This window comes from Canis lupus, chromosome 37 (genome assembly GCF_048164855.1).
Source record: "Canis lupus baileyi chromosome 37, mCanLup2.hap1, whole genome shotgun sequence".
Taxonomy (NCBI): Eukaryota; Metazoa; Chordata; class Mammalia; order Carnivora; family Canidae; genus Canis; species Canis lupus.
The window spans coordinates 18,193,670-18,256,297 of record NC_132874.1 but is presented as its reverse complement, the minus strand read 5'-3'; the positions used below and the strand labels follow the sequence as shown (position 1 = coordinate 18,256,297).

Sequence of the window (62,628 nt, the reverse complement as noted above, 5' to 3'; positions counted from 1 at the left end):
ACCCCAGAAAATAACATTACTGGCAAGAGCACTCCAGAGGGATTCAGCCTAAGAATATGAAGAGCAATATTTTTTTATCTCACCAGCATTTAATTTATACTGTTTTATTTTGGCCTGGGAATATCCAGAAGGATTGCTACTTGAGCATATCACAGTTTAGATTATTATACATAATGGATACACCCCAAAACAAGGTCTCCCCCCTCCAAGCTTTAGAGTACGTAAAATCACTTTCTTAAAAAAATGGGATATTTGTGTGCTTATAGAGATTAAAAAAAAAGAAGAGTAAGTCTTTAATTAACTGGAAATTCCTCATCATTACAGACTAACATTGAAATTGTCCTTCATTCTTTTTTTTTAAGATTTTTAAAAATTTATTTACTCATGAGAGACACAGAGAGAGAGGCAGAGAGACACAGGCAGAGGGAGAAGCAGGCTCCATGCAGGGGGCCCGACCCCTCCATGCAGGGGTCTCCAGGATCACTCCCTGGGCTGAGGGCGGCGCTAAACCGCTGAGCCACCAGGGCTGCCCCCATTCTCTTTTTAATTAATATTTGCAACTTTATATTTGTGTTTTCTTATTTGTCAGATATCTTTAAGAAAAGGATATATGTGGACAGACTTCCATTTTTTAAACTAATTAACTGGTTCAGATACATATATATATATATTTTTAATATTGAAAGGCATTTAATAGCCAGTCTTAATTCCTGATTCACTCTTAGGGTTATTTTCAGTTTTACTTTTCCATCGTGTGGTGAAGAAGTAAACAGACAAATAATTTACAGAGGGGAAGGCTGCCATAGCAAAGACACAGTTGTTTATGCAAATAGTGCATTTAAAAAGTAGCTGTGATGAATTGCCATGCAAATCCACAAATCCATAAATTTAGCTTGCCATGATTTAATGTCATTTGTATCCAATAAAAATACAGTCCAAAAAGTACAGTCTAAGTGGTCCATGTGCCATGATATCCAGCTTTGCCATGGAGCGATTTACAAATGCTGTTCTTTGCTACTCCGTTTCACTGATGGCTTTTGCTGAACTCCTCGGTCAACCACTGAAGATTCGAGTAAACTCTGGAGCTGAGACTATGGCTAGATGGTAAGATTCCTGAGGGGAGAGCCTGGGGCTATATCTATCTTTGTAGCTTCAGAGCCCAGCCTGGTGCCTATGACTTTGAGAACAGACTGATCAGCTGACTCAGCTGGAAGGCTTCATTTTGAAGAGTTTGTGAAAACCACCAACCAGTGTTTATCGCCTCCCATCCTTCCCCCTTCCCCGAGTGAGGAGGGCATTTCAGCTACTGATACATAGATGCTGTCCCTGTGGTTGAGAACCAGGCTTGCATCCTGGAATAAAGGATTTATACTGTAAGGGGGCACGCAAGTTCCCTACAGCTCTGCCAGTTGCTCTACCCTTTCTTCTTCCTTTTCTCCTCTCCTTTTCCATCTCCTCCTCCTCCTCTTCCTCCTCCTCCTCCTCCTTCTTCTTCTTCTTCTTCTTCTTCTTCTTCTTCTTCTTCTTCTTCTTCTTCTTCTTCTTCAATTCATTCTCCTTTTCCATCTCCTTCTCCTACCTCCTTCTCCTCCCCCTTCTTCTTCTTCTTTTAAAGATTTATTTATTTATTTCAGAGAGAGAGAGAAAGGAAACATGCATGCAAAGGGGTGGAGGGGCAGAGGGACAGAGGGGGAGAGAATCTCAAGCACACTCCCTGCTGAGCTCAGAGCCTGACATAGGATTTAATCTCAGGACTCTGAGATTGCGACCTGAGCTTAAATCGAGTCAGGTTCTCAACAGACTGAGCCACCCAGGCACCCCTGCTCCACCATTCACTGGAGCCCACCCACTCCTGTCCTCTCTACAAATCACCTTATCTATCATTTCGTACAGATATCCTTAACTCCAACCCTCTCCATCTCAGCTTTGCTTACATTTCCTTTCCTTTTCTCTCTCTCTCCTGTCTCAAATTCATTTTCCAAAATCAACTCTGCTGCCTCTCGGGCCTGTCTACTCCCCACACATAGTCATTATCCTTTTAAACTATAAGTCAGGGACACCTGGGGGGCTCAGTTGGTCTGCCTTCAGCTCAGGTCATGATCTAGGGGAAGGCTTGTGTGGTGTGTCTAGCAGTGATGGTGAGGGTGGTGAGGGTGGATGCCTCCAAGATGAGGGAGCTAGGCCATCTGCCCAATGTCCTGGCCTGGTGGGACCATTCCCTATTCTCTACCCTCCTCAGAAGTCTCTGCAAATGGAGGCTCTGACTAATTTTTTCCCCCAAAACTAGATAGAAGCTTATGTCTATTTTCCTAGAGCAATTATTAATGGTAACCCCTTTCATTTTCAGAAGTATCTAGGTTTGGATGATGTTATGGTAGCCACCTCTTATCTGGTGGTAATACATTTTAAGGCCCCAGTGGATGCCTGAAATTGGGGATTAAGAGACTATTAACAATAACTACTAACAAAATAGAGTAATTATAACAATACACTGAACTAAAAGCCAGGTGAATGTGGTCTCTCTCTCCAAATAGCTAATTGTATTATACTCTTCTTGGGAGGATATGAGATGATAAAATGCCTCCATGATGAGATGAAGTGAGGTGAAATGTATATACACTATCACATAGTTTTAGCCTACTCTTGACCTTTTGATAATAGCTCAGAAGGAGGACCATCTACTTCTGGACTGTGGGTGCATGGGGGTAACTGAAACCATGGAAAGCAAAACCCTTCAAATAAGAGGGAACCACTGTATATGATTATCTATCAAACTTTCCTATAGAAATGTCTTGACTGGCTGTGATCTATTCCTTTTCAAAACCACATCATCTATCTTTTTTTTTTTTTTTTGGTGTTTTCCTGGTTATAGTCATTTATTATGGTCTTCACTTCTTCCTACTAAAGTTTTGAACATGAAGACTGTACCTCAGTAGAAGCTGCCAGAGTACCTAGGACAGTGCCTTGCACAGAAGTGAATACCCAAGCCTGTGTGTTGAATGATAAGTGACTGACTGACGGACTAGAAACTAAGTAGAAAGACCCACTACTGACATAGGGAGTTTGAAACCCATGAGTTTGGATCTCATTTCTTCATAAAAGCTATACAAAATGGTGAATTTTCCTCCCAAATCATGAAGTAGAGGAATTTTTAAAGAGTTTACAAACTACAAAGTACAAAAGTATCTGTTTAGCTACTGAATTTAGAACAGTGTTTTCTAAGATATGTTCTCAGAACATGAGTTGTATCTAATGTTGGAGTGTTTATCATAAAATGAATTATGAGGTCAATTAAGTAAATGCTGTGTTAGAGCTTACTGAGATTTTTAGTATACACTTTTTGGTTAATAGTGAGATTCTCAGAATTCTTAACAAATAAATGTGCATGGCAAATCTGTAAAGAGGGACTATAGTATCTCATATTTTCCAAATTTAATTGATCATGAGCACTTCTTCTGAATTCTTTCACCTCCTTTTCTTATGGAGCCTGTCTAAGGGAAATAGTAATTTAGGAAATGGTTTTACAATTACTTCTAAGGATATCTCCACGACATTCATTTCCCAGGTTAATTCTAACCACAAGTTGTTAATACACCTCAAAATCTTATGAGGCAATTTTCCCTGGAGTCAGTTTCTTAATTGAGATTTCTTGATGAGCATGACCAGTTGGGACTCCATTCATGCCTTTGAAGCACAAGGACTCTAATACTGTTGGACTGAGCTCAGGCCCTCAATCTGGACAATTCAGCTTCCATCCTTTGCTTTTTATTACCGTTTTTGCTCAGTGCTTCATAAATTCATGCTGAATTCTTTTACTTTCAGCCTCTCTTGCTCCTTTCTGTACCTATCCTGCATAAGCTCCTATATTCCGCTGCCCCACTGTTTCATCAAAGCACATCCTGGGCAGTAGCCCTAAGTGGTTCTCTTTTTCCTGTGGAGTCATTTCCAACTTATTCACCTGTCTGAGTGCTGTCTGAAGAGCTCCACAGAGTGATGATATATTTAATTCTGCTAAACAGATTAGAAAAACATTTGTAGGAGGAAATTTTTTCTATTGCATATAAAAATTACAGACACAAGCATATCTCTCTTAGGAACACACTGTCAAACTAAGCAAGCTTGGCTATTTTCTGGAAATTCCTTGCTGCTTGTATTTTCATTTTAGTTAAAGTGTTAAACTTTTAAAGGAAAACCTTTTTTCCTATTACTGATATAATTGACATAGAGCATTGTGTGAGTTTAAGATGTACAGACAACATGATTTGACTAACATTGATTTTGAAATGATCACCACATTAAGTTTAGTTAACATCCATCATCTCATACAGATACAGAAAGAGAGAAGAAAGAAAGAATGAAAGAACGAACGAACGAAAGAAAGAAAAGGAAAGAAATTTCTTTTTTTGTGGTAGGAATTCAGGATTTACTCACTTAACAATTTTGTTGTATACCATACGGCAGTGTTAACCATAGCCATCATGTTGTACCTTGTGTCCCTAGCACTTATAACTGGAAGTTTGTACCTTTTGATCACTTTCCTACAATCCCTCCTGCCTCCAACCTCTGTCTTTGATACTCTGGTTACCACAAATCTGATCTCTTTTCCTGTGAGTTAGATTTTCTCTTCTCTTTCTTTATTTTTGATTCCACATATAGGTGAGCTCATATACACATTATTTATATTTCTCTATCTGATTCTTTCACTTAGCATAAATGCCTTCTGTGTACATCCATGTCATCATGAATAACAGGATTTCCCTTTTTTGTGGTTGAATAATATTCCATTGTATATATATGTATCAGATCTTCTTTATCCATTTATTTTAGAATATTATGAAAATCTATATGCCAACAAGTTGGACAGCCTGTAAAAAATGGATAAATTCCTAGAAATATATAAACTACCAAAAACAAAACTGGAAGAAATAGAAAACTGGACCAGACTGATAACCAGCAAAGGAATTAAATCAGTAACCAAAAAACTTCCAACAAACAAAAGTCAAGGACCAGATGGCTTCACAGGCCAATTTTAACAAACATGTAAAGAGGAGCTAATACCTATTCTTCACCTATTCAAAAAAAAAAAAAAAAAGTGGAAAACAAGGAAAACTTCCAACTTCATTCTATGAGGCCAGTATTACCCTGATTCCAAAACCAGATAAAGAATCCACTAAAAAAGAGAACTATAGACCAATATCCCTGATGAACACAGATGGAAAAATTCTCAATAAAATACCAGCAAACCGAATCCAACAATACATTAAAAAATAATTCACCACAATCAAATGGGATTTATTCCTGGGTTGTGAGGGTAGTTCAATATTGGCAAATCAATCAATGTGATATGCTACATTAATAAAAGGAAGGATAAGAACCATATGATCATTTCAATAAATGCAGAAAAGCATTTTACAATGTACAACATCCATTAATGATAAAAACTCTCAACAAAGTAGGTTTAGAGGGGACATACCTCAACATAATAAAGGCCATATATTAAAAACCCATAGTTACTATCATCCTCAATGGGGGAAAAACTAAGAACTTTTCCTCTATGGTCAGGAACAAGACAAGGATGTCCACTCTCATCACTGTTGTTCACCATAGTACTAGAAGTCCTAGCCTCAGCAATCAGACAACAAAAAGAAATAAAAGAGATCCACGTCAATAAGGAAGAAGTAAAATTTTCACTATTTCAGATGACAGGATATTATACCCTGAAAGAGTCCACCAAAAAACTCTTAGAACTGATGAACTCCACTTTATTCTTGTAAAATATAATCTTCCACTACTGCTTTCCCATCCCCTGTACCCTCACCACTCTGAGTGTGGTAACAGACAAGCAGCCCCAACACCACTTAAAAGCTTGTTAGAAATATTGATTCTTTTTTTTTAAATTTATTTATTCATGATAGTCACACAGAGAGAGAGAGAGAGAGAGAGAGAGGCAGAGACACAGGCAGAGGGAGAAGCAGGCTCCATGCACCGGGAGCCCGACGTGGGATTCGATCCCGGGTCTCCAGGATCGCGCCCTGGGCCAAAGGCAGGCGCCAAACCGCTGCGCCACCCAGGGATCCCAGAAATATTGATTCTTATTGCAGATAATTCTTATCTCTCTCCAAACCTAATGAATAAGAATCTGCTCTTGAACAGGGAGGGTTCCCTAAGCACACTACGTTTGAGGAAGGAGGTGAGGGTAGCCACTTAAATCTCAGTTTTCTCATTTGTAAAGAATAATCTCTCTCATAGGACTGCTATGGAAATGAAATAAAACAATGTATTTTGGTGACTGAAATGTGCTGGTAATTTGAGTTATGTGATGCTGGTTTACTCACTGTCCCTGCTCACCCACACCCCTTTCTGCATCTCCCTGTCCCTCTGCCTGGAATGTCTTCCCTCTAAGTATCTGAATTATCCCTGCTATTTGCTTAATTATGTACCACCAAAATTCATATATTAAAATCCTAACCCCCAGTATCTGAGAATGTGACTCTTTGGAGATAGGGCCTTTAAAGAAGTGATTGGTTAAAATGAGGTCATTAGGATGGGCCCTAACCCAAGACAGCTGGTGTTTTTATAAAAAGAGGAGGTCGGGATACAGACACACACAGAAGGAAGACCACATGAGGTCACAGGGAGAAGATGGCCATTACGGGACAAGAAGAGAGGCCTCAGAAGAAATCAACCCCACCTGCCAATATTTTGATCTTGGACTCCCTGCCTCCAGAACTGGGAGGAAATAAATGTCTGTGTTTAAGTCTTTCAGTCTATGGTGTTTGTTAGAGCAGCCTTAGCAGACTAATATTCTGTCTTCCAAGTTTCAGGAAGTTCCAGGTGTGCTCTCTTCTGGCCCCTGATTTCACATCCCCTACAACCCCAATCTACACAACTACGTTGGTGGAATTCTAATTAACTTGACACACATACATGTCTTACATCTTCCAATATGTATTATGATTCTGGAGACTGGGAAAACTCTATACATGGCACGGTCCACTTTACTTGCCTGTGAATAATAGTTGGTCAATATATACTTGTTGATTGATTGGTTGAAAGAAGAATCCCAGTCAACTGTGCAAGCTGACCCAAGAGTAATTCTTCTGCCTCTAGATAAGCAAAGCAGGTTTTGCTCTAAGTCTCCATTTGGCATGCATTGGTGCCAGTCTCATGACTCAATAGAGGTGTTTATACGTTCATTTTGGGAGCAGCCCAAACTGTGGGAACAAGTGATCTTAAGGGCTTACCTTCAAATGAAAACTTCTAACTTCTTATTTTATTTGACCTCCCAGGCCGACTCCATCCAACAACAATGTGGAACAGGCAAAGATGTTAACATTCCCATTTGAAAGGTAAAAAATCTGACGTTCAGGAAGGTCAAGGCCCCTAACTAGTTAGTAGCCAGAATGGCAAGGGGGAGTTTCCTGGTGTTCTGCAACAAATAGGTCCTGTGATGACGTTCTTAATGAGGGGGTCTTCATAGTAAAAAAAGAGAAAGGGCTCTCACTCCTCTCCCCACCCCATCCTTCCCACAAAACAAAAAAATAGAACTTGCATGTAAACAAGTCAGAAACCACATTTTTCAACTCTCTGCCACAACTCCTTAAATTTAAAACCAAAATTGAAAGCAATCTCCATAGAGTTTCTCTGGAGAGAAATGACCTACTTCAGCTTATATTCCTCCTAGTATTTGCTCTGAGCCTTGGGAATTACCTTGTCCATGTATTTTCATTCAGAATGAATGCTCTAATATATTTCTTTAATCATCTGTTGCATCAGAGAATATTGTTTCATGCATATTAAAGACTTGAGCATGTAATAGACCAGTGTTCTGACTAATAAAAGCACTCAAAGCATGTCACTAGTCTTATTGCTTTTCTTGGCTTCAGGATAGATGTGTTTTATTTGGCAAGTAATAATAATAATACAAATAATAATGATGATAATAGCACTTATATTAAACAAAGGGAATTATTTTATTTTAAAAGGGTGCCATGGCATTGTACAGATCATTATTCTTTCAAAGGGGTTGGCCCTCTACCCTCCTTCTAGAGTGTTTAATTCCCTATTCAGGCAAATCAATCAATGAATGTAGGAAACTTCTCTGTGCCCAGCATCAGGCTCTGCAGAAGTAATACAGACCCCACTGTTATGAGAATGTCTTCTAGTCTGATTTGGGTTTGTAAGACTTTCACAAAATAACTAAAAGTACAAACCACTCTAAGAATACTCTAAGAATAAACAGAGAAGGGAAGGTCTTTGTAGAGGGATGAGGCTTAAGCAGGATTTTGGTAGAAGAGAAAGATGGAGATGGATGGACCAAAGATAGGAGGTGTTTCTGGGCAAGGGGAAAAATATGAACAAAGGCACAATGTTGGGTCTTCATTTAATAGACATTCACTCTTTCACTCATTTTTCTAGGTGGAGGGCCACAAAGATAAAAGACATGAACTGTGTTCTAGAGTCAAAAGTAGAACAGACTAGCAGATCGTTGTATACAGAGTGATGAGTGCCATGCAAGAGCAAAGCACTGTACACTCATTGACTTCAGAAGAGGGTGACATGACATGATTGCGGGAGAAACAAGAGTATAAAGATATTTCCCTGGAGTTGTTCATGCCTAAGAGGAACAGGAAGGAATTAGCCAGAAGAAGAAGGAGAGGAAGAAGATCCTAAGCAGAGGGAATCATTTGATGAGGGCAAGTGAGAGAGAAGAGAGAGTTTGTTGTGTTACAGTTTGGCTGGAATGAGACGTGTGTGCAAGGCACAGTGATGGATGAGGCTGGAGACACTGGCAGGGACCAGGCTGAGGAGAACTTGGTAAATCGTACCAAAGAATTCTGACATTGCTCTGGAAGTGGCCAGGAACAAATACTATATTTGTGAAAGGGGAAAAGGGAGGAAGGCCTGGCTGGAGCACAACCTTCTGTGAGGGTTCAAGAAAAAGAGAGAGAGAGAGAGAAGAGGAAAGATAATGGAGGATTTTGCTTGTCTTTCACACAAGTTTGGGTTTGAGCTGGGACATAATGTGGTCACTGGAACAATATTCTTGTTCTGGTATTTCTTTTTGTGAGACTCATTTGACATGAGCTTCATGCACATGATAATATGCAATCAAAATAATCAAACCAGATTGTGTGAACGGGGGCAATCACAGTCATACTCTCTGATTTTGCTAACATCATTTAATGATGACAAGGGGAAAATTAATGTTGTGTCCTTAATGATCTCAACTGATGCTAATCTTTCTCAAATACTATTTTGTCCCAATTTCTGATGCATTTAAATTCCTTGTAAAAAATAACAGGTGCTATAGTGAACCCGAGTGTCATAACTGGTACTTTAGTATTTTAATCACAATCTGTAGACTCAAAAATCTTTAGAAGTAGACCTACTAGCACTAAGTTAGAACTGTGCAAAGTCAGTGGACATTGTCTTGCTTCCTTGATCTCCATCAATCAAGAACATTTGGGTGGTTTTTAATGACAAGGTAATGAAAAATGGAAATGTGCAAGAGATACTAAGAGTGGAATATTTCAATGTAATCCTTTAGCATGGCTCTGAAAATAAATTCACACAATCTTGCTATCCCTTTTACCAGCTTGTAAAATGCCCTTAAAATTTTCCCACACAAATGCCCCAGGGATAAATGATGCAACTAATGGCAATTTTCTGTATGACTTCAGGATTTATTGCTGAAAATGGAATGTCCTGTCATTTAGAGATTTCATATCTTCCAGGAGTCAGTAAGTAAGTATTGTCTTTGTGGATCCTCCTACAATTTAGGAGTGGGATCCAGATATAATGAAAGAGGAGACAGGTAGTATCTCTTTAATCTAATAGGCTCAAAAAAAGCTTATCTTCAGGGAAACTTAAGGGATCAAGATAAAATGAAAGTTAATCAAAACTACCTAAAATTTTTGTATAATGGAAAAATAGGGTTTTTTTAGACATGTAATTGGATTTTAGGAAAAGTAGATTATGGATCATTTTTTTTTATGAAATCCCCAAAGAAACTATTGAAAAAATTAATACAAGAGGTGATCCAATGGAAGTGTTAGTAAACAGTACATCTGAAATAAATATAAAATTTTAAAAATGCAAAACGTGCTCAAATTGTTCTAGCTTATGCAAAAAAAATCTGGCAAAAAATTTCATGGTAGAAAGAAGCAAAAACAAATATACTACCTTCGAATAAGCTTTAAAAGTGCTGGCATTGGAAAATGACAATAAGCTTTTCAAAATATACATTATAGTAAGTTCTGGATATATGCTTTTTTTTTGTTGTTATGCTATTTTTCCTTGACTAGGAGTTCAGAAAACATTCTACAATTCTCAACACAGTGTACAGCCTTGCTCATTGGCTCAGTCTGTTCAGGCTGATACAACAAAATACAACAGACTGGGGGCTTAATCAACAGACATTCATTTTCTCACAGCTCTGGAGGCTGTCATGGTTGTTTCCACGGTAGCCTGGCTTGCACATGGCTACCTTCTTTCTTGTTCCCACGTGGCCTTTCCTTGGTACATATGTGTGAAGAGATCTCTGAAGTCTCTTCTTCTTTGGATAAAGACACCAGTCTTAGTGGATTGGGGCCCCATCCTAATGACCTTACTTAACCTTATTGATCCTGTCTCCAAATAGTTATCTTGGGGTTAAGGCTTCAACATAAGTGCTTTGTAGGGGGCACAATTCAGTCCCTAACACTCATCAGTATAAACTCTGAGAAGAGCTAAACCACAAATTAAATTATTAAAACTCTTACAGCAATAGTTTCTTCTAGTCTTTTATGTATTTATATATAAATATTTTTTTTGTTACATAAGTCCCTATGCCAGGTGTCATGTATAACCTCTAGATGTATTTATAAGAATATCAGCAACAATACCCCGCGCCCTTCCTTTCCAACTAGGGCCCGGCAGAATGGCTCCCGCAAAGAAGGGTGGCGAGAAGAAGAAGGGCCGTTCTGCCATCAACGAGGTAGTGACCAGAGAATACACCATCAACATTCACAAACGTATCCATGGAGTGGGTTTCAAGAAGCGTGCCCCTCGGGCACTCAAAGAGATCCGGAAATTTGCCATGAAGGAGATGGGAACTCCAGATGTGCGCATTGACACCAGGCTCAACAAAGCTGTCTGGGCCAAAGGAATAAGGAATGTTCCATACCGTATCCGTGTGCGGTTGTCCAGAAAACGTAACGAGGATGAAGATTCACCAAACAAGCTCTACACGCTGGTTACCTACGTACCTGTCACCACTTTCAAAAATCTACAGACTGTTAATGTGGATGAGAACTAATCGCTGATTGTCAAATAAAGGTATAAAACTGCAAAAAAAAAAAAAAAAAAAAAAGAATATCAGCAACATTGGGGCACCAGGGTGGGTCAGTTGGTTAAGCCTACAGCTTTGGATCTCAGTTCAGGTCTTGATCTCAGGGTTCTGAGTTCAAGCCCAACAGTAGGCACCACGTGGGGTGTGGAGCCTACTTAAAAACAAACAAACAAAACTACAACAACAACAAAACAAAACAAAAAGAATATCAGCAACATTGACATAATTCTTTGGAGATTAAAGTAGCATCCTAATAAAAGCGGTGGATATGAAGTCTAGGCTGGAACACCCAGATGGTGAAGGAGAGGCTTAATAGAGGAAAGGAATATCTCACCTAGATAGGTGAGAGCAGAAGGAACCTTGTTCAGGCTCATTTCTTCAGGGAGAATAATGGGTTTGGGTTTTAGAAGCTTACTGCTGTTATCTTTCTATCACCCAGAGCTTTCAGGTGGACAAACATGGCTTCCCAGAAGGTAGCCTCACTTCTGCCCCAACCATTCCTGCCTCTACTTCAGAGTAAAATCATAGACAATTGGCAAAATCCTGGCATCCCTTAATTTCCTCTTCTCTAAAGCAAAGTGTACATCCTAATAAAACCCTATTATTCTTCTAGCAGTCTGACTTGGATTCTCCTAAGAATTCCTTCTGGAGAATGCATAATCTGGTTCCAGTATTTCTAGAATACTTTCTGTGTAACATATAGAAACCTTCCTTTCCCTTCTAGGCATAAGCAGCTATGCAATGCCAGCTTTATGGCCAACTTGATTAAATTCTGAGGTGTAATCTGGAAACCACTGTAATCTGAGAAGTAGGAAGGAAGAGGAAAAAAATATAGTATAAAATCCAAGTAAATGGCCTTATTTCCCTGGCCCTGTTATGTAGTTAGCTCGTTTATTTAGAAGTAATTTAGTTTTAATTACCCCAATTCTGTTTCTGTAATGCTCATGTTTAAAGGGGTAGATTAAATTTAAGCTTTATGTGTTGAGAATAGAATTTCTTTCTGTTTTTTTAACCAACATTAGAGCTTTATTCAGCAAATGCTGTTCTTAGTTTATTAGACAATTCAAAATATCTACACTTACGTGGGACGTATCATGTCATCACCACAGAATGACATGGTAGGAACACTTTATATCACTATAATGCCATCATTTATACTTTTTATGATATTCCACATATGGCACCCATATATTGCAGATGTTAATAAAGTTATATACCTCATTCAATCTTTTTCTCAGAATATCATTTATCATAGCATGTATCAGTCAATATGAAAAGGTGGTCACATTATATAATTTAGGTCAATCTCATAGCCTCACTTGAGAGCTTTATCAAGCTTTATCGTTAGTTTGATGTTGATGTGATTTCTGGGTCATGTAGATACAGAGGGTGGGATTTTCCTTAGGGATATCCTTGATAAAGAGGAAGTAGAGGGATGCCTGGGTGGCTTAGTCGGTTGAGTGGCTGACTCTTTGTCTCAGGGTTGTAAGATTGAGTCCTCTGTCAGGCTGGGTGTGGATTCTGCTTAAGATTCGCTCTCCTTCTCCCTCTGGGCTCCCTTTCCCACTCCCTTGTGTGTGCAAGCTCTCGCTCTTAAAAAAAAAAAAAAAAGAGGAAGTAGAGAAAGCTGCCCTTCAGGAAGAAAGCAAAAGAGAAACAAGAAATGGCTACATGAAGACAGAGGATAGAGGAACTGCCTGGATCCAGATGGCTTTCTCTGTCCTTCTTCTTCTTCTTTTTTTTTTTTTTTTTAATATTTTACTTATTTATTCATGAGAGACACAGAAAGAGAGAGAGGCAGAGACACAGGCAGAGGGAGAAGTAGCAGGCTCCATGTAGGGAGCCTAATGTAGGACTTGATCCCGAGACTTCAGGACCATGCCCTGGGCCAAAGGCAGGCACCAAATCAGGGATCCCTCTCTGTCCTTCTTCTAGTCCCTTTGGATGCAGTCCAATTTGCAATTTCTGCTCTTGGGTTCTTCTAAGAGATACAGCAATGTCCTGGTGATAAATCCACTCCCAACCTCTGGACAAAGTTAATTAAAGACAACTTTGTAGCACTTGCACTCAACAATTTCTTCATAACCATACTTAATTTTGGCAAACCACTCTAGAATTTAACTAAATTTTTATTGCTTTTTCAGTCAGTGTTCCCTTATGTGCTTGCTCCCCTAAAGAAATTGTAGATAGTTTGCTCAGATAGTTAGTGATAATTGTGGTAATCTGGCTAAGCAGGGCTGTAGACTGAAACTAAATGAGTTAAATGATTCATTTGATGACTAAAATGTAACGTGTCAATTAGTGATCTGAAATAATTTCCAACAAAGACATGCCCTCGATTAAAAAGGAGCAGTCAGGTTTCTGAAAAGACTTATTACTGCAAGTCCATCACCAGAAATCCAACTAAAAGTATACAGTGAATGTAGGTTAGTAGTATCAGTATGGGAAATGAGCTGTTACTTGTCATATTTGCTTATTGATTAATTTATTATCCACAGATACTTAAGAATAATTCTCAAATGTTATTGAGATCAGAATTGCCTGGGAAAAATTCTTCAACATAAATTCCTAAGGCTGTCTCATAACTATGCAATACAATCTCATGGGAGATGAGGTTCCTGGAATCTGTATTTTCACAGTTTCATTGGTAATTTTATGTTTATCTAGCTTTGAGGACCACTGTTCTAGAATACATATAATGACCAGGGGAAATACTGTAATTGAAAATAAAATGCCAGCCAATATAGAAAATCAGTTGTATTTCTAAATATCAGGAATGAGCAACTGGAAAATAAAATTTAAAAAGTAGAGTTTATGATAGCACTTAAAATACAAAATATTTAGGTATAAATCTACCAACACGTACAAGATATACATGCTGAAATCTGCAAAATACCGATGAAAGAAATCAAAGAAGACTTAAATAAAGGATTAGAAAATTTAATATTGCTAGAAGTTGATCTATAGCATCTATAGCATCAACTCAATCCCAATTAAAATCTTAGGAGTGATTTTTTAAAAAGATTTATTTATTTATTTGAAGGAGAGGGCGAGAGAGCACGAGCACAAGTGGAAGGAGGGACAGAAGGAGAGAATCCCCAAGCATAATCCTGCTGAGTTTGGAGCTCCAGGCCAGGCTGCATCATACAACCTGAGAAGAAACCCAGAGTCAGTTGCTTAAACTGATTGAGCCACTCAGGTGGCCCCTAGCAGCAATTTTTAAAATAAAAAGACAAGTCTATTCTAAAATGAAAAGACAAAGAAACTAGATTAGACTAGGTAGTCTTGAAAAAACAGAACAAAATTGTAGGACTTGTATTGCTTGATTTTAAAACTTATTTTAAAGTTACAATAGTCAAGACGGTGCAATATTAGAAAAAAAAAACAGATACAGAAATTGATGGAATAGAATTGAGTCCAGAACTAGACTCCTGCACACAGATTTTGAGCAAAAGTGCAAAGACAGATTAGTGCGGAAGGGGACATCTTTCCAATAAATTATGCTGGAATGATTGAATATCCACATGTGAACAATGAACTCTGACCTCAAGCCTCATATTTTTTTATTTTATTATTTATTTATTTATTTATTTATTTATTTATTTATTTTCAAGCCTCATATTTTAAGCAACTATTAACTCAAGAAGAATAACTAGACCTACATGTAAAACCTGAAGCTATAAAACTCTAGAAGAAAGCAAAGAAGAAAATTTTTGTGATATCAGGTAAGGCAAAGACTTATTGGAAATGGTCAAAGCATGATCTACAAAAGAAAACAACAGAAAAATGAACATCATTAAAACAGAAAGCTTCTGCTCTTTGAAGAATATTGTTGAGAAAATGAAGACAACGCTGGGAGAAAATATTTGCAAAATAGGTATCTGATAAAGAACGTGCATCTAGAATATAAAAGAAGTCCTAAAACTCAATAATAAAAAAGTCAATAAAAATAGGCGAAGGATTTGAACAGACACTTTACTAAAGTAAGTACACAAATGACAAATAAGCACATAAAAAGATACTCAACATCCTAATCATTAGGGAAATGCAGCTTGAAATCACCATGAGATACATTTATACACCTATTAGGATGGCTGAAATATAAAACCTTATAATACTCAGTGTTGATGAGGATGCAGAGTGGTTCGTAATTGTCATACATTGATGATAGGGACACTACTTTGGAAAATAGCCTGGAAGTTTCCTATAATGTTAAATATACACTTAACAGAGAGCATAAAGCTCCTTACTCCTAGGTATTTGTGTACTCAAGAGAAATGAAACATCTATTTTCATGAAAACCCATACAGAAATGTTTGTATTGGCTTTATTCATAATCAATGAAATTGGAAACAACCCAAACGACCATCAGAAAGTAAAATGATAAACCGTGGCACATTGATACAATGAAGTATTACCGTAATGCAAAGGGACAGCCTGCACTGACCACAACTGGGATGAATTCCAAGTGTATTCGGTTAAGTGAAAGAAGCCAGAATCAAAAGGTTGTACATCCACTTCAATTCCATTTTAAATGCTATCCTGGAAAAGATAAGACTGCAGAGACAGAAAACATGTCATTGGCTGCCCCGAGCTGGGGTGGGCAAAAGAAGAGAGGTTGACTACAAGGGCATGAGGGAATGTTTAGGGTGGGGGGATATTTTGGCTCCTCTAAACTCTACGTCACAGTGCTGTAGGTATTTACCCCAAATTCATAGAACTATATATAAGAAAGGGCAAATTTTACTATAAGTAATTCATGCCTCACTAACTCTTTTTAAAAAGAAAAACAAAATAAAGACGAGCAAAATTCCAGTTTAGTGTATGAAGGGATATGTATTTTGTTCCCATTATTTTTTTAGGACTCAAATTATCTTTCTTTTTCCTCAAAATGACTATGGTAATAAATGGGCTGTCAGTCTTTTCCTGCTGTGGTTATTCGGAGAGGACACGGGGTGTGTAGTAGTCTATTTGTTGCTGTGAGGGGCTTCCTTCTCTACCATTATTTATGGTGCAGGCTTAGGGTAAAATGGGGAGGTCCCCATCCAGCTGTGGTGAGATATTAAAACACTGGGATAGACCGGGAGACGAAAACCTTTGTTACGTTTTCACTAATATATCACATAACCTGTGGGATGAAAAAGACATTTTGACAGACCTACAGATCAGTTTCTGGAGAAATCTCATTTTAAAAAAATCTGAAAAGATTGAATTAAAATGTTAAGTTGCACACCAGTTTTTGCCCTGAAAATGGGCATGGTTGAGTTGTTCTCTGTTAGTGGACACCTGCATGCACTTACCCCGGAATCTTTCTGGAGGGGAGAGGGAGCTGTTGTGATCTCAGGGATACCATGTATCTTGAATTTTTCTCTTTCTTTCTTTCTTTCTTTCTTTCTTTCTTTCTTTCTTTCTTTCTTTCTTTCTTTCTTTCTTTCTTTCTTTCTTTCTTCTTTTTCTTTCTTCTTTCATTTTATTTTATTTTATTTTATTTTATTTTATTTTATTTTATTTTATTTATTAGAGAGGGAGAGAGGCAGAGACACAGGTAGAGGGAGAAGCAGGCTCCATGCAGGGAGCCCAACATGGGACTGGATCCTGGGTTTCCAGGATCCCGCCCTGGGCCGAAGGCGGCGCTAAACCGCTGAGCCACCGGAGCTGCCCCCCTTAATTTATTTCTTATTTTTTATTTGTTATTTTTAAAAAAGATTTTATTTATTTATTCAGGAGAAACACACACAGAGAGAGGCAGAGACAGGCAGAGGGAGAAGCAGGCTCCCTACAAGGAGCCTGGGATCCCAGGACCCCAGGGTCATGATGTGAGCCGAAGGCAGATGCTCAACCACTGAACCCCCCAGATCCCCCACCAGTGTACCTTTAACAGATTTTTGGCTAAAAGGAAGCATTAGCTACTCTCCAGAATGCCATCATTTTTTTTTAATATTTGGAAATACACAATAAGTACTAAAGAGTTGAGGAAAATGAATTGATTGTAAAAAAAATACTTGAAACATGAGGTCCCCCCCATTGGACCTCAGATAGGTTAAATGATTTGCTCAAGCTGATAAGCAGCAGGAATCATATTTAAACTCAGGTCCTCTGACTCCATGGCCAGTGCACATTGATTTTGCTTTACCTTTTCCTCTTAGAAAGTCCTCAAATGCATATAAGTAAGCCATGATGGTGTGTAGATCATGCCAAGGGAGGCCAGCAGCATTTCTTCTCTTGGTTTCTGTTGCTATTAAGCTGAATCCAATTTTTAAATTAATTCATGCTTGGCATTCCATTATGATTAGATTGATTTAACTGAGCTACATCCTTAATATGTCAGCGCTCGAGGACGTATGGCACACAGCTTTATTTTCTTTTATGACTTCTAAAAATGCTCTACCAATGAGGAAGCATCTTGAAGGAAAATACTTGGTAGCATTCTTCACCAGGGAGTAATATTTCTTTTCTCTTGCCTTCCACGACACCCGCCTCCTGGTTCCTCTCTTTCTTTCTGGTCCTTTGCAGACCCCTTAGTGGGATCATCTTCCCCTGCTTGTCCATCAGATGCGAGTGTTTCTCAGAGTTCTGCCCTTGGGCCTCTTTCCTTCTCACTGTGTATGACAACTCCTGGGTGATGTCATGCATTCCGTTTCCACTACCATCTGTAGACTGATGACTTCATCTTTGGCACAGATCATTCTGACTTTGCAGAGCCATAAATCCCATTTCTTTTTTTTTGGACAATGCCCATGGAAAACTAAATCTCACCGCACCCCCATAAGGAATTCAGTGCCTCTCCCATACTGAGCCCTGCACCTGCACCTCCCCTGTTCCTGCTATGCTCCCCATGTCATAGATGGCACCTGGGAGCCATCTCAAGGACTTTCCTACCCTTCTTCCATCCAAGCTGCCACTTGGTCTTACTGAGCTGCCTCCTTTATACCTCTCAAAGTCAGCCCTTCCTCTATATCCCTTGACCATTGACCTCATCAAGTCTAATCTTCATTATTCTGGTCTATCTCCTCATGAATCCCTCCCACCATCAGGTCAGTCCCCCTTCATTCTTGGGGCACACTGCCAAATCATGTTGCTTCCAGTCGCACAATGGCTTCCCACTTCCAAAGGGGAAAATCCAACTCCAAGCCCTCCTCATCTCCCTTTGCCATGTAACCCTAATTGAAATCTGAGTTTTAGCTGTCGTGAAGTACCTGCAGCTCTCTGAGCTCCCTTTGCCGTTAATCATCTTCAATTACTCGAGTACACTAGCTTCTCTGCCCAACCTCTTAGTACTAGGTTGGTATGTCTTTGTCTTTACTATCCTTGTCATTATTGATTTGTTCAGCAAATATTGTGTGTATATATATATTTTTTTCACATTTAAAGTAGTTTTTTATTGTCACATTCTCCCCCCCTCAATTTTTCACAATGAGCAAGCAAATCCTTTTAATCAGAAACTCTAATCTTTACTAAAATATTTTAATGAAAAAAATACCTTAATGAATAGGTGATGGGTTTCTCTTTATTTTTCTGATATCGTTCAGATTAATATAGGCATGATAGAGCTTCAAAAAAGTTGTTTAAATCTTCATATTTTCAAACCTTCCCATTTTATGTGTGACTCACACCATCCCGAAGCGATCTTTCAGGGGTTGTGGATTTACTCTCAGATCTTCAGGAACAGAGTAGGGCTTTCCTGGTCTACGATGGTTGGCTTCTCCATTCCCTTCTTCTTTGGTGAAAAAGTAATTAATAGGCTTTTTTTTTTTTTAGTATAGTTTTAGATTTACAGAATAATTGAGCAGGTAATATATAGTGTCCCATATATGCACCACCCTCCTCCTCCCGTGCCCCCACCCTCACCTCCACCTCCTCACACATAGTCTCTCTATTATTAACAACTTTTTATAGTATTACATTTGTTATAAGTAATGTTCTGCTATTGGTACACTACTATTAACTATAGTCCATAGTTTACAGTTATGGCTTGTTCTTTGTGATGTCTAGTTCTATGGGTTTTGACAAATTTGTAATGACATGTATTCAACATAGAGTTTCACACATAATAGCTTCATTTGTGCTTTATTCATCTTTCCCTTTCCTCCCCTCCTCCTCCACCAGTGATCTTTTTACTGCCACTGTAGGTGGCCTCCAACATTACATTTTGAACCAAGGATTGCATCACCTTTTTAAGCAGATCTGTTTTCTTAAAATGAAGAAACAATATCTTCATGAAGTTTATTTTGTATTGCTAGTAAATACTCACAGACTGAATTATTATTTTTTTTTAGTCAGTAGTAGAGGTTTTTCAAGGACCAACCAGGTTGCATTTTATACCCCCATGACCCTTCAGTGAATACACATTGGTCAAGCTATAGGAAAAAGAAGGACCCGTGGGGAGAAACAAGGGTCCAGACAGACCCAGAAATGCCCATGAGGGAAACTGATTTCTCTTTATGTGTCATCAAATTGCAACCAGCTGTAGTGCTGACAGCTTGGTAAGAGTTTATCAATTTCTTACATATGACAATGATAAGATAATCTAATATACAATCTAGGTGATTGCCATGGTCTGTATTATTATTTTCTATATTTTTTCATCAGAAAAATCTCAATCGTGAGTTCAACTGCAAACCTCAGCTGTAATCATTTTCAAAAAGACATAACCAATTTCCCAGTGCCACTCCCATTTACATGTGATAGCGGTGATACCAAAGAACGGCGTGCATCCTTATCACTCTTTGTTTTGGAGTAAAGGATCGCAACACAAGGTTAATAGTGCAACTGAAAGCTGGGTGCCTGAATCTGATTGTTACCATGTGCAATTCATGGGCTGGATGCCATGACCTTTGACCATATTTTTTTTAAGGATTTATTTATTTATTTATTAGAGAGAGAGAGAGAGAGAGCAAGCACGTGAGCATGAGTGGTGGGATGGGCAGAAGAAGGAGAGGGAAGTATCTCAAGCAGACTCTGCTGAAAGGGGAGCCTGGTGCAGGGCTGGATCCCAAGATGCTGTGATCATGACCTGAGCTGAAAGGAAGAGATGCTTAACCGACTGAGTCACCCTGGTGCCCCCTGCTTGACCACATGTTAATCATTTGATGGAAAATAACTTTAAGGGGACCATAAAATAATCAGAAGTCTGCATGGAATACAATCAAAGTTAAAAGAGAATTTTTTTTTTTAACTGTGAAAACAAGATATCTTGGGGCATGACCAATGGTAGAGAAGAACGTGCTCAGACTAATTGCTTAACAGAAATTAATCCTTTTATAGTGCTTTCTAGTTTTATAAGTGCCTTTTCTCACATCTATTTTGATACAAGTTATCCTTGCCAGATGTGTTACTCATATAGCAGTGTTTTAAGATATTGAAAATCTGCTTCTGAGAGCAACGGATTTGAGTGATCAGAAATGATCCCATAGTGAAAATATAATGGCTTTCTTCTTCCTCTTTGCTTTAGTGAAGTGCTTGAGAGCCTGCTCTTTGAGCTGCAAGTATGATTTGCTATTCCAAAACGATGTTAGTCTCAGCAGAGATGGGAGTTTGCACATGCATTTTCTATAACTGGGGCTAACTCACATTAGGGGAGAAATAAAGTATATGATTCATAATAAGAAATTGCCGCCTTTGAAATCACTTCCTACCATAATACTGGCCACTTCATTACAGTGGTAATTAGAAAGAAAAAAACCCCAGAAATGGCCATTTGAAGGGGGGAAATTAGTGCTTAATTTCCAAGACTGTTTTATTCTAATGAATGCAACACTGGCAGGATTTTATACTTAAATTGCAAACTGAAGAATGATAAGGCTGGTGTTTTAGATCTGTCTTCTAAATGGAAAACACTTAATGTAGTATGTGATGAAAAAGTATCCTAATGACTAAATACTTCCCTTCAAGTCAAATATACTGTCTTTGAAGTGAGTTTAAAAAATAAATACGTATTTAAAGGTAGGCGTGTGTGTAAGTTATACCCATTTAATCTGCTACTGTCATTAAGCAAGGAACAATTCTTTTCATGGGTACCTTTAGCTTGCTAAAGGTACTCTGATAAAGAGAAGGCATCATTAAAGGAAAATCTTTTGTTTTATTTGAAATGTCTGGTACAATCTAAAATAAGGAATGGATCTTCCACTGAAAGAGGAAAATAGGACTTAAGACAAGGAAATAAGCATGGGTTGGTCTGATTCCTCATTTTTTAGAGAGCTGTTGAGTCATCTTCTAAAGAATATGTTTTCTGTTTTCCTCCCCCTTTCCTCTTTTAGAAAACTATTTCATTGTGGAATGTAATACTCATACAGAAAACTGTACCGAGTAAAAATATAGAGCTCGATGCTTTATCTGAAAGGGCACAGCAGTGAAATCACCACACAAGGCAATTACAACATTGCCAAACACCATGTGCGCCCCGTCCTGCCACCCCTTGTCCCTTCCTTACCCCCCAAATGCAAGTCATTTATTGCTTCTTTGCTTTCCTAGATAATTTTACCATCAAAACATGTACCCTAAACATCACAGTTTTGCTTTGTCTTTTTGGGGTAATTTGTATAAATGGAATCATAGAGTTTACATTCTTTCATACTATGTTTTTTCATGCAGCATTAGTAATTTGAAATTTATTCTTATCCTTCATTTTTGTTCCATTTGTAGGTATATACAACCCCCCCCCCCCCCATTCTACTGTAGACGGCTGATGTATCTGGGTGGCTTTCAGCTTCTGCTCTTATGAATGATGTTGCTCTGAATATTCTCATGTCTTTTGATATATGTGTGTACACGTTTCTGTTGTATGTGTATATGAGTGGAATTTCTGGGTCACTAGGTAGGCATATATTCAAATTTGGTAGATAATGCCAAGTAGCTTTCTGAAGTGGCTTTATCAATTTACATTTCTACCAACAGTATATGAGAATTCCTCTTCCTCCACGTGGTTGTCAATAAGTAGTAGTTGTGATTAATTTTAGCCTTTCTGGTAAATTTGTAGGTTTTCACTTGAGGTTAAATTTATATTTCCTTGGTGACTACTGAGGTTGAGCACCTTTTCATATGTTGATGGCTATTTGGCTATCCTTAGTAAAATGCCCCAAGTCTCTTTCCAACTTCTGTGTTAGACTATCCATTTTTTTTTTTCTTTCAAGTTTTTATTTAAATTCCAGTTAGCTAACAGGGCTATCCTGTTTCATCTTGATTATAGAAACTCTATTCAGGGGCACCTGGGTGGCTCATCCATTAGGCATCTGACTCTTGATTTTGGCTTAGGTCATGATCTCAGGGTCCTGAGATCCAGCTCCATGTGAGGCTCTCTGCCCAGTGGGGGGCCGGCTTCTCTTTCTCTCTCTCTCTGCCTCCCCTGCTCCACTCATGCTATATCTCAAATAAATAAATCTTTGGGTCATAGGGTAGCTCTATTTTTAACTTCTTGAGGAAATTCCACATTGTTTTCCAGAGTGGCTGCACCAGCTTGCAGTCCTACCAACAGTGCACATTCTTGTCAACATTTGTTGTTTCCTGTTTTGTTAATTTTAGCCATTCTCACTGTTGTAAGGTGGTATCTCCTTGTGGTTTTGGTTTGTATTTCCCTGATGACAAGTGATGCGGAGCATTTTTTCATGTGCTTGTTGTGCCATTTGTCTGTCTTCTTTGAATAAATTTCTGTTCATGTTTTCTGCTCATTTCTTGACTGGATTGTTTTTTGGGTGTTGAGTTCGATTAGCTCTTTATATATCCTGGACACTAGCCCTCTATCTGACATGTCATTTGCAAATATCTTCTCCCATTATGGAAGTTGCCTTTTAGTTTTGTTGACTGTTTCCTTTACTGTGCAGAAACTTTCTATCTTGATGAAGGCCCAATAACTGATTATTGCTTTTGTTTCCCTTACCTTCATAGACATGTCTTGCAAGAAGTTGCTGAGGCCAAGCTCAAAAAGTTGCTGCCTATGTTCACCTCTAGGATTTTACCCCAAAGATACAGATATAGTGAAATGATGGGACACCTGCACCCCAATGTTCATAGCAGCAATGTTTACAACAGCCAAACTGTGGAAGGAGCCATGATGTCCGCCGACAGATAAATGGATATATAAGATATGTGTGTATGTATATATACACAATGGAATATTACTCAGCCATCAGAAAGGATAAATACTTAGCATTTGCATCGATGTGGATGGAACTGGAGGGTATTATGCTGAGTAAAATAAGTCAGTTGGAGAAAGACAATTACTTTACGGTTTTACTCATATGCGGAATATAAAAAATAGTATAAGGGATCATAAGGGAAGGGAGGAAACTGAGTAGGGAAAATTTAGAAAGACAAACCATGAGAGACTTCTACCTCTGGGAAACAAAGGTTGTGGAAGGGGAGGTGGGTGGGAGGATGGGCTGACTGGGTAACAGATACTAAGGAGGGCACTTGATGAGAGGGGTACTGAGTGTTATACTATATGTTGGCAAATTGAATTTAAATAAAAAATTTAAAAAATCTCAAAAAAAGAGAAACCCTATTCATATTCTAGATACAAGTTATTTTTTGATTATGTGTGTGGTAAATTAATTCTCCCACTCCATGGTTGTATTTTGCCTCTCTTAGTGGAAATCTTTTGATAAGGACATTCTATTTTTAAAATTTTATTTTGAATTAATTTCAAATTTACCAAAGAGTAGAGTACAGACTGATTCCATATGCACTGCATCCAGCTTCTTCTAGTATTAACATATTTATCAAACAAATACACTTAGAAAACTCAGGAATTAGCACTGGTATGACATTCTTGACTAAACTACAGAGTTTATTCAGATTTCATGGGTTTTTCCACTGTAGTTCTTTTTCTGTTCGGGGATCCAAATCAGGATTCTATGTTGCATGTCCTGTGTCTCCTTGCTTTCCCCCAGTCTATGTAATTTATGTCTTTCATTGTTCCTCACGACCTTTGCACTTTTAGAGAGGACTGGTTATTTTGTAGAGTGAACCCCAAAGGTTACCATAGAATGCTTCTTCTCTCCAACCCCATATTAATCACCTCCTAAATATTTCTGATATTGGTTCCATTCTCTCCAACACCAATTTCCTCATTATTTCTTACTTGGGCTTTCATAAATACTACCTCTTAGAAAGTCTTTCTGAAAGTTTTATATGTATTCACATCATAGAAATTATTGTCACATTATAGAAATTATTATGCCATAACTCTATGCCTGCCTGTCTCCTGTGGGTTGAGTGAAAGAGCAATGGCATCTATATGTATCCTAATATATATTCTAAGAGTCTTTCAAATTGCTCTATATGCGTTTGTTGAATGGATGAAACAATGTGACATTTGGGTCAATCAAAAACAAAACAAAACAAAAAAATCTTACTGTTTTCTCATTGCTTATTAAAATTGCTGATAATTCATACTTTTCAGTGGAAAGGCCATGTGAGTCCATGGATTGTTTATTAACCTTTCTGAAAAGTCAGTTCAGATAGCACTACTAATTTGAATCAATGTCCCTTTAAAATAGAACACGAACCATTTACAACTATCTCTGCTCTCTAGGAAAAGTCTGTGTTCATGTGCTTATAATGAAGCCTTCTGACATTATAGCCACCTCATTTAAATATTCAGGTCTATTCGGAAGATAATAGTCAAATCATAATACTACTGAAGTCATATGCTTAGAAAAGCTTAGATCATGTAATTTGAATTTTGAGTATTATAATTTCAAATTATATACCACTTATTAACAAAACTATCATAAGAAGGATATCTCAATTCTGTGGTGAACGGGTTTTGAATTATCCCTTTTTCAATATGGCAGATAAAATATGGTAAAATCAAGCAACTTATGTTAAATCTCATCATATTACTGACAATTCAGGAGTATTGATTCCTAATTCTAGATTTTTCCCTTTCTAATGATGGAAACATCGTCTCAAGCTAACATAGAAGAGTCACAGAAAATCATCAAGCATAACTTCTGATTTGGCTCTTACATGCCATATTTTTGAAGTTCCCATTGTGGATGGCCTTTAATCCCTACCCCAGCTTCAGGTGTAGTCCCTTCTGGATCGCTTTTTGGGGGAGACAAATGGACCTTGGAGTTCACAGCTTAGCAAGTCAGATTCCATTTCATTTTCCTCTGATCCTGGCACCTACATTCTCTATTTCTTTTCCTTGTGATTAAGCCTCTGTCATGTGTTCTATCCCAGTGATGTCTTTTCAACCTTGACCACACTTCCTTTGGCTCTGGGCTCAGTATTTCTACTGAAACTCACATTCAGACTAGTCCTTTGAATCAATCCCCTACCTCCACTTGTCCCTAAAACTTCTCCCTGTGGTTGAGTCCCATTAGCTGCTGGTAGCCTACTCCAAGTGCCTGCCTGTAAAATGAGCTATCTCGCTGATGGGTCGATGAATTTACCTGATCAGGGACACCAGGTAGAAAATCCCTTCACCACAATCTGGGCATCCCTCTAAAGCCTGGTTGAGGTGACCAGTCTCCTGTAATGGGTTAATAGGTAAACCAGCAGAATTGTCCATAAAATCCCTTCCTTGGAAAAAGTCTTGCTCATTGTAAGAGGACCAGAGAAAGAAGGCAGCATTAAGTCGTTTGGGAGGCCGGAGAAACAATGGAGAGGATACCAAGCCTCATCTGGTGGTGAAGAGTGGAGGTTCAGGAATGGGTTATCAGATAGGCATTAGGATCCAGACTGAAAGACACTGGATTCAGTGAACTACATGTGAATTTATTTATTTATTTATTTATTTATTTATTTAAAGATTTTACTTATTTGAGAGAAAGAGAAAGAGGTAGTGACAGAGTATCAGTGGGGTGGAGAGGGAGAAGCAGACTCCCCACCAACCAAGGAGCCCGACATGATGTGTGACACAGGGCTCAATCCCAGGACCATGGAATCATGACCTGAGTCAAAGGCAGACACTTAACAGTCTGACTGAGCCACTCATGTGCCTCCTCCTACCTACCCCCCCCACTTTTCTTAAAGATTGTATTTATTTATTCATGAGAGACACAGAGAGAGGCAGAGACACAGGCAGAGGGAGAAGCAGGCTCCATGCAGGGAGCCCCATGTGGGACTTGATCCTGGATCTCCAGGATCATGCCCTGGGCTGAAGGCAGTGCTAAACCACTGAGCCACCCAGGCTGCCCACCTCCTACCCTTTTAAAAGATTTTATTTATTTGAGAAAGATGTAGACATGGGAACTTTAGGTACATTTTCTTGCTGAGGTCTATTTCCATATTTGCACAACAGAAATAATTTCTGCTTTTCCTGTTTCCCAGGATTTTGTACAAGTGATGATTCCTTCACTGTGCATTAGGCAGCAGCACAACTGGAGAATCTTATAAGATACACGACTCAGTATCATCACAAATAACCAAAGCTCTAGGTGTAGTAAAATTTTCTAATTTCAAACAATTATGCACATGCATTAAAACAATCTTATTAATCATACAATCTTATAAATCATTAATATAAGTTTATTAATGACTGAATTCTATTTTATATCTCCATTACTTAGTTTTCCTTCCAAAAGATTTGAAATCTTTAAATTGTTAAACATTACAAATCTCACTGCTTAAATCTGAATTTTTACTGAATTGGTAAATGGACCAATACTTCTAAAATAAACTGAATCAAACTAGCAGTCAGCAAACTATTATTTATATGGGTTGGAATGGCAAATCGAAAAATCATCACATAAGAGTCCTAGAGGGAAACTAAAAATAAACTTTTAGATCTTAGGAACTTTGTAAATGGACAAGCTCTCAAATTAAGGGGAAAAAAACCCCAACAGCCCCTCTTGCCCCCCCCCCCCCAAAAAAAACTGCCCATGCCTCAGCCTCAGTTTTATGAAAATGGCAAACTGCTAAAAATTGAGTGAATAATTAAATATATGCTAGTAAGATTAACTTTGAGAATTTATGAGATAGTGGGGACATTAAAGAATGAGATTCTTTATTCAGTGCATGACTGTCAGCTGGTGTGTGGAGCCATTTGAGCTAGTCCCGTAACTGTGCCCTCACTCCATGAGCTACCCCGTGTCCGCAGTGGCATCGCACTCCTCTGGCGCAAGCCTCTCCTGAATCCCCCAACAAGTCCTAGTGGTTTAGAGACAGGCTTAAACTGGCAGAGGGTGGGTTTGTATGCATTCTACAGTAAAGTAGGCCCAACCCCACCCCATCCTATTGGATCAAACCTTCTTAAGAGATGTTTCAACCAACATCTCTGATTATATGAGGTGTCCAAATATCAAAATAGTCACGATGCGGGAAACAATGGCAAAAGAAAAATTAAATTTCCTTACTACTTACAGCCCATTGACAAATCCTATAAACAAGCAGTGACATTCCTCTAGGAACTCAGCTACCTTGATGTTAATACTTTGCTAAGGGCTAAAGGCAATCTGAGCCCAACCCCCAGAATCCTGTAAGTCTACTTTGACATATAAAAATTCTTTTGGAAACTTCCTTTAACTCTATCCCCCAAGATAATAGTTGGCAGTCATTCCCCCGAATATAAGACCCACCAAAAGACATCTGACCCCAGTGAAGCTCTTTCTGCCTCTGAGTCCTGTCCCCGTGCTTTAATAAAACTACCTTTTTTGCACCAAAGACATCTCAAGAATTCTTGGCCGTTGGCTTCAACACGAACATCTTTCCTACGTCACTGAGATTGGCACATATATTGCAGACTAACATTAATATTAATTAAAATGTGGTTATAAATGAAAGATGATTACTTGCCTTCCCAAATGTTCATACTCTGTTGAGTCAGAAATAAAGCACTGTATACACTTGATCTTTTTTATTCCTTTCATTGTGAGTGGCATTAAGGGAAAAAAATGGGAGAGGAGTCCTACAAGGAAACCTATAATAATCAGACTCCAAGGTCTCATTTCTATCATTATCTATTGTGAATAATTATCCACATTTTACTTATTTCATCTATTTAAATCTTATCAATTGTGTTCAACTGATTAAAATGGACTAATTAATTATGTTTTAGAAATTTGGGGGGTATCATAGGATTAAGATATTTAATAAAACACATTTTTGTGATTAAAGTCTCAGAAGAATCCCTTAAGTGTTAAGTCCTACTTCCCGAACCCCTTGTAATGCACAGTTCATTCTGAAGCAGGAGTAAATCACTGAAGTGAACATTTTCTTCATAATGTCACTACAAAATAGCATAAAAAGTATTCTAACTACATGCCATGAAATTAAAACAGCAGACCATGACTGGTAGGAAATAATGGGTTTATCTTAGTTTCGTGAAGATTTTTTTTTTTAAAGTAGCATTTATGGAGAAAGTAATGAATATTAAATCGTTCACACACCTACAATGATTAAAGAACTCTTTTCACTTTTGCTAGCGACTGCGACTCGGTGAGATTTTTGTTGTTTGAACAAAGAGACTTAGAGATGTTGAATAGTGTCAGGTCAGACAGAATGAGGAGTTTGAAATGCAAATGGAAAGGAATCAGGCGAAAGTTATTCAAAAAGTTTAAGATGTCCTCACTTTGAAAATAGGACTCAGTTCTGGAACTCCAAGACTGATGCTCAAGTGTGGTTCACAGCCCAGCAACAGCAGCATCTCCTCAGAAAGTATCTCAGCTCCAACACAATCCTGTTAAATTAAAATCTTTTTAAAGAAGATCCTCAGGTGATTCATATGCACATTTATATGCACATTTAAGTTTTGGAAGCACTACCATGATGGGGAATGATTTTGAAAACTTAAGGCATGACTGGAAGGAAACAACATAGTTTTATATCACAGGAAATCTTCTTTAGAATGGGTGTTCCTTAAAGAGTGAGGGCGTTTTATTTTTATGTTTTTTGCATTCTCAGCACCTAGTATAATGCCTGGCTCATATCTGACCAGTGAGAATGGATGAGTAGATTATGTTAAAGTAAAAATGGAGCAGTCAAGTCAGTGATGCGACGCTATTTGTTAAAAACATTAAGGATGGTTGGCTTAACGGGCAAGTACAAGGACATTTAATAGGGACTCCTGAAAAGCAGAGTAAGTGAAAACAGGAAAAATTTTTGCTCAAACATATAATGGAAAAAAAAAACAAAAAAAACAAAAAACAAAAACAACAACCTGTCGTGCTTATTCAGGAATAAAGCACACAAAGGTTTTGAGCATCGTATGAATAACTTGGTAATTTGATACTTGTAGTTTACAGGGCAAATGTGTGATACCGGAATGTGAAAATATTTTCACTTTGCTAAGCCCTATTATTGGCCCATTATCCTGGTCCAACTTTACTAGAATTCTGTGCTCTTTGACCAAGGGAAAATCTAGAATGTAAAGTGGGTTTAAGATAAAAATCACTTGAGAAAATTAAGACTTAGAGGATATCCCAGAGAATGCTCGGAGTTATTTCAAAACATTTGTTCACCATAAGGCCAGTGAGCAAATTCTGACAACCCAGATTAGGTCAAGTTTCGCAGGCAAAGTCTCCAGAGACTGCCCACACTTCTGACACCAGCGGCCAGCTCTGAGGATCCTAGGCCACTTGTACTTGTTACCAAGAGGGTATACATTTGGCAGTCCCCACTATCCCCTCAGGTTCAGGTTCTAAGGTGCACCAGAAAAATTCACAGAACTCAACAAAGTGCTATAGTTCCCATTTGTTTTGTTACAACGTTTAGGAATCAGGGCCAGACACAAGAAACCCCCTGGGCAAGGTCCGGGTGCGTTACAGACACTAAGCTTCCATGTCCTCAGGACACATCAGCCTCCGGGCACATCATTGTGTATCCCCAACCCCAGAAGCTCTCCGGAGCCTTCCTGTGGTTTTTTTTAAGCCTACAGAGCCCTGATTGACTGAATCACTGACTACATGAGTCTTTGCTCTTCTCTGGAGGTTGGGCTGATACGATGAGGCTCAAAACCCCAACTCCTTGGTCAGTCACAGGGGTAGTCACTCTGGCTTGGTCAGCCCCTACTTTGGAACCATCTAGGGACCCACCGGGAATATCACAGACATGCCCATCACTTGGAAATCCCAAAGATGAAAAACTCCTTCCAGAAACCAAGGAAAAAGGCCAGCTCAATTCTTCAGTCTATATGTGGGCCTTACCAAGGACTCTGTTGAGGCTTACCTCTAGGTCAAATCTAGAGTGATCCATAGGAGATGGCCGGATTCTTCTGCTATTATTTCGTTGTTGCACTGATAATACCAAAAAAGTGGACAGAAAATGGCAGAACTCAGAACACAGGTTATCCAGTAATTTTTTTGCCTAATGGTATTCTTTATCACAGGTTTTTTATGACACAGATATTTACTGAGCACCTACTATGTGATGGGCACCTTGTGTGGATACTGCCGCAGAAATGCTTTGTCTACATACTGCTGAAAACAAATACATCCATCTGCATTTAACTAATGTTCCAATCGGTCCTTAATGTTTTACAAACTTTTCACTAAAAATATTTCATCATTTATTATGTTACTTTGGGTTACTTTTATGCCCATAGGGGAGTATAGTCCTCAACCTCTGTATCTGCAAAACCGTGGACATAATCACACCTACTTAGAAGGGCAAACAGTTGGTTAAGAGCCTGACTCTGGGACTAGGTTGCCTGACAGCTCCGGTTCTTTCTAGCCATGTCAGGTTAGGAATGTCACCTAATCCCACCTGCCACAGCTTTCTCATCCGTAAAATGGTAATACTTGCCCTCATAGAGATGTTGTGAGGATTAAATAAATTATTGAGTATTTCACTTATAATAGTGCCTGGCACCTAACAAGCACATTTCAGTGATTTTAGCAATTATTATTTTAATTCCCTTATTAATTATATTTATTAGTTATATTTGGGTTGTTGTGTTCATATCGGATAATATTTATGAATGCTATTATAAAACTTGATGCAAAGTATACATTTAAATATTTCCTTTACTATAGAAATTATTCTGTGTTTCACACTATTTCACACTATTCATTAAGAAGAGTACTCCACGGATACAAATAAGTGAGATGAAATCTGCTTCTGTCTGATGGCAGGTAAAAAAAAAAAAAAAAAAAAAAGAAAAAAGGAAATGGGAATATAAACGGATTCAGCTGACAAACCAATTTTTGGGCAGTGCTAAACTACTTAAAATTGGGGGGTGGGAGGAGGAATTCTTAATAGGCAAAGGTAAAAAATTTGAAAAGTATGGGCATAAAAGGAGGCCCTGAGAAGTTAAAATTATAATTAATTAAAAAATTCAAATCATTAAATCTTTTGGCACTTCTTTTATGGATAGTTCCAAGTTTTTCTTGTGATACATACTTACAGGATGCAGGATATTAACTCCTTTTGTTATAATATCTATATGGCACAGAAAACTTAAAAGCATGTTTTCTCTAAAGAATACTTTTAAACGGTCAGAGGGAAGTCTAAGGTTTAAAGTTTATGGTTTAAATGTTTAAAGCCTTACTCCAACCTTCCCTTCCCTCTTCGTAACAAAATTCTAACAACACATTTATTAAAAAAAATCAAAGAATAATTTTTTATTATAATGAAATTCTTTCTAGACTTTAAATCATCTGTTCACTCTTATAACAGAGAATCATTTAAATAACACCAACAAAATGGAATGAAGACAAAACAATAAATTGATATTATTATATCAATTTCTTTGATATATCATAATGATATCCAATTAGTTTTGCAGCATGGTCCACTTCCAGTGAAATTCTCAACAGACTGCTAAGATGAGTCCTTCACACTGACATTTTATTCTAAGGTGTGGCAAATGTGGCTCTCTTGATTGCTTCAGAAGTCAAACAGTTAAACAAGTGCTCCGAGGAAGAGGCTGACTTCACAGGTGACCTATCCACAAAAGGACAGCATGCCTTCAGATCCTTTGGTTTTTGTAATAATCCCTTTGGAAAATTAATTATTTGATGATTGTTCCCTTAGAATTCTATTTTAAAGAGGACGAATCACTCCCTACACAGTTTGTGCCAACGTCCTTGACTTTCTCATTTCCAGTGTTTTGTTTATCAGATCATACAGTGATGGTAGTCTTATTTTATCCATGTTTTTGCTGTAAACATTGAGAAATATACCGAGGACAACTAACAAACCAGACCATACGTACCTAAGAGGAGAAAGAAGAAAAAGAGTGTTAATATCATGGTAACAGTTTATTGTTAACCACAGAACTTGGTGATGAGTTCACAGTAATTCTGCAATAAAATAAAATTTTGCTACTGGAAATCTACAATAGCATTAAAACAAAAAACAGTATTTTTAGATCAGATTAGATAGAATTCCATATCACTTATGTTAAGTATATAAAGAGAGATTGGATAAAATGCTAAATGTAGTTCATCTGAATTTTGAAGATAATAGCAAATTCAAGTCCACATCAACAGTCTGAAGAGTATACTTAAAGCACTGAATATGTCAATCTGCCAATGGCCATCTTGGGAATCCAGTCTGGAGGTCCAACTCTTTATCCCAGTTGGATGGAGTATAAAGAGATAAAAAGAAGCACGTCCTGAGAAAGTAGGGGAATTGGCTAGACTGCTATAATGTATACCTAGCACATGGGGAAAGAGAAATTAATTTATAGAAAATACAGTGAAATTTATTTTGTGGTTATCTTTAAGTTTATACATTGATAATTGCTAGGTTTGAACCTTCTTAATTACTAAGCAGCATAAATTTAAATGATAATGATTCCAAACAAACACTAGACAGTCAAGAAAACAGTAAATGCTTTATAATAAGTCATAAACTAAATAAACTTATAAAGAATAATTCTCTACCTCAACTCCATTGTTGAGGTAGAGTTAAACTTAACTTTAAAAACTATATATATATGGTTTTGTATGTATGTGAGTATATACCAGGGCAAGGTGCAATCCCTTATCTCAAGATGTCACTCACGTTCATTTATACTGGAAACAGGGTCACACCGGCGTTGGGACTGTGGTTATAATATGATTTCTTCAAAATAATAACATTTTGAAGCAGCAGAAGATACATCAATAAACTAGGGTTCCAGATGAAACTGATACTTTATAAGGAAATTAAGGCTGCTTAGGAGTAAATGTGAAGCCAGGTATCTACAAGTAGAGAAACTTGTTGAATTAAAAAATACTTACTGAAATGTGAATGGTTTAGCAAAGAACATAAATGAAAGTACAATGGTCATGGCTTTTCTTCCTGTTGTCACTGTAGGGAGAAAAAAGGTTGGCTTAGAATGTGCCTACCATCTTGGTAATATTTTGGAAATTATTTTCAACAAATATTTACAGAGCCTACTATGTGCCAAGATCTATGTGACACACCAAGAAAACAATGGAAAACAAAAACCAAACAGAAAGTTACTGTTGCTGCTACTATGGAGTTTACAGTCTAGTAGGAGTACAGACATTAAACCATACAGTTAAAGTACAACTGTAATAAGTACTGGATAAAGGGCCATGCTAGTACACTAGGGAGGCAGGTCATCCCTTAGAGACACTTAGTCTGGCAGGAAAGATAGGCTTTCCCAAGGAAGCTATGGTTGGGGAGAGCAGGGGTTAGTCTTTAAAAGCAGTAATAAGCTAAAGCACACACTAACATTTTAATAGCAGTCATCTCTGGGTAAGACCATGAATAATCTTTACAGTCCTCTTTACACATCTGCATTAACTTTTACCTGTCTTTCAAGTACTATAAGCAGCCTAAAATCTGCTGTCAGGCTTGAAACCCTCCTTCCTGTCCCATGCAGGTAGAGGTAGCACCTTGGCATATATCTCCGTTGTAGCCTTCTGCCACTTTGCATTATCAGTTGCTACCCTCCCTCTCGACTGTGTCTCTTAGTTCCTTGTCTTATTCATCCTATATTCCTGGACTCTGGGGCTCCTGACACGTACTATCCAAGGCATGAATAAATGAATTCCAAATGAAGAATTTGTTTTGAAAACACATCATCAGAGCCTGGTTCTCCAAATCTATTTTTCCTTGTCTGTTGGTAAAGGGACCCCTATTTATACCTGGACATGCCTTCCAGACTTTCCTACAGTCAGGTCTGGTCATATGATGAGGTTTGAGCAATGAAAAGTGAGCAGAAATTCTATTTCTAGGAAAGGTATGTTCTAGGAAGATTCCATGAAAAGTATGTTCTTCATCATCTCCCATCCCACTGGCTGAAATGAAGATGAAGATGGCAGAGAAGACAGAAGGAACCTGATTTCCTAATGAGCGTGGAGTCACCACATGAGCTCAGCAGGCAGTATAGCATGTGGGTTAAGAGCACACATTAGGAGCCAGACTGCCTCACTTGGAATCCTAATTCTGCAACTGACTAGCTGGTTGACTACTAGACAGGTCACTTCACCTCCCTGTGCCTCAGTTTACCCTTTGGAAAATGGAACAGTAACAGTACCTACTTCATTATGGGATTATTGAGAGATCAACATGAATAATGTATGTAAAACGGCTCCTGGTACATAATAAGGGTTATATGCATGCTGGCTATTATTATTACGGCTAAATTTCTTTTACACAAGACAGAAATAAACCTGTCTGCAACTAACAAGAACTGCATCTCACATTTTTTTATACCAGTCACAGGGTTTAATCAATACATATCAATTATTATCAAATATTTTTTGAGTAATTATTATTTTATAAGCAAAATTGGAACTTGAGCTTAGTATATGAATTTGCAATCTTTCTTGGTAGCATGAGATGACTTGACAGATTATGGATAGGCCCTGATCTATAATTACATGCCCTCTGTTTACCATTAGCTATGTAAACTTTAAAAAGAGTCATAAATAAATAAACAAAAAAGGGAGTCATATGTGAACAAATATAGAGACCCATTAGAAATCAAGTATATTTTTATATAAAGAGAAGTATTTATTCTTTTGCTTAATTTACTCTGTAGTAAAGAAGTATCCCCCTAACACTACAAAATATTAAAATCAGGTAAATGACTAATGCATTTATGCAGTATGATGTAAATCCTACGTATCTCTGATAGACATGGTCAAGTCCAAACCAGTCTCTTCACGAGAGACAAACGAAGCCCAGAGAAGAGGACAGAATTGCTCTCCAGATCACAGGTTTTCATTAAACATCAGAGCTGGGCCTGGGTCTCCTCCTCTCACATCCCAATCCAGCACACTTCATGGCAGGCCACCCTGCTTCCAATCCTGGGTTTCACTCAGGTCTCTCTCCATATGGGAGATGCTGAGAGTATTTGTTTATCTGGACCATTCACTTGGAAAATGACACAAGGTTAGCACACACAGTCATCTATCCTCCTCACTGGGCCTCACTTGTAACCCCTCATTTGTTCTCCTGATTCCTCCAAAGCAAACAAATACAACTACCGCTCCTCTAAAGTGCCAAGCAAAGTTCCTGCATAAAGCAGGTACATGATAATTATTAGGGACAAGAAAGACTAATCTGGTTAATGCTCTAGAAAGTGTACAAATGAAAGGTCCAAAAAGCTTTGTTTAAAATACCATACTTTAAGTGCATCAAAATGGGGGTTTTTCAGTTATAAATTAAAAGTGCATATAAAAACAGGATTTTCTTCTCTGAGGGTATTCAGCCCATCGTACTTTTTAATAAAAAGTCCTTTTAATGTATTTAAAAGTTAATATTTAGATAAATGTATATATTTTATTTTTAAAATTAAACCCTTCAAATAAAAAATTACGAGCAAACATCATTTTCTTTAGAATTTTAAAGAAATATAGGCCAAAAAGATAAATGGATAAAGTCTGACAGTTTCCTTAGTGCAGAGTAGATGTTGCCCATATCTTTTGAAAAGGAGCATCAGAGAAAATTTAAATGCTTACTTAATAATCTAAGCAGGTATATCATTCCTACCTGTTACAGCAAGAAGTGCACCGAAAATTTTAATCAAAGCCAGAACAAAGGAGATTCCAAAATACCCAGTGAGGGAAAAAAGGAAAGCATAACCATAGGTCTGAATTGGATTCTGCAACATATAAAAAAAGACTGTTAGGAAAATGCAAAACAAACCCTGAGGTATTACAAATGAAATAAAACTACAGATTTTAATCAACTTCCTGAGCAATAATAAGCCATTCAACAATGCAGTCAAGCAAAGATTCTTATTTAGTTCTGATTTAATGGAAAAACAATGATGAAATTAAAAATCCCCAACTTTTACATTATGAATCGCTTAAAAATTAACTTATAGGGTAGAGCAAGGATAAAATAAATTTAAATATAAATAATTTCATTTCTGAAATAATTTCTGATCTGCATACATTAAAGGAGTTATCAAATTACATAAATATAATCTTTTTGAACAAGAAATATAAAGAAATACAGAGGGAACTATTTAATGGAAGATGTTTATTTAAAAAAAAATGTGATTAGTGTTTACCTTTGAACAAAATGTTACTGCAGGGCCTAATCCACTAGTGCATGTCAATCCCAATAAAATGTACACAAAACCAATTGAATATGAATACAAAACCTACGGTAGATAAAAACAAAGTGGAAAAAAATGCTATCAAACCAAAGGCAGAAAATGAAGAATTTTCAATATATGACTCAATTAATCTATTCAATTAAATCTGAAGAGTAAGTCATTTTTTAAGTTACATCACTGTGTCAATATGGCCTAGCTTTCTGGAGATGAGGATTAGATCCTGTTTATAAGTTTATAACTTATTTTATATACATCATAATACAGTAGTACTGATCCTTTCACATATATAGTTACATAATACTCATTTTTTTTGCCGGGCTTGATTACTGAACTTGAACCACATTTGAATTTTGGAGTTCCAAAAATATACATAAAACAACTCTAAAGCTACTTATTAAACATCATGAAGTCCAAACATTAAGTTTGTAAAGATATTAACAGATAATGAAAATAAGCAGGATACAGCATATCTATTGCTTGATTTCCCAGTTTTCCTACTAATCTTTCTATCCCAGTTCCTTATATTCCCCATAAGCACAATAAGCAGGGGCACTGTCATCACACTTGCACACTTGTGAAGTGGTGGGTACTGTGCTACAAATGCTCTACGTGAATTACCCCACTTAACTTCTCACAACCAGACTTTGAGTCAGACACTCTTAATGATCACTCCTCAATCTGCAGATAAACTAAAAATCAGAGATAGTAAGTCACTTTCCCCCAATAAGAGAGCTCATAATGCTAGGATATAAATGATGTGATCTTAGCCCAGTGTCTCAGCTCTTAACCACTGTGTTATAGTAACTTTCTAGCTACTTCCACTGCCTTAATTCTCTTATCTTTACCTTATCTGGGAAGAATGCTGATAATGATCAAGAAAACTTCTGACCAAGATTGAAGATTTCTTAAAGATGCCCACCGTGGTGACAAAGTAACTGGAAAGACCATTCCTATACACCCTTACTCTGGTATGCTGTCTAGCAAGGGGTTGGCTATAAAATTAATGTAAACACACACACGATAACTTTACTATATACAAATACCAACCAGGAAGAAGATATAATGAAAGAAAGGGCATTATCTCCAGTTAACAACAGCAAAAAGATGAAACCCCTAACAATTAAGTTCAGTAAGAAATATGCTGGATTTATATGAAAAAAAAATTTTTTTTAAATCTAAGGGACACTTTAAAGCCTCTTAAATAAAAGAAAAGTCATACCTTATTCTTGGACTGAAAGACTAGTGTATAGGTGCCATTCTCCCTAAATTAACTTATAATTCAAATCCATACCAATCACAGTAACAATAGGATTTTCTAGTTTATCTGGGGATAAGAACACCCAAGAATAACTACTGGTAGTAATATTCTGAAAAACAAAAGGAATAATCCTAGTCCCGACAGATGGTAAACGTATGATAAAGCTGCACTCATCATATGGTTCTGGTGCAGAAATAAATTCAAAAGAATACAATTCTGAATCCTACATTAGAATATGATAGGATAAAGAAGGCACTTAAGCTGGAAAGTGGATTTTTAATAAATGATATTAGGACAAGTGGAGAGACATATGGAAGAAAAATTTTTTAAAGCTCTGGATGGATCAAAGATTTAATTAGGGGTGCCTGGGTGGCTCAGTCAGTTAAGTGTCCGACTCCTGATTTTGGCTCAGGTCATGATCAGGGTTGTGGGATCAAGCCCCGTGTTGGGCTCTAAGCTGGGCACAGAGCCAGCTTAAGATTCTCTCTCTCCCTCTGTCCCTTCTCTCTCTCTCTCTCTCACAAAAAAAAAAAAAAAAAAAAAAGGAAAAGAAAAGAAAAGATTAATTAAAAAGGAAATCATAAAATGAATAAACAACATGGGTAAAATTCTTACACCTTCAGAATTGGGAAAGCCCTTATTAATCATAAGAAGTAGCCAGAAGCCATGAAAGAAAAGATAAAAGATAAACTACAATAAAATTAAAAACTTCTAAATGAAAAATAATACCAAATACAAAGAGAGGAGAAAAGTGATGTAACAAAGGATTTTTTTTAATATGTAAAAAACTATAAATAAGAAAAAAAAATTATCAAATGCTATACCATAAGCTCTTAGCAGGGGTAGTAGTATATTTACTTTTTGGTTTCTCATAATGTTTGAATGTATTACTTTTATGGAAATAATGACGACAAACTAGTTTAAAAATGCCATGCAAGTCTTCACTACCATAACTATTTCATAAAATTAAGCACAGCACCACTCTGGAGTCTGTCTGCTACGAGGAAAAAGCACAGGAGTACTTACCATTTCTGAATTAGAAGCATTATGCAGTTTCATAGCTTTCTCTTGGACATTTCCAATGACAGCATCTGCACACAGTGCCAGGGAAATAAGAATCACACCTTCAAGAAAGCATAAGAGAAACATAACCTCCTTATTTAAACATGTGAATGATAATCAAGATTCACCAGCGATTTAATTGGGCTGAAAAACGAAAAGCCGATCTTAAATCACACTCCCAGTAGAAGTTAACGGTTTTTATTCACAACCAGCTCTAATCGGCACATATATGATGTTAAAAAAAAAAACAAAAACAAGTAGCTGATGCTAATGAAGTATGTTAACGCTGTCACACTGTTTCACTATTATATCAAATAATAGTTTTGTCTTTAAGTTAGATGAAATGTTTCCAAGGAATACTGTATTAAATACAGAAGAAACTCTTAGGAACTCTATCAGGACTGAGGACCGATGAAAATCATTTTTTAATTACCTACGTTATTAAGACACATAAACATGCATGCAGTTGCCAGTCTTTTGAGTAAGGGTCCTAACAAAAATTCTGCACTTTCTCTTCTGTATAAACCATATTCATAACACACATTGCTAATGCTTCCCTGGTTGTTTTTGTTTACAAGCACATGGGAAACACAAGAACTTTTCAAACAGCTGGGGAGCAGAATCCTTTCACACTTGTAGGATATCCCGCTCTTTTTACAGTTGTTTCTTCCATACTTAATAGTGATTTTATTGACTAGTCAACCGAATTGTTTCAATTAACAGAAACAATTCTCTTCTTAAATTGTTTTTGAACAATTTAAGTAATACTGTTACTTAATAACAATAGGTTATAATAACAGGTACAATTGGCAATAAACAAATCTGGAAATTAACACTCATGCAAATGTGCATGTCAACCTGAGAGCAAGCTGTTAACTCCAAGTGTTTGAGGCACTGCTCACCACCATGGTGCTTTACAGAAAACATAAAAGGCAGCCTGAATTACTTCTGGGAGTCTGATGGAATTTAAGGAAGCTTCTCCTTTGCATTTTTCTTAAACAATGTATAAGCAATCACAAGGAACAGAAAAATACATGTAAGTGTGTGTGCACTTAATTGAGAACTTTCAAGTCTTCATACTCTTCAATTTGCCTTTTGATCGTCTAACCTTGTGGTAATTAGTACCCAATCGTACATTTTTATCCACTAATTCTGAATGCTCTTTTACTTATTTCAAATGCCAAATCTGTCCTTGAAACAAAAAGACAAGCTGTTGAATATAGTATCCTAGCTCCTCACAGGCTATTCCAAAAATGTTCTGAACAATGACAATGGTGTGAAAATACCTGAATTGCACCCTGAGGGGAATATTTAAAGGCAGACATTTATCTGAATAAGTAAATTCTAATATATTCACTTCATACATTCTAAGCTTTATTTATGTCTATTGTCTATTATATGTGTCTAATATGACTATTAACTATCTTAATAGTCAATCTAATCTCCTTTAGATAATATATTGCATTACATCAGGAACTGTGATAAGTGCTCATCAATTATCCTTAATGATGAAGTATTAGGTTCTCATTCTCTTACCAAACATCTCCATGGGAGTCAGAATATGCTAGCATTACAGCACCATGAGAAGTTGCAGGACCAGTGACACCACCTCATCCCATCATTATCGTCACCCTTGCCCCCTGTACGTGCATGAGCTTTCATATCCATTAGCCCATGACCTCAGTCAATTGTCCTCCCACTGCCCTTGTGTGAGGCAAGCTATCATCATTATCTCTGTTTTAAAGGGGAAGCATTAGTGTCTGGCATTTTACCCATGGTTATAATTTTAAGTGATCTAAACAGAATTTGAAGCCAGGTCTCTGACTGCAAGTTCTGTGCCTTCTCTAGAACTGCTTTTTCAAAAGTGAAAGAGTCAATTGCCTCAGTCTTCATATATAATCTTCCTTTTAGGGTTGCTGACTTGAAGTAGTGCTGAAAAAATCTAAACCATGTCAGACACATCTGTAACTATAACCTGCTTTCTCAGAGAAAGACTCATTGAAGTAATGATCACTTGTACTGTGAACCATCAAAGTTGAAAGAGATGGAATAAGTCCCAAATCTTCTGGTTAAAGGGTTGCTGCAAAAGGCTCTACTGTACATTTAATCCATTAACTTAGGCTGGTTAACAAGGTAAGTAAAGAAAGCAAACTAATAGCCAGTAAAAATTTTGAGTCTTTGTTATGTAATATTTTTTCTCATGAATAATTTTTTTTTCTCATGAATAATTAAAAATGTTTCCCCTGTTTATCAGAGTTCCTCTGAATACCTCTTTTTATTTGCTTTTTCTTTTTTCCCCAGCTGAGGATTTACTGGCATAAATGTAACCATATAATAAATTTATGAAAAACAGTCATGGTGTGCCCTCCCCAGCCCAGGCCCCCAAGATCCCCTTCTGAGGGAAGAGACAATGGGGAAATCCCAAAACTGCCTAAGAACATCACCGCCCCTGGAGCCATTCAGGGCTGGCCCAGCGGGGGTGGGAGAAACCAGGTGCCACCTCAGTGCATCTGGTAGTGAGTAGAGTAGGAAAACTCACACAGCTGGCCCATGAAATCCAGGTCAATGGTGAAGTCTAGGTTGTGATTATTCTTGGCACTGAGCCAAACATCAATGGTGCCAAAGATCTTTTTGCCTGTGTTCACTGTTAGGTAGTCCCCCGTGTAGAACACTGTCTGCTTCTAGTGTATGCACAGGGACTTGGGGCTGGTGGAGAAGCCCATCCTTTTGCAGCAGTGAGTGAACCTGGATGTTGAAGCAGGCCACAGGGTGTTCCACTTCACTTGCAGGCAGAAGGGAGAAGTGAAGGTCAGGTGTCCCACCTTGACAGACTAGATGTCCACCTTCTTTATAAGGCAGGTGTCAGTGACCAGCTGCTTGGGATCCACCAGGGGCTTCTTGATGGCCACATCTCTGACACAAGACACGTTAAAGCCATGTACTTTCTCCCACCAGTGGATCCTGTTGTCTTCGTACTGCTGGTCTTCAATGGCTGTCACGTACAGCGTGGCTCAGTCTGGAAAGATTAGGCCACCAGGTGCCAGTCACTTGTCTGGGGCATAGAGCACCACATTGAGCACTGACCTGTAGAAGAGGCAGTAGCCCATCCAGTTACTGATAATCATGTCCGCCTTCTCCACCAGAAGCTCTACTTCCTCCGCCTTCCCCTTGATGACAGTCACCACATCCTCAGCATTGGGCTTCTCGCTGTTTTCTGCCTGGCCACAGGAACTCCCCATGATGCAGTCTGCAGCCTTGGGTGACATCATCTTCACCTGTACCTTTTCCTCCTCCTGCCACAAAGAGTCCCCCCCCTCCCCAAACATCTAGGTATTTTATTTTTATTTTTTAAAGATTTTATTTATTCATGAAAGACACACATAGAGAGAGAGAGAGAGAGAGAGAGAGAGAGAAAAGGAGGAACAGACACAGGCAGAGGGAGAAGCAGGCTCCATGCAGGGAGCCTGACGTGGGACTCGATCCCGGGTCTCCAGGATCACACTCTGGGCTGAAGGCAGCGCTAAACCGCTGAGCCACCTGGGCTGCCCACATCTAGGTATTTTAAATACCGTTTCTGTCAGTCTAGGAGATAGGATGATAATAAGCTTATGAATAAAACTCAATAGTATAAGAATGACAATATTGTATATAGAATAATTTCTCTTCAAGGTATTTAGAATAAAAACAATATTCGAACACATTTATTCTTCTTTAGATCTAAATGTACTATAATACCTATTCTGCCTGTGAAAGTTCTAAGTTTTATTTATAAAACTCCACCTGGCACAGTGTGGGCTAACTTCACAGTGGAAAGTTTAAGCACTTTATGATTCTAACTATAGAGTACACAGTTCAATATTAACATACAGCATAACTTTCCTCTTTAGCTAAAACAATGACATACATACGATTTCAGTTTTTTTTAAAAAAGAATAAAACATTACTTTGATTCTCTTATGACGCATATGCATACTCCCAACTCAGCCCATGAGAAACTGCTGTATCATGTACTCGAACACAGATGATTTTGACTGGCCGAACAGCCTCTTGTCAGGTCAAAATACAAGAGCACTAAAAACAACTCTTACATTTCCATAACTGTATTATTTTTACTATGTCTTATATGGAAAGTCTGAAAGCTTTATGTCAGATATGAAAATCACAGATGTCATATCATCATTTGAAATCCCTATGAAATTGCTGCACCAAAATATCTGCAAAATCCAGTAGTATGAATAATTTCCTTACCTGTCAGGTTGAAATTTGGTGCAATCGTGCTGTCAGCCAGGGTGAACCATATCAGGCCAAGACTCATACATACTGCAGCAGACACGTCTGCAATATTGTAACGCTTCCCTGTGTAAAATAAATGTAAACCAACCTCATTACACAAATGCCCACTTGGCACAATTTTAGATCTGTGTCTAACCAAGTAGAGCAGGGTGTGCTTTTTATATCCAAAGTCAAAAATATATGAAGAACAGATAGATCAATGCCTGAAGTAGTCATAGAAGGACTTTTGAGAATTAAATGACCAATGAGCACCAACATGTCCTTGTAAGTCAGATATAAAGTCCTACTTTATATATTAGGGTAGTGAGTAAATATGAACATTTAAAGTTTGTGGACACGAGTGCTTCCTTTACCTCACATATAATAGAAGGTAAGAATTCTCTTATAGCTTATATATTTTCAAAGTAGCCAGAGCAATTATTCAGACTATATGACTGTTGAAGTTTGCAACTACGATAACTGGATAACTCCTAGATTGGTGAGAATTAACCTGTTGGAGTATATCCACATTTCAATAATAAAATCATGTAGTGTGACTTTTTCATAAGGATCGCTAAGGAAATATACATGCATGTGGTTTCTAATAGGGATTGGTCTCTACTTTTTCCTGCATGAACAGTGACCCTGAAATTGTATGTGAAGCAGCTGACATACATACTTTCATTGAAAAGGGCTTTTGTGAGAAGGCGCTGAATGTCAAAAATGAAGTTAGGCGATATAAGAACTTCAGTGATACAGGGACATTTCATTATCAAAACAGAACTACAACAAAAACTTGTTCCATTTGCTATTACTGCTTCCTCTTTCACTCCTAACTTCACATAGCTTATAACTTAGTTGGGACTCTAGAAAGCCAAGAAGCCAGAAGAGTTGGTAGGAAAAAAAAAAAAGGCAGTTCTGCTCAGGTCAAGTTTTATTTCATTGCAAGAATTGTCCAGTTGTTTAATGGAGGCAGAGGGAGGAGTCCTCAGGAGCAGAAGAATGAAAGAATTGAAAAAGGGAGATTTCCAGGTATTTCTGAGCTATGCCTTCAATACGTGGTATTTCTGGAAATGTGGTAGATTCCAGATTAAAAGAAAAAAAACAAGATACTCTTTTTATTTTTCTCAAGTATGAATCACTGATTTCGAATAGTAGGGTATATTTTAGAATACCTTATTTTTATAAGATGTCACTCAGAATTGTTCCAAGACCGAGAATGTTCAATGAAATTGGGAGTTTAATGTTTTTCCTAATGCTAGATGCCATAACATATCCTACTAGTTTCAAACAGTATGAAAATATATCATTACTATACCTTGAATAAAAACTCCTCCTAGCATAACAGGAATCAATTTGCAGCACTTGAAGATGACTTGGGTAGGATAATTCAGGTAGCCCAAGGAAGTATTTGATAACCCCATAGTACCCACAGTTAGAAAAGCTATTATCATGTAGGTTTTTCCTGGTATTCTGTAAAAGACAATTTTTAAAACCTTCATTTCGGGACCCAATTCATACTATTGTAAGATAATGTGTTTACAATGTGCAAATGTCTAGTTTCTGTTGAATATTTCTAGCAATATTGGTGAAGAAGCACTATTTTAGAAGTTATCACACTTGTATAAAAGAATGTTGGTAAAAATAATAATTTACCCTTATTTAATTAATCACAAATAAGAACTGTCAACTGCGTGGAAAAATGGTGTACCAGAGCTAAAGATTCTTACTGATAGAAAATGTTGGTATAAGAGTTTTTTTAATAGCTGCTCTATCTATATATACAAAAACTATCTCTACTAAATTTAGAAAAAAAAGAGTTGAGTTTTAAACAATATTGACCTCCATTGTGGCAAAAGGCACCTTAACTAATTTTCAACTTCTAAAGTGTTGTTCTGTTTCCTAATGTTCCCATCTAGCATTAGGAAAAATATACTCAGCGCTTCTGCTAAAATAACCTGAGCAGATTATCTCCAGAAAAAGAACACAGTAGCTTAAAACTCTAAATACGCTTTTTATTACTGCATTGTTTTGAGATTCAACTCTAACCCTGTATTCCATAAGATGTTACAATAATCAACTTCAAGATGAAGAATCTGATTCTCTCCTCATGACCCCAAATCGTTACTTTGGGTCCTATTGGAATTTCCTAAAGGGGTTTTTAATTTGGCATCTTCAGAATTTTGAGCTATTATTGCAAGCATATGCTCGCTTTGACTAGATACTTAATGGCCTAAAATAATCTTGTACACTGGTGTGACTAACACATGAAGTACTACTCACATAATCAGATTATGCTGCATACTTAGAAGTAGCTTCCATTTAAGGATCTGTGTTCCTGTTTAAATCAAGACCACAAAATTCTTCCATATTTTTTATTTGGCTAGATATAAGGTAAAATAATTTACTGGAAAATTCAATTAAAATGTATCTTTTCCACTTATATTTCAATTTCGAGGCCGTTCCTACTCAACTGCTAATACAGTAGTCAACATTTAAAGTCCATGTGGAAATAATGTGGCATGCACATATGCACCAATGTAACAAACACGGATTTACATGCTGTCTGTGGGGTTTAACCCTCAGTGAGGTATCATCAGGGGTGGATAGCACTACTCCTCCAAGTAATGACAGAAGTCATGGTTGGTCAAATTCCCTCAGAGATAAACTGTGGCCAGAAAATTAAAAAAACAACAACAACAACAACAAAAAAAACTGAAATCAGAAACAAATCATAAGGAATGGTGATGATGGAGATAGCACAACACAGGTTAGAAAGAAAACCAGCCTAAAATTCAGGAGACCTCTATACAGAGGGTCACAACTCTGAGAGAGACTTACTGTACAGTCTCATGAAAACCCCAGCTCTCCTCGAGGTGTGTTTGCTCAATGGTGAGACCAGGAGGTTAGATTCATCATCTCGCCGTTCTATTTAACATCCCAATTTCTTACTTCTTTAGGCAGAGGGTGTGTGTATGTGTGTGTCATTGTGACTTTCAATAGCTCCTTTGACACCAATTTGACATATCTCCTTTTTTAAAACTTCACCCAAAGCTATAATACAGTTTCAATGTAACTTTGGTAAAAAATAGCAAGTAGTGTATTTAGGGTGGTAGGGCTTACAATGTGCTCCTTGCACATTACCACATTTGATCCTCAAATGTCAGAGAATTTAAGAAACTTCCCTGAGGTCTTAGGAGAATTAATTAGAAGCTGTGCCAAGACTCAAATACATGTTTTCTGACTCCAAATCCTTTATTCTTTCAAGTATGTAGGTATTCATACAAACATAGGAAAAAAGAAAGAAAGAAAAAAAAAAAAACTAAGCAAAGAGCTGTCTAAAGGTCTAAAGAGCAGTGCCACTTAAATTCAGAAATATGTGATTGAGCATATTTTCACTGTAACATACCTTTGATAGCTTTTTCTAAAAATGTTTTTAATGTGCCTTGGAAATGAAAAGTTTCAGTTCATAATTATATTTATTATACATCTGTAAATTCTTCTCCTATACTCCATTTCTGTTTAAATCAAACACAAATTATTTTAACTTTAAAACTGTTATGGTCATTTGATTTAAGGGTTGGGATAAACATGGCTGGAGGCCCACTCCCTATTTCACTAGAGTAGATGAGAGAGAGGTGTTACCTTTTTTTTTTTTTTTTAAAGTAGGCTCCATGCTCAGTGTGGATCCCAATACTTAGGACCCTGAGATCAAGTTCTGACCCGAAATCAAGAGTCGGATGCTTACCTGACTCAGCCACCCTAGAAGTGTATCTTTTTCGAAGGGGGTGTATCTTTGTGTCACTTTCCATTTTATAAAGATAGCATTAGATACTTTTACTTTGGAAACAGAGGTCCAGCAGTTTGTAACTGGTAATGAATCATCATGCTTTCCTATACATTAGTCTTGACAGATATATTTAATTCTTTCTATTTTATCACCTGTATGGCTGAGTACTGCAGTTTCAGAACATGAAAATAATACAGATGCTATCCTCAGATTCAAACATTTTTTACTATCACTGCTATAATAATTTATTGGGAATAAAGAGAGGTTGAGGGGTAAAATTAGAACTATGAAGGAATACTTAAACACTTAAAATTTTATAGTTACTTTCAGACAAATCTCAAAAACATTTTTATAAGAAAAAACAGTAGCTGTGAATATATATTTATTTTTATTTTTATTTTTGGAAAGACTAAACACTGCTATCAATGAAGACAGGATATTAGTATTATAGCTCCTTGATGCATTTAAACTGCATAGTGTATACATGAAATATTCACATCTTAGAATCTGATATGACAGGATAACCACACTTACATTACCAAGAAGTTATATTCAATTTCCTAACCTCCTCTTGTTTATAATCAGGTTTGCATTGCATATTGTTCTATAGATCTTTAAAAATATTTTGAGATCTTTCTCAAATCTAGATAGTCAAGTCAAATGTCAAACTCCTTTGGTTCTGATGAAAAGGCATGCTATGAAGTTTCTGATGTCTAAACATGCAGTCTCAGTGACTGGACATCATAAGGCAATGTTAAATGGAATATATCCCATGAAACAAAACATTAGCTGTACATTTAAAAAACTGCTATAAAAGTGGCACTGATTGTTCATTTCACCACTTTGATCTTTTAGTAGCACTGTCAATCTTTCAGTAATCACATGCAGTTCAGTTCAATTTACAAGAACACGTATGTAAATCTGAGTACTTTCTCCTGTTTCAAGATACATTTACTATAAGTTTAACCTAAACTACATTTTTCTAGTAACATTACACAAAACTACTTTTTTCAGTGTACAATGGAAATATACTTAATACTTTTTAATAAGTTGGTTATACTGATGAAAACCTTGGGGCATTAGATATGTTTTATTAATTGCAAATGTATATATTTCATGTATAATACACTCCCTATTCCCAAGGAGCAAAACAAAAAATTTATTACTAATGAACTTAACACTCAAAAAAAATAAAAACCACATACCTTCTCCTTTTGTCCTGAATAAGCTGAAGTTCTATTAGGCCAAATATGGAGTAAAATGCAAACTGTACTAACGTAAGGTACCAGCCATAGGACTTAAAACCCTCCATTGAAAATATTAATTCCTGTCAAAAGATACATGAGTACTGTTAAGCTCTGGGGCAGACCAATTTTCTCACAATAAATTCATATAAACACGACATTTTAAAAGAACTCCAGCCTCACCCCCAACAACAAAACATAATACATAAAATAAACACTAAAATCACAAGGCTTCTCAGAGGTAAAATTAGAGAAGTTCAGGAGGCCATTCCAAAGACCTGATACTAGATATACAGGTGAGAAAGTAAAGGGAGGGAGGGATAAGTATAAAGCAGTTATCCCAGGCTTTTCTTTTTTTAACATGCCAAAATGAACAATTGCCCCAACAATGTGAAAGGTAGCTGGTTCAAGGACTCATTTACTGTATAACAAATATATTTCATTAAGAGTCTATTATCTCCAGCTTGTTTTTCTAGGAATTTAATCAGTTGAAACCAATATTATTTTTGGGGACTATCTGTGCCACACATTATGCAAAATTTCTCCTTGTAAAGGAAATGATTACTTTGTCAATACATAATGTTCTATCATGAAGCAACATTCCATTAACTGTTAATAAGCCACTAAGAAGACTTGTTAAGTCTTAGTTAAGTAAGACAATAAATCACTCCCCCCACCACAGACTCTGAAATAGATTTTGTATATTTAGGATAGTGTAATTCCCTGAATTTAGATTTCATATGCAATAAATCTGAAAGATATTTAGGATTTTTCTGGCATAAAAACTATAAAATATGAAAATAGCTTTATTACATATGGTAGCATTCAGAGAGATTTCACTATACTGTATAAATGCAGCTAACAAAACCTCATTTTCTTTATTTTAACATGCTATTATATGTAAGAGTTAGTAGCAATGTCCGTTTTCACAAAGTGAAAGTAATATTTATTTAATTTTAAAAGCTTTGCATATCTTACAAGTTAAAAATCTCTGATCATTAAACGGAAAAAGATTAATAAAATTTGTAGGGTAAATTTCTAATTCATTTTCCTTCACAATGGTTAACTGTACCCAAATTATTTGGTAATAATGGTATTCTGAAGAATAAAAAAATTTCTCAACAAGAAATCGAAATCTATTTAACAAAATTTACTATTTTTCATTGTTCTTCATTGTGATATCTGAATGTTTGTATCATCATCTAGTGGGGAAATTAGTTACTATAAATATTAAGATTTTTAATTCATGTTTTAGTTTTACACTAATACTCCTCATAGCATTTTTACAAACTAAGAAATAGTCAATTCCACCATTTTCTTTACTTACACTTCCTTTTATATTTCATCTCTATAGGACAATGGGAAAGAGTACAATAATTTTTAAGATCATTCTGATTAATCCTAAACAATACCAGAAATATTAACTGTTTCAACAAAACACATCCCTTTCTATTTCTTGAATTATAATGGATTTTCTCACATTAGAAAGCTGCATAAAAAAGCAGAGCTGGTAATGGCTGAAATACTAATGAACTGACCATTAGGAATAGTAGTCCCTATTCAAACAGTGTTCATATTAGCATGGCTCCTCACCCATCCAGCCATGTCTTTGAAGGCCAGAAATTTGCTGCTTGTCTAATGTATGTAACTATCTCATGACATAGTACAAATTGGAGACAAATTGTGGCAATGTTAGAAATGTTTTGCACAGAAAAATAAGGTTCTGACAAAAGTAGATTTGAAGAGGAAGCCAAAAAAGAATAAGAACACAACAGGTGCTTTATAAAAAGAACAATTTAGATAGTATAGGATTAAAGACATTTCCTGGAAAACTATAAAGCGTCCTGATATACTTCTTCAAAAAGGACCATTTATTACTGAGCTCCAAGGATCAACAATGGACTAGATTATGGTTTTTGTGTTATTATTCAATTTATTCGAGAATTATGTTCTAAAATACCAGTGAAGACTTGAACCACTGTCTTTTAGAAACATATGGGTGCAATCATTACCTATATTGTTTAACATGTTTCAATTTTTTCATAATTTTAATTTTTTAAGATTGTCTGTTTGCTGCTCCCCATCTGAAATATTTAACTATGAAATTTTGATCTCTGCTAAAAGTAGCAGACTTTTAAGAACTATTTTCTATAGTAAAAAACTAAAAAAAATGTGAATAAAGTGGCATCCTGTAAGGAAAAATATCTTGGACAAAACTATTTGTAATGCCCATATTGATCTCAATTGTTACAAATAATTAGCATCTTGTAAATAACTTTTTTACCTGTAAATATCCATAAATTAGGTAAAATACAAAAACTCCAGCAACACATATGAAAAACTGAGTAAGTTTGTTAAATCTGCTGAGATTTATGCCAAGCACTACAATGTCATCTATTGACTTGATGTGTGGTGACATTGTCTGTGTTTTGGGAGGAACAGTGATAGAAATGTATTTCCTGGAGTTGTTGAACTTGAGATCCATTGTTCTTATTTTGCTGCATTCAGTGCTTCTAAAATTATCTTTGTTGGTTTCCTCTCCTTTGTTCAGTGTTTCTTGTGCTTGCTGAGGCAAGTCCTAAAGAAAGAAGGAAATAAGCAATTAAAGCAAAACATTGGATAAGATACTATGCTCCAAATATTTCATTATCACAGTTTAAAATTATACAGGTAAATGTCATCCTCTCTGGATGTTAATGTATTAATTCCTATATTTGAGCTTCTAAGCAATCAAAACCAAGGTCTACTCTCCAATTTATCTTCACCTGATAAAGATCAATACATCACTAAATATGTGCCATTCTCATTTCCACAGCAAAAATCAAAAGCTAACTTGGTGTTTCTTTTTTTTTTTTTAACTTAGTGTTTATTTCATCATAGAAGTATGTTTTTATTATGGTTTTATATGTATTAAGCATATAATTTCTAAAGTCCATGAAGTTTGAGTAACATCTTTAACATTAAAATCAATCTTTGATTGCAGAAAAGAGCTGATACTCCATTAAATATTAAGCCAATTCTAAAATGCATTTGCTAATGATGTTTTAAAATAAACAAGTATAAGTTACTTAAAAAACCTAGATTTATCCGAGATAATAGAAAGGATAATATGCTTTAGCAACAGCATTTCTTAGGTTAAAAAAAGTTTTCTTTGGAGAAAATCATTAATTTTTATTTATTTATTAAAGATTGTATTTATTTATTCATGAGACACACAGAGAGAGACAGAGGCAGAGACACAGGCAGAGGGAGAAGCAGGATCCATGAAGGGAGCCCGATGAGGGTCTCCAGGATCACACCCTGGGCTGAAGGCGGTGCTAAACCGCTGAGCCACCCAGGCTGCCCTCATTTTAATTTAAAAAGTCTTTGGGGAGTTGTTCAATGAATATCCAATTACAGTTAAACAAGATGAGTAAATTCCAGAGACCTGCTATGACATAGTGCCCACAGTTAACACAGTGGTGTGCACTTAAAAATTTGTTAAGAGGTAGGTACCATGGTAAACATTCTTAAACACAAACACACACACACACACAAATGGGGAAATATGGAAGGTTCTGGAGGTGACAAATGTGCATTACTTTGATCATTATGGTGATGGTATCACAGGTGCATGTGTATGTCCAGACTCATTAAATTTGTGTATGTTATACATGTACAGTTTTTTTTGTATAAAATTATACCTCTATATAGCTGTTTTATTAAAAAGAAATAGAGAAGCCTCTGGGATTAGAAAAAGTTGGAAAACATTTTCTGTTAAGACTGTGAAAAAAAATCACGAGGGCTCCGCATATGATTGTCAGTTTCTCTTCGGATTTATATAAACCGAAGAATGAGTTCCATGTAAAAGTTGAGGAGAGAGTGAAAAATTACGACAATTAAAGAAGAAAGTTATGATGAAAAAATTATCTTCCTAGAAAAGGCTGTTTGTTACAATCCCAATGGGAACTAAAATTTATAGTAGTTGAGGAAAGAGGATAGATAAGGATATTTTAGACAGATTTGGAAATCTTTTTAAAAGAAACTGTCATGAGGGCTTAAAATGGCAAGAATTAGTCACTTCTTCATGATCACTTCTCCTTTGCTGGTTGCAGAGATTAAGGAGGCCATCTTCAGTAATTTAAATTCGGACCAAGGTTCGGACTGCAACTCGTAACTAACAATACTCAGGCATCAAAGAACTTTTCTTTTCTTTTTTTTTTTTTTTTACAGAGCACCTGCCAAATTTCTAAATAGAAAAAAAGCATAATTATAAAAAGTTTTACTGTATTTCTATTCCTTTACCTGTTTCTTCTTCTTTATATATCGTTCTTCCTTCCCACACTGCTTCAATCAGTCATCTCTGAGTTAAGACTTTTTAAGTCATCTTGCAGACTGAGATCTGACTTTCTTTATAGATCATGCTTTAAATGATCTTGAATGTAGAAGAAACAAAAACCCAAGTAACTACTTTTCATGTGTGCAGGCATGGCTATAGAGTACTATTCAAATAAATCTGGCCCCAGGTAAGCTTCTCCACCCTCTACCTCTTTCAATCAAGCCCTGAACTGCCCACAATGAACTACTATCGCATTCCCGAAATACACCATGGACTTTTAAACACCCTTGCCTTATGTTCATGATGTTCTTTCAGCCTTAATGTCTTCTTTCTCTAGGTCTCTAGGTCAGGATTTGAAATAAACTTTAGCTTTCCTTCTTTTGTCATACTCTCCTTAATCCCCACAGTTGGGAGAGAAGAAAACTGGAAAGGCAAGACTCAAATCTTACTTGTCTCTGCATCCTTGATATCTAGCATACTCTGCACCGAAATACTCAGATGAGCCAAATAAACTGGCCCTTGCCCTGGATGCCCTCAACACCCCACCTTGCAATCACTTGCTGTCTACCTGAATACAATTTTTCAAAGGTACTCTGGTGTTGGCAAACTTCATGAGCAATGCTAAATATCGTATAGAAAACAGAGGTTGGGAATGTACAAATAATGATTATATGTTTATGCGGAGAGAATAGAAGACTTCTTTCCTGTTTTTATTGTTTCCAAAATTTCTCCCCTAATCACCTTCTGCTGAGGTGTTTTTAACTTAGCAAAACGGCTGGCATACTGTAATGACTCAATAAAATTACAGCTATTGTTATCAGAAAGCTGTACAGAATGGCGCTGTCCCTATGCTTTAGATTTTGACAAATCTGACTTCAAAACCCAGCTTTGCTACTGATTAGCTGAAAAGTCTTGGGCAAATTACTTAACCTTTTTGAACATTAGGCTGTACATCTTTGAAAGGGGGGTAAAAAAAAGTGCCTAGCATAGAATTTTTTTAGGACTTCATGAAATAAATGTAAAAGTGCCTGGCATACAGTAAGACAGACTACAAATGTTGGCTGTCCTTTAACTTTTAGAACTTGCTAGTGTGATATGGTCTGCTGACACGGATTCATCACCCTTTTGATGTGCAGCTAGAAATATTAATCTGGATTTCCAACCCAGACTTCTCTTCTGGGATCCAGACCTCTATTTCCAAAGGCTTCTTCAAAAGCATTCTACTCATGATTTTCACTGAAACCTCATTTTAAGTGTCCATAAGTGAACTCATTATGTTCCCCTCCAAACAAACCTGCTCTTCCTATATTCCCAATCTCATTTACTGGCATTTTATTAGATCCTTTCCTTTTCTCCACATTCTATGTTTTGCCAAGGTTCCTGATGACTCTACATCCATAACTACACCGAGAATCTGTTTCTGACCCTACCATTAGTAGCTGTTTTCTCTTGTGTAGATTACTAGATTAGCCTGTTTAATCTCTTCTTCCCTTTCTGAACCCTTTCACGCTGCTCAACATGAATGCTCAGTATGCTGCACTTCTGATTAAAGTCCTATACATTATAAGCTGGTTGATTCTCAGGACTCTCCTAGCACTTTACAGATATTTTTACAAAAACCTAGGTCATAACGGCGTAACTTTTTGTTTTCAGGTCTGCTTCTCTCACAAGCTTATGAAATCTTTCAGGGAAGAGACCAAATCATTTTCACTGTTTCTGCACATAGTGAAATAGGAAACGAAGGACTCTATTGCACTTTAGTAAGCACCGTTTTAATCAACAGGATCCTGCTCCTTGCCGACCATTTGCTGCTTTTAACACACCTATTGGCAATCTTAGGAGCCGCAGTTCTGTGCCGGACATGTAGAGTTAAATCCCTCCAGCACTGTCACTTCTTGGACATCTGTGCCAAAATATTGACATCGCCACTGAAATTTCCCACAAAGCATCTGAAATGAACATGGAAATAAATTCATTTCCTTTGCTTACTTGATGTACCAGCACCAGATAATCTGCCCTGCAAGGCCGTGCATTTAGGATGCACTTTTATTAATGAGAACATCACTGGTCAGATCATGTGACTGATGAAGGAAGATACTGTAAACTCTGATACCCAGTAACTGTGATCCTAAATGTTTGCCATATGCCTTCCATTTCAGACATTAATGACGGTTACTAATCAAATCTAAAGAAACTAGGCCAGTGTCCTTTTGTTACAGGAAAAATCAAATCAAATCAAAGGATCAATATTTTGCTTTGCTTTAGAAGCTCACAGTAACCCTTGAAACTCGGAACAAAAAACCCACAGGTGTGAATCACTGCCTGAGGTCTCTTCCTAAAGAAAAGACAGAGACTTAACACTACTTGGTGGTACCAAATAACTGCTAAAACGGAATTAAAAGGCAGGATTTCTAGCACATACTGATATTTAGAAGTCAAATAACTGGTGATAACACTGATTTAAAATGACCTACTTAAGTCAAAAATCATTTCAGTTGATTTCTTAATCTAGGTTTTTCCAACCTTTAGAAGAGTCTCCCACTAGGAAAGGGTAGCGTATGAGGCAGTTTTGTCATTATAGTGCAAATGACCCGAACAGATTTGATTCTGTAATTTTGTCACACTCAAGGTCACAAATGATCTTGCCACACTATATATGAAGTGGACTCTAAATATTCACTGTGACCTATGGGGGTTATGAGTATAAAACAACGGAAAACAAGATTTCGGTCTCATTTCTTTGTACACACTTCATTACACAAGGTTCAAGAAACAGGGAGCTAATTTTTGACGGTCTATTTTTTTTTCCCAAGGGATAAATCTAAATTTAGGATTTGATATAATATTAAGAGATTAAGTACAAATAACACTTTGTCTAAATTGTTTTCAGATGCTGCCCTAACTCTCTCTTCGAAGTCCCGAACTACCCCAATCCACTCAGGAAAGCATGAATCCAAAAACCGATTCTCAACTTCTGAGATCCTACCACAGAAGAAATGCAGATACCCAACCAACGCTAAAAAAAACCAAAACCAAAAACCAAAACCCTCCGTTAGCAAAGCAAAGCAAGCATTCCACCTTCTTTCAGTGTTTCTTTAAAAGAAAAATAAGGTGGTGGTGGTGGTGGGGGGGTGAGAAATTTTTAAGCTGCAGAAACTGGAGGATCCGCATGACGTCTAGGGGAAGTTTAGGCGATAAACATAATAACCTGGCAAGAACGAGCACTTTACAAGAACGAGCACCCTGCAAGAACAAGCACCTGGCAAGAACCAGCGCCTTGCAAGAACGAGCACCTTGCAAGAACGAGCACCTTGCAAGAACGAGCACCTGGCAACAACGAGCACATGGCAAGAACCAGCACCTGGCAAGAACGAGCACCTGCCAAGAACGAGCAGCTGGCAAGAACGAGCACATGGCAAGAACCAGCACCTGGCAAGAACGCGCACCTTGCAAGAACAGGCACCTGGCAAGAACCGGCACCTGGCAAGAACCAGCGCCTTGCAAGAACCAGCACCTTGCAAGAACCAGCACCTGGCAAGAACGAGCACCTGGCAAGAACGAGCACCTGGCAAGAACCAGCACCTTGCAAGAACCAGCACCTTGCAAGAACCAGCACCTGGCAAGAACGAGCAACTGGCAAGAACCAGCACCTGGCAAGAACGAGCAACTGGCAAGAACCAGTACCTGGCAAGAATGAGCACCTTGCAAGAACCAGAACCTGGCAAGAACGAGCACCTTGCAAGAACGAGCACCTGGCAAGAACCAGCACCTGGCAAGAACCAGCACCTTGCAAGAACCAGCACCTGGCAGGAACGAGCACCTTGCAAGAACGAGAACCTGGCAAGAACCAGCACCTGGCAAGAACCAGCACCTGGCAAGAACCAGCACCTTGCAAGAACCAGCAGCTTGCAAGAACCAGAACCTGGCAAGAACAAGCACCTTGCAAGAACCAGCACCTGGCAGGAACGAGCACCTTGCAAGAACCAGCACCTTGCGCTACAAATCACGCGGCCAGCAGATGACCCCAAGTCCCCCCAGCTAGCACAGAACCCGGAAGTAGCTCCCAGATGCAGTCTGGGGAGCCCAGGCCACGGACGGTTCTCCGCAGGCCCCTGGCGATGAGCCTACAAGGCCGTCCCGGAGGGCTGAGCCCACAGACAGGGCCCTGGGGCAGTGCCAGCCAGCCGCAGGGTGGGGAGAGGGCGGGGAGGCGCCGGGACTGCTCCCCAGAGCCGAGCCCGCGGGTTTCCGCTCTGTAACGAAGGCAGTCGCCGCGCTCTCCATCCCGACCCCGCACGCTCCTGGGAGATGAAGATAAACGGTGCCAAGATTCTCTGGGAGGAGGGGCGGGGGGTCGGGTCCCACACGCGGCGAAGGGCCGGAGGGCAGGGGGGACACGTCCACTCCAGGGCCGGCACGTCACCCGAAACGGTGACCGCAGCCCGAGGGGCGCCAGCCCGACGGAGCGTCTCCCCCTCCCAGGTCCGTCGCCATCACCTCCTTCTTCTCCTCTCCGCCTACTCCTGCGCTTCCCACCGCGGTCGCCGCCTCCTCGCAGGGGGCTCGCATCGCCGGCGCCCGCGCGCCACTTCCGCCTACGTGTCTCCGCGCGCGTGCGCGGTTGCGCCGCCCCGCCCCCTGGGCGGCCTGGGCCCTCGGGGGGGGAGGGGGCGGGGCGCGGTCAGCTCTCGCGCATGCTCTGTGCTCTCCGAAAGGCGGCGGGAGCGTGCTGGGCCTGGCGGCGCGAGGGCCGCCTTCCGCGCTCGGGAGCGGGGAGCGCCGATCCGGTCGAGCGTTCTCATCCAACGATCGGCGCTCGCCTGTTGCGGGGCTGGGAGCCTCTGCAGCCTCCCGGGTTGCTGCGGCTGGCGCTGCCCGTGCCTCGCCCCCCCGTAGACCGCCGTGCCAGAGACCGCGAGCCCTGCGCGGAAATTTGAAATTTGAAATTTGGGAAAGGAGCCTAGTGGAGAATGTTGAACCTGGATTTAGAAACCCCGGAGTTCCCTCTTCCCTGTTCTTCTTGATCCAAACGAGACGGACGTAGTCACCCTTACCTGTCTTGGTTTTGATGCGCTTGCCTGACTTGCACCTGCTTTCTGCTGAAGGTGTCCAGGTGGGCGCACCTGGGTTGCTTCTGACGTTACAATTCACCCCGTAGCTACAGCAACCTCACCTTGCCACGTGGCACGAAGGTTGCTGGCATTGTTTCGACGGTGCCTCTTACTGCCTGGAATGTAAACCCCGTAGCTCTACCAATCGTCACACCTAAACACGCATCCTGCGTAGAGGGCTAGGTCTGCACTGAGATGCAATGACATAAACACCGAGATGGGATAAGAGATATTTTTAGGTAAAATAAAATGACACGGAAGGCCCAGATTTACTGTAAGGAAGCCAGACTATTTTTTGAGTATGTGGTTTGGATACCCAGAAGGGGACGAACTGGATCAATGTGTATGCTAGAATCCAGGCAGTTATGTGCAGCTTTTAAAATTTCACAAGCATTATACAGAAAGGGCAGCACTTGTATTTTGCATCGGGTGTGAGGGTTTATATGAAAGAGTAGCCTCTAATGCCTACCGTAAGTGGTGAGTTTGGCTGGAGTTTTTTTTTTTTTTTTTTTTAAATCCTTACCAACCTCGTACAAGGTCAGTGTTATCAGCGTTTTTATACATGTTGAAATTAAGACTTAGAGAATTTTAATTTCCTTAAAGAAACAGTAAGTGACAAAGCCTTTAATGATGCCATAGTGTTACCTAATTAATGTGGATTTAAAAGCATTCAGGTAACATTTATTGAGCACTTATTAAATGGGTTTATTCATGAGTCATACACATAATCCATAAATTATAAGTATGGGCTCCCTGCCCTCGAGGAGTTATGGATACACAAGAGAAGGTAAATAAATGTCAGTATAAAACAACTTACTGTACAAGAGATGTGATAAGATACACTCTACTCATGCCTGGACAATTATGGTGGCCTTCTGATAGGTCTTTCCATTTCCCTGTGATCTTTCTAATTCCAATTTCCATTCAGCAGACAGAATGATCCTTTTATTATTTATTTATTTATTTATTTATTTATTTATTTATTTATTTATCCAGAATGATCCTTTTAGAACTTGTGACAGAATTTACCATTCCTCTGCTCAGAACTCTTCAATGGCTTATTGTTTTACTCAGATTAAAGTTCAAAACCCTTACCATGGTTTCTCAGATCTTGATCTTAGAAAGAAGAAGAAGAAAGATCTTGATCTGAAGATCAAGCTCTCTACAGCTTTCTACAGCCTCTCTTCAGAATCCATCTACCCTCTCCAAGAACACCAAGCACCAGTGCTCTAGACTTACCGTTCCCTCTGTGTGGAGCACTACTCTCTCAGATATGCACAGGAGGTGCTTCTTCACTTTCTTCAGGTCTCTGCTCAAATGGAACCTGGTCAGACAGTTCTTTTCCTGACTAACCCTATCTAGAAGCACTAAGACACTGTCCTCACTCTGCATTTCTTGTCTTCATAACAGTTATGATTGATTCCCATATATTTGTTGCTTGTGCCTCCCCCACCTATTTTGCCCTATTTGAACGTTTGTTTTATGAAGACAGAGACTTTTGTCTCATTCAGAAGTGTGGTGCCATCATTTAGAACTTGGTACATCTTGGTATTCAGTCTGCACTCAGTAAATATTTGGTAAATAAATAAGATGAAATGGAAAATGAGTGTTAGGACAATAGTACAGGAAGCCAGAACAAGTGAAATATTGGCTGGCATGGCTTATGAAAGCTTCCTCTAAAAAGCAGAACCTAGATTATAAGGATTCCATTGGGTTTTGGAATAGAGGAAAAGGGGGGAAGGAAGGGCAGTTGAAGTAGAGTTAATCAAAATGAATAGAGACATTAGATGAGGCAGTAATCAGAGCTACAGTAATGCTAATATGCTGAGCTCCAAAAGCAAAACTAAAACAGGAAAACTGGTAATAGCTGATCTGTGAAAATTCAGCCTTGCCTCACTGAGGGCTGCTTATCATATCCCTCTTTACTAGCAAATCCCATCCTTCCTAGATTGTTTCTATCAGCTAACACCAATTCCAGACTGATTGGAAAATACACTAAGAGAATAGCTGGAATTTGTTTTAGACTCTGAGAAAGAAAATACTGGAAATAACATAGAATGTAATGTTTAAATAAAGCATGAAGTTACAGTCATAAAGATATATCATGTGCCTGAAAAATAAATAAAATAATAAAACTTTAAAAAAAACTGTACATGGGAAAAAAACTTTAGGAATTCAGAGTAATTTTTATATTAATTCAAATAAGCAGTACTTTAATCTAATATTAAAAATATTTTTTAGTGTAAAGATCAATATTATAGGCTAAATTGTGTTTTCCCCCCAAATTCATATGTTTACATCTTAGCAGCTAATATCTTAAGGTATGATTGTACTTGGAGACACGATCTTTCAAGAGGTAACTAAGGTAGAATGAGGCGATAAGGGCGGGCCCTAATCCGAGCTGATGGGCATTCTCAAAAAAAAAAAAAAAAAAAAAAGATAGGGGGATTGGGAATTGGGAAGTGGCTGGCGGTCTCAGAACTTTTTTTTTCCAGGACGAGCTGGGGTTTGTATATCATGTACCTGGCTGTCTCTGTAGGGAATCCCTTAAATACACTCAAAGAAAGAATAGCAATCATTTAACAGAAAGAAAAAAGGAGGAGAAAAGGTGATATGCAGAAGTTGTCAAAAAAAAAATAAAAAAAGAGAAGAAAGAAAAAAAGAGAATTTGAAGACAAACGTATTTATAGGAGGAAGGCCATGTGAAGACAGCTAGGAAGAGGGGCCTCAGAAGATACCAATCCAACCAATATCTTGATCTTAGACTTCTAGCCTCCAGAACCATGAGGAAATAAATATCTGTGGCTTAAGGCACCAGTCTGTGGTATTTTGTTATGACAACTCTAGCAAAGTAGTACAATAAGTGCAATATTTTTACATGTCAAATGTGAGGTAAATGATAGGTATCTGAGTAGTACTTATTATAGAGTAGATGTTTAATAGATACTGACTCCATTACATCACTGTGAGACCCTAGTGATGGCAGTTGTGGGTAACTAAAGATGTGCAGCTATGAACTGATTATCAACTCCTAAGAAATTCATAGTCCTATTGCATCAAAAGCCTATGGTGTCCTGACTCATATCCTGAGCATTGCCTCTGTTTTTGGACTTGGTTGTAGGGAGTTTCATGCAAAGTTGTCCCTCTTCCCTGACAGCTTCCTTTCTCTTCCATTCTATGCTTTCTACCCTGAGGAGCCTCTGACTTTGTGGACTCTGATGGCAACAGTAGCCCTCTTCACTCATACCTTGCACACCTTTGAAGTGTTGGTGAGTTAACACTCCAGGGCCAGCCTTCAACCAACGGATGACAGTATCCGATGGATAAAGCCTTCTGCCTCTACTTTTAGCAAGGCAGTTCAGTAGGGCCATTCTGGGTGCTTCTCAAGAGGTCCTGGGGAAATTGAATTGTCTGCTCAGCAACTTCAGCTGTTGCAGTATAACTTTCTCTTCATTCTCTCACTGCTTCTCAATAGGATCACCTTTCAAATGACCTGTCCACAAGTACCTGTTTTTGGTTATGCTCTTGAGGGAAACCAACCTAAGAACATTGGTGTAGGAAGAAAGCATCAAATGCAGCCCCTCAGGTGTCCAGGTCACTCACTAGTCAGATAGCAACAGGAATATCTCCTGGTGCACTGGGGAATCACAATCACTAAGGCTTCTTTTACCTGTGCATGATGGAAGATGAACAATGAAATACTAGAGCATGGTAGCTGTAACACTTGAATGGGAAGAGACAAGGGCCCTTAGAAATACAGCAGAATTTGCTGGCTTTTCTTTTCTTTTTTTTTCTTTTTTCTATTATTTTGACTTTCATGGACATCCATCTATCAACTCAGGGCTCACCAGGAGAGATAGGAAACCTTCATATCAGCATCTAAAGAGATCCTCATTGTTTGCATCCACAGGACAGAGTGCTACAACTCCTGTTCAAGAGTTAGTTATAGAGATGGCTGAGTTGATTGGTAACTGAATCTGCATCCTCGGCAGATCTCTAATGCTAGATTCAGGGCCTTGATAGGGGAAGAGAAGAACCTAGGAAGGGGAAAATTGTGTGGGTGATCTCAGGAGCCTTCCACCTCGAAATTCCCTTGAGCCCTTTGGGCAGGTAGAAAACCCCCCCTCCCCTTTGTGCAGGGAAAAAGAACCACTCCCACCTGAAGACAATGAAAAGACCTCATCAGAGACAGGTGCCTAACACGATCATGCTTGTCTTCAAGATCTGCTCCAACCTCCCTTCATTGCCTCCAGACTAAAAATTAGGGTGAGCTCTTAGTACAGCTTGAGTAGAGAAGTGCAGTCCCTTCTCTGGAAGGAAATAATTGTGTCACCCAAGGAATCACTAGATCTAACTGATAAGAAATGGCAGTGACTAGGAGGACACATGCTAAAATCCAGGAGGTATTGGACTGGGGGTAGGGGGAAGGGGACAAGATATCAGGCTAGATCACAGAGGATTCAATAACATAGGGGCAATCTCCATGATTCAATGTAATAGTCAGATTAGGTCACTTAGAGGCAGTTCCAATGCCCTCCTGAGATGGTTTGTTGAAACTTAGGTGCAATGATAGCCCATAGTAAATGAAGTAGGGTTGGTAAAATGACCTTGACAGAATATCAAGGAAAGAATCAGGGAGATGGGTATTTTTGGAATGAATTTATTATGTGAGAACGAAGAATCCAATACTTGACCATTTTTCCTGGGAGGGCTGGGTGGGCACTGCCTTCCATAAAACAATGAAGAATACTGGTGAGAAGGCCACTGGTATCTTTGAGAAACTTGATTTCCTCTGTAAGCCAAGGCTGAAATAGGAGATGCTTCCATGGAACT

The 62,628-nt window shown here is 38.0% G+C and overlaps 2 protein-coding genes and 1 pseudogene across 9 annotated transcripts; 1 reads left to right on the top strand and 2 right to left on the bottom strand.

Moving 5' to 3' along the window:
- Nucleotides 1–10,884: 10,884 nt before the first annotated feature.
- On the top strand, nucleotides 10,885–11,366 carry LOC140626322 (large ribosomal subunit protein eL31). The gene has a single exon (XM_072814034.1). The coding sequence runs from the start codon at nucleotides 10,922–10,924 to the stop codon at nucleotides 11,297–11,299; it is 378 nt and encodes a 125-aa protein (XP_072670135.1). The 5' UTR covers nucleotides 10,885–10,921; the 3' UTR covers nucleotides 11,300–11,366.
- A 20,438-nt stretch (nucleotides 11,367–31,804) lies between these two features.
- SLC35B3 (solute carrier family 35 member B3) lies at nucleotides 31,805–57,889 on the bottom strand. 8 transcript variants are annotated; one of them, XM_072814091.1, is made up of 12 exons: nucleotides 57,182–57,315; nucleotides 54,453–54,633; nucleotides 52,651–52,780; nucleotides 50,651–50,944; nucleotides 48,328–48,449; nucleotides 44,651–44,805; nucleotides 43,309–43,416; nucleotides 39,025–39,122; nucleotides 36,693–36,785; nucleotides 36,167–36,278; nucleotides 33,439–33,508; nucleotides 31,805–32,426 (listed from the first exon to the last, which is right to left on the bottom strand). In XM_072814091.1, exons 4-12 carry the CDS (start codon nucleotides 50,849–50,851, stop codon nucleotides 32,276–32,278), a joined length of 1,110 nt encoding a protein of 369 aa, XP_072670192.1. In that variant the 5' UTR covers nucleotides 50,852–50,944; nucleotides 52,651–52,780; nucleotides 54,453–54,633; nucleotides 57,182–57,315; the 3' UTR covers nucleotides 31,805–32,275. The 8 variants fall into 8 exon arrangements, with proteins under 8 accessions (XP_072670192.1, XP_072670190.1, XP_072670191.1 ...); XM_072814089.1 differs by having other exon boundaries at nucleotides 54,508–54,633; XM_072814090.1 differs by having other exon boundaries at nucleotides 54,508–54,633; nucleotides 57,108–57,213.
- Nucleotides 39,129–42,329, bottom strand: LOC140626059 (protein arginine N-methyltransferase 1-like; annotated as a pseudogene).
- Nucleotides 57,890–62,628: the final 4,739 nt, after the last annotated feature.

What these genes read in the sequence shown, in the direction of transcription:
- SLC35B3 (XM_072814086.1), bottom strand. Translation starts at nt 57,253, where the DNA reads ATGCGAGCCCCCTGCGAGGAGGCGGCGACCGCGGTGGGAAGCGCAGGA. An exon ending in GCGGAGAGGAGAAGAAGGAG is followed by an intron (nt 50,945 to 57,181) that starts GTGATGGCGACG and finishes TTCTTTCTTTAG; the next exon opens with GACTTGCCTCAGCAAGCACA. An exon ending in ATTCAGGACAAAAGGAGAAG is followed by an intron (nt 44,806 to 48,327) that starts GTATGTGGTTTT and finishes TGTCTTTTACAG; the next exon opens with AATACCAGGAAAAACCTACA.
- LOC140626322 (XM_072814034.1), top strand. Translation starts at nt 10,922, where the DNA reads ATGGCTCCCGCAAAGAAGGGTGGCGAGAAGAAGAAGGGCCGTTCTGCC.